This window comes from Pseudophryne corroboree, chromosome 5 (genome assembly GCF_028390025.1).
Source record: "Pseudophryne corroboree isolate aPseCor3 chromosome 5, aPseCor3.hap2, whole genome shotgun sequence".
NCBI lineage: Eukaryota > Metazoa > Chordata > Amphibia > Anura > Myobatrachidae > Pseudophryne > Pseudophryne corroboree.
In genome coordinates this window covers 765,284,754-765,346,439 of record NC_086448.1, presented here as the reverse complement: position 1 = coordinate 765,346,439, position 61,686 = coordinate 765,284,754, and the positions used below count along the sequence as shown (strand labels likewise).

At 46.7% G+C, this 61,686-nt stretch overlaps 1 protein-coding gene across 1 annotated transcript; it reads left to right on the top strand.

The window, feature by feature from the left end:
• Positions 1-1,636: 1,636 nt before the first annotated feature.
• On the top strand, positions 1,637-38,116 carry RRM2B (ribonucleotide reductase regulatory TP53 inducible subunit M2B). Its single transcript, XM_063924218.1, has 9 exons — positions 1,637-1,770; positions 4,687-4,845; positions 15,775-15,891; positions 17,948-18,081; positions 18,825-18,919; positions 27,160-27,293; positions 29,979-30,083; positions 34,558-34,671; positions 36,957-38,116. The coding sequence occupies exons 1-9, from the start codon at positions 1,717-1,719 to the stop codon at positions 37,107-37,109; spliced, it is 1,065 nt and encodes a 354-aa protein (XP_063780288.1). The 5' UTR covers positions 1,637-1,716; the 3' UTR covers positions 37,110-38,116.
• Positions 38,117-61,686: the final 23,570 nt, after the last annotated feature.

Here is a 61,686-nt window from a genome sequence, read left to right as displayed (position 1 = left end):
TGAAAATGTATCTTTTTAAAAAGACTGAAGATTGATTCCCCTACCTATTCCATAGGCAACATACCCACTTAAGGGCCCTACACACTGGGCGATAACAGTGATCAATATGAACATTCTCGTTCATTAATGAACGAGAACTCGTTCATATCGGTCAGTGTGTAGGCACCAACGATGAACTATGCGTGGCCCCGCGCTCGTTCATAGTTGGTGCCCCGTCGCTTAAGCATGCAGGCCAATATGGAACAATCTCCTCCATATTAGCATGCACGCATATGGAGCCGGGTGACGGGGGGAGTGAAGAAACTTCACTCCCCCTATCACCTCCACCCTGCCGCTGGGTCGCCCGTCTGCCGTATCGGCCATCGGGCAGCTCGGTGGCGGGTCGCCTAATGTGTTTTAAATAATAAATCTTTGTCATTTTTTTACATTTATTTTATGTTCCATATGAAATAAATTAAATGTTATTTAAAAACAAAAAATATACGCAAGCCAGTGGTTCCCAAACTGTGTGCCATGACATCCAGGGGTGCTTTCGGAGCACTTGCAGGGGTGCCTCAGGTTGGTGGTCGAGGACCAATTCAAATTATTTATGGCCAATGTAATAGACAAAACCAGTGCTGGTGGATGTCAGTCATACAAGGGCCCTCATTCCGAGTTGTTCGCTCGCAAGCTGCTTTTAGCAGCATTGCACACGCTAAGCCGCCGCCTACTGGGAGTGAATCTTAGCTTAGCAAAATTGCGAACGAAAGATTCTCAAAATTGCGAATAGACAGTTCTTAGCAGTTTCTGAGTAGCTCGAGACTTACTTTGCCACTGCGATCAGTTCAGTCAGTTTCGTTCCTGGTTTGACGTCACAAACACACCCAGCGTTCACCCAGACACTCCTCCGTTTCTTCAGACACTCCCGCGTTTTTCCCAGAAACGGCAGCGTTTTTTCGCACACACCCATAAAACGGCCAGTTTCCGCCCAGAAACACCCACTTCCTGTCAATCACACTACGATCACCAGAACGAAGAAAAAACCTCGTAATGTCGTGAGTAAAATACCAAACTTCTGAGCAAATTTACTTGGCGCAGTCGCACTGCGGACATTGCGCATGCGCATTAGCGACTAATCGCTCCGTTGCGAAAAAAATTAACGAGTGAACAACTCGGAATGATCACCAATATGTGGACAAACAGAAGCAAATCCTGTTCCTCTCCGCATAACTGACCCAAGGATGACATATAGACACAATTTACTTCAGATTTTTTTCTGATTTTCTCAATAAGAAACTTGTGGCCTCGAAGTAACGTGAACATTTTTTGACACTCTAGGCAGGGTGCTGTGAGTCAAAAAAAGTTTGGGAACCACTGACCTAAGCCAAAAAAGGGGGACATATAGAAGAACAGAGGGACAAGAGATTCCCCAGCAGAGACAAATAAGGCGAGTGCTACAGTAGTGCCAAGATTATTCTTTGAGGTTCTTTTATGTCTGCAGGACTTTTATGATAGTTACTTCTGTTATGTAATCACTGTCCAGATATTACCCCTCAGTGCAATTCATCCCCTGATGTCTCCATGTCAGCAGCACACAGCACACACACAGCGTCCCCCTCCCCACAGCTATAACAAGGAGGAGTTATTACTGCAGAGCAGCCTGCCCTGTGTGCTGTGTTACTACACAGGCAGCAGTACCAGGCTCTGCCCACTGCTCCCATCTGAGGCTGCGCTGCAATGGGGGACTCCAGGCTTCCTCTGCCGGGTGATGCCAGTCCTATAGGGGAGCAGGTAATACCAACACCCGATGTATGCATGCAGAGAGAGGTGCAGCGCTCACCATGAGGGCACAGCTGAGCAGCTGAGCTGGCACAGGGTCTCTGTACGTGTAATACAGCAGCTGGACAGGGCATTTAAATCAGCTGCAAGCAGAGACCCTGGGATTCGGAAAAGGGTTCACCTTGTAAATGACCCAGCACCCACTTCCTCCGTGTATCATGTAAATATCAGCAGACAGGTTTCAGTACAGAGAGTGCAGATCTGCAGGTGCTATGTGCTATGTGCATGCAGTAATACAGCTGGTATCCTATAGGCTTCCACTGACTCTCATTATTAGCAAGGTACAGAGCCTGTCCCAGCTTTTTGCTGTGGCTTGTAGTTCTACAACAGCCAGAGAACCTCAGTTTGCTGAATGGAATTGGGGTCTTGTTTAAAAGAATAGTGTATCATGTTTCAACTTGCCACAGAGACACCAGGGTGGCCACAAAGACACCAGGTTGGCCACAGAGGCACAGGATGGTCACAGAGGTTCCGGGTGTCCACAGGATCAGGTTCCATCATTTTAATGGGGTATGGGCCGTTGGGTCGACACAACTTAGGTTGACAGTCATTAGGTCGACATGCATTAGGTCGACAGGGTAACTATGTCGACATGGTCATTAGGTCGAAATGTACTAAGTCGACAGGTTAAAAGGTCGCCATTCGTTGTTTTTTTTCCTGTTTTTTTTTGTGTCGTTTTCTTCCTAAAGTGACGGGGAAGCCCAATTAGTGCACCGTGTCCCCTCACATGGCTCGCTTTGCTCGCCATGCTTCGGGCAAGGTTACTATTCCCAATCGTAGTCCACATGGATCGTAAGTATGAAAAAGTTAAAAAATTGCATAAAACCCCCCCCCAGCATGTCGACCTAATGACCCTGTCGACCTAACGCATGTCGACCAAAGTAGTGTCGACCTAATGACGGTATCCCTTTTAATGTTTGTAAAATGATAGTATTCACCCTCTATATAAATAAAGCCCCGGCTCTTTCACAGGAACCTTATGACTGTATTATAGCAGCAAAATCATTCTCCAAATGGGATTTTCTGAACAATGTACAGTCACCTGTTCAGTATTACCTAAGGCAGTGATTCTTGCAGGTTCGTCTTTACTTGTCACAATGAATTCTCATAGCCCATGTTAATAATGAGAAAAATACTAACATCAGTTGCACCCTATGGGTTCTCGCACTCCAGGGTCACTGATATAAATGTATATTCTCCAAAGAGTAGAAATCCGGAATGTGGAAAATGGGGCTTGTGGTGTGGTATCATTGTCTATGTTATACCATCCCTTACACTTATTTCTCAGGGGTATATTTATTAATACAATGAGAAAGCAAATCCTGCATCCTAGTGTTTTTTACAGTCATCCAGTAAACTACAACTCCCATAATCCCTGCACTCAGCTGCAGAACTGTACAGCATGCTAGGAGAACATCTGTGTGGTCATGTTCTATGGAGCCAATCAAATTTCAGTTTATTGCAAGCAGCTCAATTCTCTGAGGTGATAATGGCATTACTTTAGACACCCTAAATACTGTAGTTTATAAAGTACGTTTGGTTGCCCTTTTACGTTAGCTCGTCCAAACCTGTCACTTTGTAATGTTGTGTATTGTGTCATCACTATGCTCAGGTGACATGGAATAGCTATGGTGAGCAACAAATAACAGTAAAATATTGTTATTCACTGTGATACAGCGGGTATATTATTATAAAGGTTTGTCTGAGCAATTCCAGATTCCTTCATCAAATGGAAGTCTTATCCAACCCACCCAAATCTAAATCTCTCTGCTGCGCCTATGCGGTTTTCTAGAAATCACTAGGTGCGGCCCCATTCTGACTTGCGTGTAACTCAGAATTACGCCCGCAATGTTTTGTGGGATGGGGGTTCCTCCTCTTGTATCGGTGCAGTAATACAACCGGGTAACATATATGGGGTTATGTTAGTGGTTTCCAAACTTTTTTGAATCACGGTGCCCTAGAAGATAAAAAAAAAATTCATGGCACCCCTTGGCCAAAAATTTCTCATTGAGAAATTTAGAAAGAAATATTACATTAAGTAGATCGCGTTTATATGTCATCCTTAGGGTCAGTTGTGTGGTGAGGGACAAGATTTGCTTCTGTTTGGCCATATATTTTATGACTGGCAGCCACCAGCACTGGTTTTGCCTATTATATTGACCATGAATAATTTGAATTGGTCCTAGACCACCAACCCAGGGCACCCCTGCAAGTGTCCCGAGGCACCCCAGGGAGCCACGGCACACAGTTTGGGAACCTCTGGGTTATGTACTCTTTAATACCAACTATCACAACATAGCTGCTATTAACATCATGTATAAAGGTCATTGGAGGATAGTGGTTTCTACAGGCGACCATGGGGTAAATTTACTAAGATGGGAGTTCTATTTAAGATGGGATGTTGCCCATAGCAACCAATCAGATTCCAGGTATTATCTTCTAGAACAGGCATGTCCAAACTGCGGCCCTCCAGCTGTTGAGAAACTACACATCCCAGCATGCCCCGACACAGCTTTAGCATTCTCTGATAGCAAAACTGTGTCAGGGCATGCTGGGATATGTAGTTTCAAAACAGCTGGAGAGCCGCAGTTTGGACATGCCTGTTCTAGAAGGTGCTAGATAAATGAGAAGTAGAATCTGATTGGTTTCTATGGGCAACATCCCATCTTAAATAGAACTCCCATCTTAGTAAATTTACCCCCCGTGTTTCTGTTTACTATTCTTTGAAGAACTTTGCCGACATTGCCGCAAGATCCTGTACTCAATGGGGAACACTGCATTCCCTATAAGTGTAATAAGAGAAAATACAAAAATAAAGTGTTTGTGATGACCTGATTGTTTGTTTTGTGTCTTTTGTGACCCCCTAAGAGCGCGATCAGTGGATGTAATGCGAGTAATGGGGACGGTGATGAAGATGAGCCTTTGCTCAGGAAGAATCCTCACCGCTTCGTCATCTTCCCGATCCAGTACCCTGACATTTGGAAAATGTATAAGAAGGCGCAGGCCTCGTTCTGGACGGCAGAGGAGGTAAGTCAGATGATCTTGTCATTCTCCTGTAACTGCCACTGCAAGTTCTAGATATAATAAGTCTGGTAGAATATTGATCATCCAGATTTCAGCTACTTTCAAAGGGCTGGAGGGAATGCAGCTGTTTGGTATTTCCCAGTCCTACCGCAGTCATGGGTGGTCTTCAGTTTGCAGGCTGTCGGGATCCCGGCGCACAGTATACCTACACCTTTTTTCCCTCTTGGGGGTCCACGACCCAGGGACAGATCTAGACTTTTCTTTTAGGGGGGAGGGGAACGGTTTATTGTTTAATCCTGACTCCTCCCCTCTCCAGTCCCAACTCCTCCCATCCTCCTCTCTCAATTCTGACTGAACTTTTTCAGTGAGACTGAGATAGAGCTTTGTGATTGTTCTATGTACATGTGACTGTGCTGAGGGGTAATTATATTTATTAGCCCTAGTACCCACACACCAGCAAGTGAGGGGCAAATGCTCTGTAACCCTTGCTCTCCTGGATCCTCTGTGCTGCTGTGGTATGGGCTGCAGCACATCGTTCTGCCTCAGGCTCTTCCCGGAGAGCTCTCTTCTGCTCAAAAGTGGGCGTTGCTATGCCTGTGTTAGGGGGGCGGTCGCCCCCTTCGCCCCCCCCAAATCCGGCCCTGCCACGACCCCACTGGAGGAAGACTAGATAGCGTAGCGCGCCACCGTGGCCACAGCGAGCCCGCCAGGGGCTCATTTGCGCCCGCCCAGCTGTCGGTATGCCGACGGTCGGGATTCCGGCGCCGGTATGCTGGCCGCCGGCATACCCTACTACACCCGCAATCATACCACATAACAGAGTGAACTGGCCTAGTAGAACTTAAACATTGTACCTCTGGTACTTTGCACCTCTGGGAAATGGCTTGTTCCAGCCACGGAAACCCTGCCACAATGTCCACTCATCTCTAGTCTTGTGAGGACACTTAAAAGTGGCAGAGCTTGCTGCAGCGCTCGCCACTGTCTTAGGTGTCACTGCCACTGAGAGTGCTGCAGCGCTCGCCAATGTATTAGATGTCACTGCCACTGAGAGTGCTGCAGCGCTCGCCAATGTATTAGGTGTCACTGCCACTGAGAGTGCTGCAGCGCTCGCCACCGTCTTAGGTGTCACTGCCACTGAGAGTGCTGCAGCGCTCGCCACTGTCCTAGGTGTCACTGCCACTGAGAGTGCTGCAGTACGCCAGTGTCCTAGATGTTAGGGTGTCACTTCCACTGAGAGTGCTGCAGTACGTGTCTGTGTAATAGGTGTTAGAGTGTCAATGCCACTGAGAGTGCTGCAGCGCTAACCAATGTCCTAGGTGTTATTGTGTCACTGCCAGTGAAAATGCTGCAGCGCTCGCCAGTGTCCTAGGTGTTAGGGTGTCACTGCCACTGAGAGTGCTGCAGTGCTCGCCAGTATCCTAGGGTTTGGGATGTCACTGCCACTGAGAATGCTGCAGCGCTCACCAGTGTCCTAGGTGTCACTGCTAGTGAGAGTACTGCAGCGTTCGTCAGTGTCCTAGGGGTTAGGGTGTCACTGCCACTGAGAGTGCTGCAGTGCTCGCATATGTCCTAAGGGTTAGGGTGCCACTGAGAGTGCTGCAGTGCTCGCATATGTCCTAAGGGTTAGGGTGCCACTGAGAGTGCTGCAGTGCTCGCATATGTCCTAAGGGTTAGGGTGCCACTGAGAGTGCTGCAGTGCTCGTCTAAGTATTAGGGGTTAAGATATCACTGCCACTGAAAATGCTGCAGTGCTTGCCAGTGTCCTAGGGGTTAGGGTGTCTCTGCCACTGAGAGTGCTGCAGCGCTCACCAGTGTCCTAGGTGTCACTGACAGTGAGAGTGCTGCAGCGCTCACCAGTGTCCTAGGTGTCACTGCCAGTGAGAGTGCTGCAGCGCTCACCAGTGTCCTAGGTGTCACTGCCAGTGAGAGTGCTGCAGTGCTCGCCTATGTCCTAGGTGTCACTGCCAGTGAGAGTGCTGCAGTGCTCGCCTATGTCCTAGGAGTTGGGGCGTCACTGCCAGTGAGAGTGCTGCAGTGCTCGCCTATGTCCTAGGAGTTGGGGCGTCACTGCCACTGAGAGTGCTGCAGTGCTCGCCTATGTCCAAGGGGTTAGGGTGTCACTGCCGCTGAGAGTGCTGCAGCGCTCGCCAGTGTCCTAGGTGTCACTGCCAGTGAGAGTGCTGCAGCGCTTGCCAGTATCCTAGGAGTTAGGGTGTCACTGCCAGTGAAAATGCTGCAGCGTTCGCAAATGTCCTAGGTGTTTGCGTGTCACTGCCAGTGAGAGTGTTGCAGTGCTCGCTAGTGTCCTAGGTGTCACTGACAGTGAGAGTTCTGCAGTGCTCACCAGTGTCCTAGGTGTCACTGCCACTGAGAGTGCTGCAGTGCTTGCCTATGTCCTAGGGGTTAGGGTGTCACTGCCACTGAGAGTGCTGCAGTGCTCACCAATGTCCTAGGTGTCACTGCCATTGAGAGTGTCCTAACAGAGCTAGAAAATAGAAGAGTGGTGAGTACAGTGCCGGCGTCCCGGTTAGCGGGTCGCCGGTGGGAATGGCGGCACAAGGGTAGGAGTACAGCTCTGAGTGCAGGGGGCTCAGAGGACATACACAGACGTGTGTCCCGCTGTGAGGGGCGCGCTGAGCCACCATTGCATACCCACACTGGTTATCATTACTAACAAGAGTTTTAACCCTCTGTTAGGCATAAAAATGACCTCAGGCCAGTATAAAAAAGCGGGAAGCGAGCACCATTAAGGGGGCGGGGCTTCACTATGAGCGGATCCAGCCGCTCACAGCGCCATTTTCTCTCTGCAGCTTAATGTCCGTACACACTGGCCGATATATCGGCCGTTCTCTTGAACGGCCGATATATCGCGGGTCCGTCGGCCAGTGTGTACGGCCGATACATCTGTGAACTCCGTCGTTCACAGACGTATCGCGTCGGCCCCGCAGCACAGCCGACGGCCAATATATCTACCGATATATTGGCGCGTCGCTGTGTGTGTACGGCGGTCGGCCAACCGCCTGTACACATGCTACGGCGGCCAGCGGTGATTGACAGCTGAACTGGGCTGGCGTGTGTACACGCCCGCCCAGCTCATGACGTCAGTCCCCGACGGATCAGGCAGTGTGTATGCACAGTACACTGCCCGATCCGTCCATAGATATATCTGCAGATCAATTGATCTGCAGATATATCTTTCCAGTGTGTACCCACCTTTACACTGACAGGAATCACAGGGAAACGCAGCTCCTCCACAAAGACTCCACATCTCCTCAGCGGAACCAGGGGGTCTTAGAAGGGGGGGGAGTGTTGTAGTATACTAAGCCCTATTAAGGGACTTAGTGTGGCGACCCAGCTAAGTTTACTTGGCTACAAGGGCGCGGTGTGGCTGGCTCCAATCTCTGTGTCTCCCTGAGGGCTCTGTGTGGGTTAAACTGTGTTTTCACCTTCTGTGTGTGGGGGTGTGTGTGTCCCTTCACGTTACCATGTCCAGGGACTGTGTTTCCTGCACACCTGAGTGTGTCTTTCCTCCCCCGGAGACTCACTACCTTGTACTCAGGATAATGCTCATTCTCAGGCTAGTGGGGCAGAACCCCCATGGTTCGCTTCCATTAAAGGGATGATAGCTAATATTTCTACTAAATTATCTCATAATGAGAAAGAGACGCAAATCTTAAGACAATCTATGGATGACCTGATGAATAGAGATTCAGTTCCCTTACCAGCGTCTCAAACCCTCGCCATTTGCCCACAAAAGCGTACTCTGGCCCAGGGGTGTAGCGAGGGAGGCTCCAATGGAGCGCGAGCTCCGGGCGCCGAAAAAGTTAGAGGGCGTGCTACTGCCCACATCCTTCCCACCGGCCACTATACTGGCAGCCGCAGAACAGGAGAAGCAGGGGGCGCACACTGACTCGGAGACTAGGTAGGGAACAGGGCAAGCCAAAGGGTACAGCAGGAGACACTGACAGCCGGCACATGCCGGAGCTCTGCCCACCCTCTTTATATGTCTCACTGTCTGCTTGTAGCTGTGCAGCAGGGTTACTTCTGTCCTGCCCAGGCTGCTGTGGCATCTCTCTGCCCCGGCTGCTGCAGCACTTCTCTCTACATTGATGTTGCAGCACCTCTCTCTGCCTCTCAGGAAATTGTGGGACATTATTTTCATTGAAGCATAGTGGGATTATCAGTCTGGATATCAGTTCTAGGGTTAAGGCATTTGGGACTATGAATCAGTGTGTATGTGGAGGGGCAATTTTGATGCAGTATTTTCATTGAGAGTTTAGGGGGGGTTCGGGTCTGTGGGTGCGTCACATTGGGAGATTATCAGATTACCATGAGCTCCACAAGGTCTACAACCACCCTTGTCACCAATTTAGGATTTTTAAATATTGCTTCTTTTCAAATGTAACATGCCACCACATGTTGGCTAGGCCCCCAATTCAGTATTCAGTATAGGGGAGGGGGGCACCAAAACATGCCCTTGATCCGGGCACCATGGCGCCTAGCTACACCTCTGCTCTAGCCCAGCTCATGCAGGATGATACTGATGATGATACATCAGATCCAGAGGAGGGTGAAATGTATGCGAGTGGGGGGGATGCTGTCCTGTGACAGGGAATACAGGCCGTGATAGAGGCTATCAGAAATGTCCTGCACATTCCTGACAAGACGGCAGAGGTAGAGGAGGAATCTTATTTTAATGTAAAAAACAAATCCTCAGATACTTTTCCTGCATCAAAGGAATTGAATTCCCTGTTTGAAGAAACTTGGGCTAACCCTGTCAAAAAATTTCTGATCCCTAAAAGATTAATTACATCCTTTCCCTTTCCTCTGGAAGATAGAAAGAAATGGGAAAACCCTCCGATTGTGGACGCATCGGTATCTAGGTAGTCACGTAAGATAGTCTTACCTGTTCCTGGGGCAGCATCCTTAAAGGGCACAGCTGTCCGCAAAATTGAGAACACTCTCAAATCATTATACACTGCTGCTGGGGTGGCCCAGAGACCCACTATTGCTTGCGCATGGATCACTAAAGCCATTGCAAAGTGTCAAGTAACCTAATTGACGGACTGGATACCTTACCCAGGGGGGAGATAGTTTTACTCCTGCAGCATATTCAAGACTCTGCTAACCTTATGGTGGAGGCCATAAAGGAAATTGGTTTGCTCAACGCACGCACCACTGCCATGGCACTGTCAGCACGCAGGGGCTTGTGGCTATGCCAGTGGACTGCGGATGTGGATTCCAGGAAAGGCGTGGAAAACCTACCATTCACAGGTGAAATCCTTTTTGGAGATGAACTGGATAAGTGGATATCCAAGGCTATGGTGGGTAAGTCTACGTACCTTCCTTCCGCAGCACCCCCAGCTAGGAAAACCTACTCTGCTCCAACACTGCAGTCCTTTCGGACAGCGAAATTCAAAGGCAAAACCAAAGGTTCTTCTATAGCCTTCAAAGGTAATAGAGGTAAACCCAGAAAACCAGCAGCTGCAGGTTCTCAGGAACAGACCTCCGGTTCTGCTTCCTCGAAGCCTTCAGCATGATGGTGGTCTGTACTGCCTGGAGGACAGGCAGGTGGGAGCTCGGTTACGTTATTTCAGTCACGTTTGGGCAACATCTTGCCAGGATCCCTGGGTCACAGACCTTATTACCCAGGGATACAGACTGGAGTTTCAGGAACTTTCAACTCACAGATTCTTCAAATCAGGCTTACCAGCTTCTCCGGAAGCAAGTATGACTTTACAGGCAGCAATTCAAAAACTGGTACAGACTCAGGTCATTGTCCCAGTTCTACTTCAACTTCAAAACAAGGGTTATTACTCCAACCTGTTTGTGGTACCGAAACCGGACGGTTCGGTAAGGCCCATTCTAAATCTCAAATCACTGAAACCCGTATTTAAGGGTGTTCAAGATGGAGTCTCTGAGAGCGGTGATCTCAGGTCTGGAGGAGGGGGAATTCCTGGTGTCTCTCGACATCAAGGATGCTTACCTTCATATTCCGATTTGGCCGCCTCCTCAGGCCTATCTCAGGTTTGCACTACAGGACTGTCACTACAAGTTTCAGGCCCTGCCATTTGGCCTCTCCATGGCACCGAGGGTATTCACCAAGGTAATGGCAGAGATGATGTTTCTCCTCCGCAAGCAGAGAGTAAACATAATACCGTACCTGGACGACCTGCTGATAAAAGCACCTTCCAGGGAAAGGTTGTTGGACAGCATTGCCCTCTCAACCCAACTACTTCAGGATCACGGATGGATTCGGAACCTACCAAAATCCCACCTGGAACCAACACGGAGGCTTCCGTTTCTGGGGATGATGCTGGATACGGAGGAACAGAAGGTATTCATTCCGTTGGAAAAAGCATTTGTAATCCAGTCGATGGTGCAGGATGTCCTAAAACCAGCCCGGATATCGGTGCATCTATGCATTCGCCTTCTGGGGAAGATGGTCGCCTCTTAGGAGGCTCTGCAGTACAGAAGGTTTCATGTGAGGCCTTTTCAGCTGGATCTGCTGGACAAATGGTCCGGATCGCAACTTCACGTCTGTCACCAAAAGCCAGGATTTCTCTTCTGTGGTGGCTTCAGACTTCTCACCTGACCGACGGTCGAAGGTTCAGGATTCAAAATTGGGTCCTGCTAACCACAGACGCAAGCCTCAGAGGTTGGGGAGCAGTCACCCAGGGGGAACAGTTCCAAGGAAAATGGTCAAGTCAGGAAACCATTCTTCCGATCAACATTCTGGAACTAAGGGCCATATACAACGCCCTTCTACTAGCATCGCATCTTCTTCAAAATCACGCCATTCAGATTCAGTCGGACAATGTGACGGCAGTAACGTACATAAACCAACAGGGCGGAACGAAGAGCAGAGCAGCAATGTCAGAGGTAACAAGAATTCTCCTCTGGGTAGAAAGACATGCGGTGGCGCTGTCGGCAATCTTCATTCCAGGAGTAGGCAACTGGGAAGCGGACTTCCTCAGCAGACATGACCTCCACCCGGGAGAGTGGGGCCTTCACCCGCAGGTGTTCGAGTCCTTAACACGACGGTGGGGAATTCCACAAATAGACATGATGGCCTCTCGTCTCAACAAGAAGCTAAAGTGGTATTGTTCCAGGTCGAGGGACCCGCAAGCAGTGGCGGTGTACGCTCTGGTGACTCCATGGGTCTACCAAATGGTTTACGTGTTTCCACTTCTTCCACTGATCCGAAGAATTCTCAAAAGAATAAAAAGGGAAAAGGTTCAAGCAATTCTCATTGCTCCAGATTGGCCAAGAAGGGCCTGGTATGCAGATCTACTGGAGATGCTCCTAGAGGACCCGTGGCCTCTACCTCTTCGAGAGGATCTTCTACAACAGGGGCCGTTCGTCTATCAAGACTTACCACGGCTACGTTTGACGGCATGGAAGTTGAGCGTCAGATTTTAGCCCGGAAAGGCATTCCGAACAAGGTTATTCCAACCCTGATCCAAGCCAGGGAAGGGGTAACGTCTAAACATTACCACCGTATTTGGAAAAAATATGTCTTGTGGTGTGAAAACAGGAAATTTCCTGCTGTGGAATTTCAACTGGGACGTTTACTCCTTTATCTGCAGTCGGGTGTGGATGTGGGCCTACGTTTGGGCTCCTTGAAGGTCCAGATTTCGGCCTTATCCATTTTCTTCCAGAAACAATTGGCTTTCTTCCCTGAGGTTCAGACATTTTTGAAGGGGGTTCTGCACATCCAACCGCCCTTTGTGCTTCCCACGGCACCTTGGGATCTGAACGTGGTGTTGCAGTTCCTACAATCGGAATGGTTTGAGCCTTTACAGGAGGTTGACGTAAAGTTTCTTACGTGGAAGACCGTGACACTATTGGCCTTGCTTTTGCAAGGCGTGTGTCCGAACTGGGGGCGTTGTCTCACAAAAGCCCCTATTTGATTTTTCATGAAGATAGAGCTGAACTCAGAATTCGTCAGCAATTTCTTCCTAAGGTGGTGTCTGCGTTTCATATCAACCAACCTATTGTGGTTCAGGTGCTTACTGACACCTCTGCTACCTCAAAGTCCTTGGATGTTGTGAGGGCTTTGAAGATCTACGTGAAGCGGACAGCTCGTCACAGGAAATCTGACTCGCTGTTTGTTCTCTATGATCCCAAGAAAATTGGGTGTCCTGCTTCAAAGCAGTCTATTGCTTGCTGGATCAGGCTTACTATCCAGCATGCTTATTCATCGGCTGGATTGCCTATTCCTAAAGTACAAGCCCACTCTACTAGGTTGGTGGGTTCTTCCTGGGCGGCTGCCTGGAGTGTCTCGGCTTTACAGCTCTGCAGATCAGCTACTTGGTCGGGTTCAAACACGTTTGCTAAGTTCTACAAGTTCGATGCTTTGGCCTCTGAGGATCTTCAGTTTGGTCAATCAGTTCTACAGGAACCTCAGCACTGTCCCACTCGGTTTGGGAGCTTTGGTACATCCCCATGGTAATAATATGGACCCCAGTATCCTCTAGGGCGTAAGAGAAAATAGGATTTTAATTACCTACCGGTAAATCCTTTCCTCGTAGTCCGTAGAGGATACTGGCCGCCAACCCAGTGCTTCGTTTTATCTGCACTGTTACTTTGTTAAGTAATGTTGTTGGTTCAGCTGATGCTGTTCCTGTCCAAGTTGGTTAGCATGGCTTTCCTCTTGTTTTGTGTGTGCTGGTTCGAATCTCACCACTGTTCAGTTACATCCTTCCTCAGGATATGTCCGTCTCCTCTGGCACAGTTTCTAGACTGAGTCTGGTAGGAGGGGCATAGAGGGAGCAGCCAGTGCACACTATTGATTTCTTAAAGTGCTCAAGCTCTACTAGCAGACCCGTCTATACCCCATGGTACTAATGTGGACCCCAGTATCCTCTACAGACTACGAGAAAAGGATTTACCGGTAGGTAATTAAAATCCTATTTTTCCTCAAGTTTCCCCTGAACCTAGCTCCCTCCAGTCTCAGTGCATGTCCTCGAGTTCTAATACTTCTCTTAATTTGAAGAATGTTTCCTGGACTTTGTTAAAACCCCTGATATATTTGAAAGTTTCTATCATGTCCCCCCTTTTCCTTCTCTGCTCCAAACTATACATATTGGGATTTTTTTAGTCTTTCTGGGTATGTTTTGTGATGTAGGCCATGCACCATTTTAGTTGCCCTCATTTGTACAGTCTCTAATGTATTAATGTCCTTCTGGAGGGTTTGGGTCGACCACACTTACTGTAGGTTGACAGTGTCTAGGTCAACCACTATTAGTCGACGGTAACTAAGTCAGCACCCAAAATAGGCTGACACAAGCATTAGGTCGACATGAGCAAGGTCGACATGACAAAAGGTAGACATGAGGGTTTAAAATAAAATTGTGTCATTTTCTTCGCAGAGTGACCGGGAACCCCAATTAGTGCACCATGTCCCCTCGCATGGCGAGCAGGCAAGGTTACCGTTGCCAATTGTAGTCCACGTGGATCGTAAAGTATGAAAAGTTAAAAAAAATAAAAAACTTGTGAAAAACTCACGTCGACCTTTTGTCATGTCGACCTAGAAACCCTGTCAACCTAATGCATGTCGACCAATAGTGGTCAACTTAATGACTGTCGACCTAAGTGTGGTCGACCTAGAGAACGTATACCCTTCTGGGGATGTGGTCTCCAGAACTGAACACAGTATTCTAGATGAGGCCGTACCAATGACCTATACAGTGGAATTATTACTTCTTTCTTTCTGTTGCTGATTCCTCTCCCAATGCAGCCAAGCATCTGACTAGCCTTCCTCATTGCTTTCTTACATTGCTTACCTGCCTTTAAGTCATCTGAAATAGTGACTCCTAGATCCCTTTCCTCCTCAGTAGTTTCCAGTATAGTGCCATTAATACTATATTTAGCCTTTGGATTTTTGAGACCCAAGTGCATGATTTTACATGTTTTGGCATTAAACTGTAATTGTCACACTATTGACCACTCCTCTAGTCTACATAGATCCTCCATCATTTATTTTACCCCACCTGGTGTGTCTACCCTGTTGTATAAATTTATTTCATCTGCAAAAAGGCATACTTTCCTTCCAATACCATTTGCAATGTCACCAATTAAAAAGCACTGGTCCAAGTACAGATCCCTGGGGTACTCCACTGGTAACATTTCCCTCCTGTGACTGCACTCCATTTACTACAACTCTCTGTTTGGAAAACAAACGTTATACCAATGGCCGGGATCCCGGCTGTCATGATCCCGACAGCGGGATCCCGGCCACCAGTATGCCGGCAGTGGGGCGAGCACTAGAAAGCCCCTTGCGGGCTCGCTGCGCGCGCCACCCTGCAGGCACGGTTATATTCTCTCTCTAAGGGTGTTGTGGAGGGAGAAAAGCTTGTGGCGTCGGGATTGTGACCACCGGGATCTTGACAGCCGGTCTCGTGATCGCCTTCCCTCTGTTTCCTATCCTGCAACCAAGATCTTATCCATTCAACCATCTTAGTATCCAGTCTGTGATGTGGAACAGTGTCAAAAGCCTTATTAAAGTCGTGTCCCCCCCCCCCCCCCCCCCTCCTTTATCTATTACTTTAGTCACCCAGTCGGAAAACATTAGGTGCCAGGCTTACCACGTCATCCGTAGGTTTACCTGCCCCACTCCACTTAGACAACTCACACCCCCTTGACATCACTGACCCCGCCCCTGCGTATAAATCAACCAATCAGCACTGCTCATTTCCGCCAAGCAAGTCTGCCTATCTGTCAGTCTTTCTTTTGTGTTTGGTTAGAGAAGCACCTCCCTCCTAACATGACAGACTGCTGCACAGTAGCGACAGAGAGCCAGGCGGACACCGGTCATTTCATGTAAATGATTCAGCTCAGTAGTACACAGACTTTGGTATACATTACTGCACAATGCTGGCTTTACTTCACCTTTAGCTTTGAAATAACGGAGTATCTTCTCTGTATTAGGTGGACTTAGCGAAGGATCTTCCTCACTGGGAGAAGCTGAAAGCGGATGAGAAGCATTTTATATCCCACATACTGGCTTTCTTTGCCGCTAGCGACGGCATCGTTAACGAGAATCTGGTATGTAAATGGGCGTCCGTGATGTGCAGTCCTGAGATTTGGATGTGTTTTTGGATGGGAAAGCTGTACAACCATAATGTAGTAATATCAAAATATAAGATTGTAAAACAACATAACTAGTGTTTCCCAGCTCTGCCATTACAGTCCAGGTTTTAAGGATATCCATGCTTCAGTCCTTAAGCCAAATTGACTGAGGGGGTGATTCAGACCTGATCGTAGATGCGCTAAATTTAGCACATCTGCGTTCAGATTCTCTGACATGCGGGGGGACGCCCAGCACAGGGCTAGTCCGCCTCGCATGTCAGGCCCTACAACACCTATGTGTTCACATACTACAGTCAGGAACATAGGAGTAGAGGACCGGACCATCCCCAGATTATTCTACGCTATCGACCAAGCCTTGGAGAGGAATCCACCCAGTTATCTGCTTATAGGAGGACTATCTATACCGTGCTGCATGAGGAGCTCGTACTAAGGAACTGCTTACCTCCCACTGGACTCTCACTCATTTCCAGGAATATTGGGGGTCATTCCGACCCCATCGCTCGCTGCAGTTTGTCGCAGCGTTCGGGTCGGAACTGCGCATGCGCTGCAGTGCGCCGGCGCATGGCAGCTTTCGTTGCCTAGCGATCGCCTCTGAGACAGAGGCGGTCGCTGGGCGGGAGGGGGCTGAATGGCGGCGTTAAGCCGCCGTTTAGGGGGAGCAGTCCGGCCAACGGGCCGCGGCGGCTGCATGACGTCTCACGCAGCCGCTGCGGCCAGCGGCAGCGACAATTCACTCCCGGCCAGCCGCAGGTGCTGCGCTGGCCGGGAGTTACTCCTCAAATAGAAAGGCATCGTCGCTGTGCGATACTTTTGTATTTGTGTGTGTGTGTGTGTGGGGGGGGGGCGGCACTGACATGCGGGGCGGACTAGCCCTGTGCTGGGCGTCCCCCCGCATGTCAGGGAACATGATCGTAGCTGTGCTAAATTTAGCACAGCTACGATCAACTCGGAATGACCCCAATTGTTGCTTGGATAAGTTCTTTTGGCACAGGGGAACATTATTGGAACGGACTCCTTCAACCACGTATTACTCAGTTCCTGACCTATTGGGTAATAATATCCTAATATCCGAATTCATACTTTTAAATATAAGTGACATGCATGCAGTTTTATGCTTTACTCATTTTTAATATACTTTTTTTTGCAATAATAAATTGTATAATTAGAGTACTTAAATCGCTCGGGTACATTGTTTATTCTATTGGTGCACCCTAGCGCAGCCTCCTTTTTGTTTTTGCTGTTTTCCATTGAATCCTATGTAAACCACAAGGGTCACCTCTGTTGACCTTGTGGTCTCCATCTCTAACCACAAGGTCAATAGAGGTGACTCATGTGGTTTACATAGGTTTCAATTTAGCAGTTCTCACCACTGAAGTGTATGGGGCGGCGCAGCTCCATATACATCAATGGGCAAGCTGTAATTGGCAGCCTGGTAAAAAAAAAGTTTTTGGGATGATAGTGGGGCTACAAGATTCCACTTCAGAGATACATTGGGCCTGATTCATAGATGTATGCTGATGCTACCGCAGCTGTGAGTATGTACTCAGCGATAATATGCAAATGCTGCAGGCATCTGGATTTGTGCGAAGACACCCAACCGGTGGCCTTGCGAGTCCCAGCCACTGCGTACAGAAATGCAGCGTCTGTCATAGATCAGCTGATCATCGAAGTTCCGAGTAGCCGTACGGCCACAGAACGTAAGATGCTGGGGCCTTTGCAGCTGCATTCGAGATCGCAGTCGCAGACTGAGACACGATACAAAAACGGTCACGGCACGCCTGTGTTTTTGCCACTGCTCTCCGTAACCGCTCCCAAATGGTTCCTGTCTGCCAATCACTTTGCGAATAAATCCTCACTGCGACTGCCGTAGCAAGGCCAGCACATGCGCAGTGCCGGTAATTACGCAACTGCGGAAAAATCGGCTTGGCATGCATCTCAGAATCCATAGGAATCAGTGCTCTGTAGTCCTTACTATTGCCCCTAAGCCTTTCTGCGATTGGTACCTCCTCAGGTGGAGCGCTTCAGTCAGGAGGTGCAGATCCCAGAAGCCCGCTGCTTTTATGGCTTCCAGATTGTCATTGAGAACATCCATTCGGAAATGTACAGCCTGCTCATCGAGACCTATATTAAGGACACCCAGAGACGGTATGGAGGGCTCCAGTGATATATGCCTTGGCTATAGAAAGTCAATCTAAAAATGTTTCAGCATGGTGGCACAGTGGTTAGCATCTGAGATCATGTGTATAGAACAGCTATATAGCTTGTCATAAATGCTGCATATACAGGGAAACATGGTGCAGACGATGTCGACTCCGGAACGAAGTGGAGCGATGTTTTGCTACTGCGCTTGCGCTAAAGCTGCAGTGCGCACATGCACGATGATGGATTAGCAATGGCGCACGCACAGAGGGTTTATTCACAAATTATCCCTTCATGTTTGCACAATGTGCCTGATTCAGATGTGGTTGGAATAGCTGCAGCAGCGATAGCACTAATATGGTAATGCAGCAGCAGCAAGCGCCACGCCCTCTGCTGCATTACTGATCCGAGCTATGTCCAAGGACGCGGTATCTGATCTTCCCCGGCACCATTGTGCAGCTTGCAGCACCCATAGGGATGCGCAAGCCACCCGTTGCAGAGGCCAGGAAATCTCCGTGCAAAAACGTCGCTCGAGCCTGTGTAATTCTACTAAGTTTTGTGTTAAATAACTAAGCGCATGCGCGCTGCGTACCATGCGCATGCGCATTTTCTACCTAATCGCTCTGTTGCGAAAAACGGCAACGAGCGAACAACTCTGAATGACCACCATGCACTGTAAGGGGTATTAGACAGGAGCATATTGAATATAAGTACAAAATTAGTGACATTTTACTTGATTTTTCTTCCAGGAATTTCTTATTTAATGCAATAGAAACTATGCCGTGTGTAAGGAAGAAAGCCGATTGGGCCTTGCGCTGGATATCCGATAGGACAGCTTCCTTTGGTATGTATGGACCTGCGAGAGCTGGGGGTACTGTGCCACTTCAAATGAGCCTGATCTTGTAAAGCTGAACAGAACTATTTATATGGTAGTGTTACATATACATTTTAAACCTAAAAACCAGCTGATTATTGTAGAAGAAAGCCTTATATGTCAGTAAGTGTAGAGCAGACCAGGTCGTGTCCATGGGGTGCCCTCAAGAAGCACATTTTGATAAGCTGTGTACAAATCAATCACCAGCAAATCACTGTTCAACAGTATGGCTACACTCATTGCATAATCATTAGCTATCAGGGCTCAAATAAATAAATACACAGACACTAGCATGCACACGTCGTAATCCAGTTCTATCATTGTGCTGAGTTACCTTTGGTGATTGGTCATCTTTATTAGATAAGCGCAATTCTGTTTTTTATCTTGCTTGTTAATTTCTTGACCTTTGATTGTGGTTATTTTGCCTTTTAGAATAGGATTACGCAATGTGTTTTCTATTTATTGTTATTACCAGTTATTTATATAGCGCACACTAATTGTTTATTATTGTTTCCAGTTATTTATATAGCGCACATATTCTGCAGGGCTTTAGGGTGTGTACACACGGTGAGATCCTTGCTATGCCCGATTTTCACTTGCGATTTCCCTTGAACTCCCCGGAGCCCAGATAGCACAGATTTTGACTAATTTTTCTTGAGATATGGACTATGTGTGCTTACGATTTTGGCTTATGTGAGATTTTGGCTTATGTGAGATGTCACTGACATGTGAGATGAACTAGATAGTACACCGAACTAGCAAGGATTGACTTGCCTGCACAGTCTATCTTTTCTTGCGATGCCGACCTGGCGGGACCGCGCATCGGGATCGAATCGGGATCGCAAGGTGACTTTCACCTTGCGATCTGCACTAACTTTTCTTGCGATTTTGACTATATAGTCCAAATCGAAAGAAAATCTCTCACCGTGTGTACACACCCTTACAAAGAATATTCGGTCATTCACATCAGCCCACTGGCGTATTTATAATGGGTGCAGTGTGTGCAGTGCACAGGGGTCCAGGGGATCCACACCGCACACCCTGCACCCATAATTTCTCATACGTCCTAGAGGATGCTGGGGTCACCATTAGAACCATGGGGTATAGACGGGATCCGCAGGAGACATGGGCACTTTAAGTCTTTGAAAGGGCGTGAACTGGCTCCTCCCTCTATGCCCCTCCTCCAGTTTTAGAATTGTGCCCAGTGAGACTGGACGCACTACAGGGAGCTCTACTGAGTTTCTCTGGAAAAATACTTTTTGTTAGGTTTTTTATGTTCAGGGAGGCTGCTGGCAACAACCTCCCTGCTTCGTGGGACCTAGGGGAGAGGAGTATGACCCACTTCCAGTGAGTTTAAGGGCTCTGCTTCTGGCTACAGGACACCATTAGCTCCTGAGGGTTTGATCGCTGGGTACGCTCAGATGCTCACTCCCGCAGCCTGCCGTAACCCCCTTACAGAGCCAGAAGTCAGAAGACAGGTGAGTAGATGAAGAAAAGAAGACTTCAGTGACGGCATTTATCTGAGGTACCGAAGGCGTGCGGACGCTGCGCGCCAAGCTCCCACATACATGCAGCACTACAGGGTGCAGGGCGCGGGGGGGGGGGGGGGGGGGGGGGGGCACTGGCTAAATTTGGTGCAATATACTTTATATAAAAAGCGCGCTATAGGTCTGGGGCATTTACTGGGCGCTTCAGAACCGCTGATTGGGCGCTGGGGTGTGAGCTGGCAAATCCCCTCTGTGTCTCTCTGACAGGCTTTACTGTGGGTCTGTCCCCTATATGCCCGGTGTGTCTGTGGGTGTTGGGTGCACGTGTGTCGACATGTCTGAGGCTGAAGGCTCTTCCCAGGAGAAGGCTGTATTAGGGACACAAACGGCTGTGGGGGTGAACATGTCGGCACCGCCGACGCCTGATTGGGTACATGTGTTGAACGCCTTGAATGCTAATGTGGCTCTTATTAGTAAGAGGCTAGATAAGTCTGAGCCTCAGACCCAGGCATGGAAGAAATCTGTAGAAGATATGTTATTGCAAAGTTAGGGCCCCTCAGGGTCACAGAAATGTATGCTGGCCCACTTGGCAGACACTGATACCGACACGGATTCTGATTCCAGTGTCAACTATAGCGATTCCAGATTAGATCCAAAATTGGCAAAAAGCATTCAGTACATGATTGTGGCGGTTAAAGAGGTACTACATATCACTGAGGACCCGGCTGTCCCTGATAAAAGGGTCTGTATATATAAGGAAAGGAAACCTGAGGTAACGTTTCCTCCCTCTCATGAACTGAACACGCTATTTGAAAAACTCTGGGAAGCTCCTGACTAAAAGTTTCAGATTCCCAAAAAACGCTGGGTTATATCAAGGACGCTGCAGCATACCTTAAGGAAGCTGCGAGAGATATGGGTCTTTTGGGATCTAAGGCCAATGCCATGGCAGTCTCAGCTAGACGAGCGTTGTGGATACACCAATGGAATGCTGATGCTGATTCCAAGAAAAGTATGGAATCTCTACCATACAAAGGCAAGGCCTTATTTGATGACGGCCTTGATGATTTGGTGTCTACAGCTACCGCGGGTAAGTCATCCTTTTTACCTTATGTTCCTCCACAACAAAAGAAAACGCACCACTATCAGATGCAGTCCTTTCGGCCCAATAAATACAGAAAGGGCCGAGGTTCTTCCTTCCTTGCTACTAGAGGAAGGGGAAGAGGTAAACGGTCCTCCCAGGCTTCTGCCAATTCCACCGCATGACGTTGGGGCTCCTATGCGGGAGTCCGCACCGGTGGGGGCACCTCTCAAACTCTTCAGACAGTTTTGGGTTCGTTCGGACCTAGACCCATGGGTTTTACAAATAGTATCCCAAGGGTACAAGCTGGAGGTTCAAGACGTTCACCCTCTTCGTTTTTTTCAAATCGGCCTTACCAGCGTCTCTTCCGGACAGGAAGGTAGTTTGCGACGCAATACAAAAGTTGTGTCAAAATCAAGTTATCGTCAGGGTTCCCCAGTCACAACAGGGAGAAGGCTTTTTTTCGAGCCTGTTTGTGGTCCCGAAGCCGGATGGCTCGGTCAGACCAATCCTAAACCTGAAATCCCTAAATTTCTACCTAAAGAAATTCAAATTCAAGATGGAGTCTCTCCGAGCAGTGATCTCCAGTCTGGAGGAAGGGGATTTTACGATGTCGGTGGGCATAAAGGATGCCTACTTACATGTTCCCATTTATCCTCCGCATTAGGCTTACCTGAGGTTTGCAATTCAGGATTGTCATTACCAATTTCAAACGTTGCCGTTTGGTCTATCCACGTCTCCGAGGATTTTCACCAAAGTGATGGCGGAGATGATTGTTCTCCTTCGCAAGCAAGGAGTCACAATTATCCCATACTTGGACGATCTCCTGATAAAGGCGAGATCCAGGGACCAGTTGGTGCGAAACGTTGCACTCTCCCTGACAGTTCTTCAACAACATGGTTGGCTCCTAAACTTGCCAAAATCACAGTTGATTCCGACGACGCGGTTGTCGTTTTTGGGAATGATATTGGACACAGAACTACAGAGAGTTTTTCTTCCAGTGGAAAAGGCTCTGGAACTTCAGAGTCTGGTCAAACAAATTCTGAAACCAGCAAGAGTGTCAATCCATCAATGCATTCGGTTGCTGGGGAAGATGGTTGCAGCCTACGAGGCCATTCAGTTTGGCAGGTTCCATGCCAGAGTGTTCCAGTGGGACCTGTTGGACAAGTGGTCCGGGTCCCACCTACACATGCACCGGAGGATAATCCTGTCTTCCAAGACCAGGATATCACTCCTGTGGTGGCTGCACAGCTCTCACCTCCTAGAGGGGCGCAGGTTCTGGATACAGGACTGGATCCTAGTGACCACGGATGCAAGCCTCCGAGGCTGGGGGGCAGTCACAATGGGAGAAAACTTCCAAGGAAGATGGTCAAGTCAGGAAACTTGTCTCAACATAAATGTTCTGGAGTTAAGGGCCATTTACAACGGCCTTCTGCAAGCGAACATCTTCTCCGAGATCTGCCTGTACTGATCCAGTCGGACAATGTAACAGCAGTAGCGTACATAAACCGCCAGGGCGGAACGAAAAGCAGAGCGGCAATGGCAGAAGCCACAAGGATTTTCCGCTGGGCGGAAAAGCATACAAGCGCTCTGTCAGCGATCTTCATTCCAGGAGTGGACAACTGGGAAGCAGACTTCCTCAGCAGACACGATCTCCATCCAGGAGAGTGGGGCCTCCACCAAGAAGTCTTTGCAGAGGTGACAGGTCATTGGGAGTTCCTCAAGTAGACACAATGGCTTCTCATCTCAACAAGAAGCTTCAGAGATATTGTTCCAGGTCAAGGGACCCTCAAGCAATCGCAGTGAATGCTCTGGTGACACCGTGGGTGTTTCAGTCGGTGTATGTATTCCCTCCACTTCCTCTCATTCCAAAAGTTCTAAAGATCATAAGAAGAACAAAGATCCGGGCGATCCTCATTGTCCCAGACTGACCAAGGAGGGCTTGGTATCCAGATCTTCAGGAATTACTCATAGGAGATCCCTGGCCTCTTCTTCTGCGCGAGGACCTGTTACACCAGGGGCCGTGCGTGTATCAGGACTTACCACGGCTACGTTTGAAGGCGTGGCAGTTGAGCGCAAAATCCTAGCCCGTAAGAGTATTCCCAGTGAAGTCATTCCCACACTTATTCAGGCCAGGAAAGGGGTAACATCTAAACATTACCACCGTATTTGGAGAAAATATGTTTCTTGGTGTGAATCCAAGAAGGCTCCTACGGAAGAGTTTCAGCTAGGACGTTTTCTCCATTTTCTACAAGCAGGTGTGGATGCGGGCCTAAAATTGGGCTCAATTAAGGTACAGATTTCAGCCTTATCAGTTTTCTTTCAGAAACAATTGGCCTCCCTTCCAGAAGTTCAGACTTTCGTGAAAGGCGTGTTGCACATCCAACCTCTATTTGTGCCTCCAGTGGCACCATGGGACCTTAATGTGGTGTTGCAGTTCCTTCAATCACATTGGCTTGAACCTTTACGGAAGGTGGAGTTGAAATTCCTCACTTGGAAAGTGGTCATCCTGTTGGCCTTGGCATCTGCAAGGCGGGTGTCTGAGTTAGCGGCCTTGTCTCACAAGAGCCCTTATTTGATCATCCATGAAGAAAGAGCTGGATTGAGGACACGTCAACAATTTCTACCGAAGGGGGTTTCCTCTTTCCACATGAACCAACCTATTGTGGTGCCTGTGGCTACTGACGCCTTCGCTGAGTCAAAATCTCTGATCTGGTCAGAGCTTTGAAGATTTATGTCGCCAGAACGGCTCAGATTAGGAAAACAGAGGCTCTGTTTGTCCTGTATTCTCCCAACAAGGTTGGGTGTCCTGCTTCCAAGCAGACCATTGCACGCTGGATCTGTAACACGATTCAGCATGCTCATTCCACGGCTGGATTGCCATTACTGGAATCGGTGAAGGCCCATTCTACGAGAAAGGTGGGTTCATCCTGTGCGGCTGCCCGGGGGGTCTCGGCATTGCAACTTTGCCGAGCAGCTACTTGGTCGGGGTCAAACACATTTGCAAAGTTCTACAAGTTTGACACCTTGGCCGATGAGGACCTTAAGTTCGGTCAGTCGGTGCTGCAGAGTCATCCGCACTCTCCCGCCCGTTTTAGAGCTTTGGTATAACCCCATGGTTCTAATGGTGACCCCAGCATCCTCTAGGACGTATGAGAAAATAGCATTTTAATATCTACTGGTAAATCCTTTTCTCTTAGTCCGTAGAGGATGCTGGGCGCCCGTCCCAGTGCGTACTGTTTCTGCAGTTATTAGTTGTAGTTACACACATGTTGTGTTACGTTTATTGTCAGCATGTTGCTGCAATTGTTCATGCCGTTGGCTTGTGTTCTGTTGAATGCCACGTTGTGTGGCATGCTTGAGGTGTGAGCTGGTATGAATCTCACCTTAGTTTAACAATAAATACTTTCCTCGAAATGTCCGTCTCCCTGGGCACAGTTCCTATAACTGGAGTCTGGAGGAGGGGCATAGAGGGAAGAGCCAGTTCACACCCTTTCAAAGTCTTAAAGTGCCTATGTCTCCTGCGGATCCCGTCTATACCCCATGGTTCTAATGGTGACCCCAGCATCCTCTACGGACTAAGAGAAAAGGATTTACCAGTAGGTATTAAAATCCTATTTTTTAATACTTACCCTTGGCGCAGCAGCAGCGCTGCTGAAATCACTGGGAAAATGGCGTGGCACCATTTTCCTGGTGTTTCACGCATGCTCAGCAGGAAAATCTCTGAGAAAATGGCCACGGCACCATTTTCCTGGCAATATGCGCATGAGCTGTAGACTATTTTTTAAAATTTTTAGTTGAATGCATATGCTGAAATAAATGATAAATATGTGATTTGAATTTCCTGATATCTGGACACGAATACCTCTTTTCCACTGCCTCAGTAACTAAGGTTATTGCCGGGTCTACCCGTGTCGACGTTTGGTGTAAAAGGGTTCTTGAAAAAGAACCTGAGTCGAGGCAAGAGAGAAACAAGCGCCTCCTAGTGTAACATAGCAGTAATTACACTTTAATATATAAAATCTGATTTTTAATATATAAAATCTGATCAAGTATGGTTCCATTGCAGACACTTGAATTCAGTAGCCCGTCAGTGCCAGGCCAGTGCATATTGGCATTGTGCATCTGCTGATTGCTTTCATTATGTGTATTGATTTATGCAGATTTCAGATTCAAAATGCGTCACCTTCTGCACAGGCTTAATGAACAACACCTTTAGTTTTAGTGTTGAGTGTCTCAATTTGTTTTATATGCAGTACCCTTTTTCTACCACCAGATGTCATGTTGAAGCAATTGATCAATTGCTAGAATGCCGATTGAAATTAATGGGAAGACTGACATAAATTCCAGGGCTATGCAGCCTGCCTGGGATAATTCCCACTAAAAGAGAGGTCCAGTGAGTGTGGGATAACAGATTGCTGAATGGAACAAAGGATATGCAGGCTGCTATCCAGTCTCTTCTGCCGGTTAATATTTGAGGAGCTAGTCATAGAGATCCGTGATATGCCCAAGTTGTGAGCAGAAATCCAACTGCTGCCTCGGAGATGTTCGTGGGTTGATCTCGGGTCTCTAATTGAGACTGCGGAATAACTGGAATAAGAGTCTGTGCAGTACAACCCACAGTAATTGCATCTATCCCATACTGTGTACCAAACTTTCTATCCTGGTGCTGGTTTCCTCTCTAGCAAATGGACCCCACATCCTTGCTCATGCTATATAAGGGGTTGTCCATTTTTTTTTTTTTAGTTATTCCAAAGTTTTCTGGAAATAGTGGAATAGGAATCTGATGAATGAATGCAATTTAGCAGTGTGTGGTAAGAGTCCACCAAGTGGCCAGTAGTGTTACTACAACCAAACAATTTAATGTTTTTTATGTGCTGTCAGCATAGTGAAGGTGAAACAGTGATGCATGTGGTACCCAGTTAATGCTTGTTGTATCTGTACAGAGTTAAACTGGCTCACAGGGGCACAGGGGAAACCCCTAGTTGACCCAACTGCCTGAGAGTCCACCTCCTCCTCTAGGGATCAGGTTCCAGACAGTGAATTATACATATGTTACATAATACTGCACACGACTATGGTGTATTCTCTACAGTGCATTGCTGTCACTAATCTGGTACATTATCATGCATGTACTAGCAGTATTATATGTGTGTGTGTGTGTGTGTGTGTGTGTGTGTGTGTGTGTGTGTATTTTTTATCAAGATGCCCAAGATATCAGATCTTATGGGTAAAAGTAATAATGGGTGAGTTGCAGGGAGCTGCAGGATTTTGACAATTTAGCTGCTAGATTTAAAGTGAAAATAACGTAACCTGGTTTCGCCTTTTAAAATATTTCTGCTTTAGATCTATCGGCTGAATCGCTGAAATCCCGCTGCTGCCTGCAAGTTATAGGAAATTATGTTACCCCTTAGTATAAGTGGGTTCTTGGCAATCGTTTCACATATGTGCCCCACCAAAAGGAAGGAGAGCACATGGTTTTTATTATATCACAGTGATGTCCTGGATTTCGGCTTGGGAAGTCGCTCTAGTGTAGCTACCCCTACAGTAGCAGCATCCCTACATGTAACTTACAGCCGGGTTTGTGTGGAACAGAGGCGGGGCTTCCCGATGTGGAGTAAGAATTGTTATTGCATTAATGACAGGAGAGAGAGTCGTGGCGTTCGCTGCTGTTGAAGGAATCTTCTTCTCTGGATCGTTTGCTGCTATTTTCTGGCTGAAGAAGAGAGGTCTGATGCCTGGTCTCACCTTCTCCAATGAGCTGATCAGCCGGGATGAGGTAAGGTCACGTCCGCATGTGACATCTTACCCCTGACACATGGAAGTGACTCTAAACATACATTTTTATTTAGGCACTTAAAGGCGACTCTGTAAAAATATTCCTAGAACAAGACTTCACCTTGGTTTATAAATGCACATCCTCCAACATGACCGCTCGTCTCCTGGACTCCCCCCCATAATTTATGATTGCTGTCCTATATTAGGAGCACCCTTCTCATCAATCCCCTAGACCAGCACAGTCATAAATTAGGGGGGGATGTCTGGGAGCAGATCATTGTATACCGGGTGGCAGGGGTCATGTTGGAGGGTCTGTTTATGGTGCTAGTAAATTTTCATGCAGAGCCCGCCAGTCATCTTTAGTATCATGACGTACACCCACTCCATGCTGGGTGCAAAAGACCTGTCATAAACAGTCGTCCCATGCTCCATGCCGTTTGCATGCTCCACACCCATGTCACTCCAACAAGATGGATCCGTTCCGCTAGTCCACACCAGAATTGTCCATTTAATGCAAAGAGAATTCCGCCAAGGAACAGATCAATCCACCTGCACTTCCAATTTGTCTGTGTGCGTATGTATGTCATGGCCCGTGCGTAGGGGGCGATTCAGAACTGATCGCTGGGCTGCTAATTTTGCTGTCCTTCATTCAGATAGTCGCCGCCCCAGGGGAGTGTAAGTTCACCCGTGCAAGTGTGCGTTTGCGTGTGCACGGCGAGCTGCTAAAAATGGCCCTTAGTCAGCGGACAACTGCAAATCCCTTCGCACCTCACTCACCATCGAATGGTTTTTCCACTGTGTGCAGTCTGTGCGCAGCCCAGGACCTACTCCTACAGTGCGATGAGAACAGGCTGATCGGACCGGAGCTGACGTCACACACCCTCCCTGAACACGCTTGAGAACGCCTGCGTTTTCCCTGACACTCCCACAAAATGGTCACTTACCACCCACAAATGGCCTCTTCCTGTCTATCAGCATGCGAATGGCTGTGTGATTGAAATTTTCGTACCAGCCTGTCGCTGTCCGGCGATGCCTGTTGGTGTCTGCCGATGCGCGTGCGCATTGCGGTGCATACGCATGCGCAGTCTATGGATAATTGTCTGCTGTGCAAAAACGCACAGCAACGATCAGGTCTAAATTGAGCCCATAGTCTGCGACTAGATTGCACAAGCCCAGTTTGAGGATATATGCAGGTGCCCACTTGGACTTGCGTACACTTCAGAATGTGACCCATTATGCACTTGCAGTGTGGTAGTGTCACAAGGCATTGTGCGCTGTGATATGTAACCGGCCTGCCCGGCTGTTAGTTCTTCAATAATGCGTTTCAGGGATAATTTCCCCTTCCTTAGAAAATTTGCCACATTGGCTCTGTACAGTTGGCCTAAGCTGTAGAACCTCTGTCATTGCATTATCAGCACAGCGGCCGTTTGATAAAATCCCACCCCCAGTAGGTGAGAGGATCTCCTGCTTGGGTCATCTGATCTGTTGCAGAACCCACAGAATGAGGGGAGAGAAAGTAAGATATTGTTATATTTAATGATCTCTAGCAAATGTTTTCTTGCCACAAATCTCTGATGCAGGGCAATATTTTGACTTAGCTTAGAATCCAGATGAGTTGCTGCAGCAAGAAAAACAGGCATTTTGTTCCCCCCAGCACCGTGAATGATAACAGTAACCAGATTTAAATCCCACACAATATTAGAATTCAGAGATCTCGGTTAAATATACTTGCGCAAATGTATGAATAAGCCGCAAAGCCTCATCAAGGCCTCTCTGTATATTTGGGGTCCCTAGCGCTACAGTATATCTAGGTGCAGGGTGTGGCGCCCCAAAAAATCAGCATAAGCCAGAAAGCCCAGGGCAGCATACCAGTGAAAAAAACTATACTGTTAATAAATTAGTGTTAGGAAGCCGAAGCTATAAAGAAAGTGATACAAAAATTAGATGGAATTAAAATGAAGAAATAGTGTTAGTGGGGTAATGGAGGTGTGGGGTGGGGTGCCCCTGGACTGGCTGAGCTGGATGGCTTCAGTGTGGCATACCCTTACATTCTATTAACGCTTAATTACATCTAATTTTTGTATCACTTTCTTTATAGCTTCGGCTTCCTAAATACTAATTTATTAACATTATAGTTTTTTCACTGGTATGCTGCCCTGGGCTTTCTGGCTTATGCTGATTTTTTGGGGTGCCACACCCTGCACCTAGATATAGCGCTAGGGACCCCAAATATACAGAGAGGCCTTGACGCAGCTTTGGGGCTCATTCATACATTTGCGCAAATATATGTAACCGAGTTCTCTGAATTCTAATATTGTGTGAAATTTAAATCTGGTTACTGTGATCATTCAGGGTGCTGGGGGATACAAAATGCCTGTTTTTCTTGCTTAGAAATACCCTTCCCTTTCAATCACCTGAATGATATCACTAAGCTAATTGAGCATCTGCCACTATATATGCGAGTTAATGCTGCACCAAGTTATATAGACAGGCGCACAAAAATGCTGTAACCCATAGCAACCAATCATGTTTTTTTTTTACATTTCTAAATAGAACGAGAAAACAATTAAACTGTAAGTTTAGCCTATGCTATTTGCATGTCTTAGAAGTTCAGCCTATGTTGTTCACATTTTTAATAGGTACAGTGTATGCTATAGCTAAAATACGTGTCATTGTGGATCTGCAGGGTCTTCACTGTGATTTTGCATGTTTGATGTTTCATTACTTGGTGAACAAACCCACCCAACAGAGAGTCACCGAGATCATCGTCAGCGCGGTGAGAATAGAACAGGTAATGTGTGGTAATCAATATGAAATGTGCTGTTGTGTGAGAGGGAGGTGCAGATTTACAGAATACTCTTGTGTTACCGTGGGAGTCGAACGTCTGCTTAACCCGCCGAGCACCCACTGCGATGTACAGTGGGGATTGAAAGTTTGGGTACCCCAGGCAAAAATTCATTTTAATGTGCAAAAAGAAGCCAAGGAAAGATGGAAAAATCTCCAAAAGGCATCAAATTACAGATTAGACATTCTTATAACATGTCAAAAAAAGTTTGATTTTATTTCCATCATTTACACTTTCAAAAGAACAGAAAACAAAAAATGGCGTCTTCAAAAGTTTGGGCACCCTGCAGAGTTAATACCTTGTACTGCCCCCTTTGGACAGCTGAGACCTGGCAGTGTCATGGATTGTTCTCAATCATCATCTGGAAAGACCAGGTGATGTCAATCTCAAAGGTTTTAAAAGCCCAGACTCATCTGACCTTGCTCCAACAATCAGCACCATGGGTTCCTCTAAGCAGTTGTGTAGAACACTGAAACTGAGAATAGTTGACGCTCACAAAGCAGGAGAAGGCTATAAGAAGATAGCAAAGCGTTATCAGATGCCCATATCCTCTGTTCGGAATGTAATTAAGAAATGGCAGTCATCAGGAACAGTGGAAGTTAAAGCAAGATCTGGAAGACCAAGAAAAATATCAGACAGAACAGCTCGCAGGATTGTGAGAAAAGCAAGTCAAAATCCACGTTTGACTGCACGATCCCTCCAGGAAGATCTGGCAGACACTGGAGTTGTGGTACACTATTCCACTATAAAGAGATACTTGTACAAATATGGTCTTCATGGAAGAGTCATCAGAAGAAAACGTCTTCTACGTCCTCACCACAAAAATCAGCGTTTGAAGTTTGCAAATGAACATATAGACAAGCCTGATGCATTTTGGAATAAAGTTCTGTGGACCGATGAGGTTAAAATCAAACTTTTTGGCCGGAATGAGCAAAGGTACGTTTGGAGAAGGAAGGGCACAGAATTTAATGAAAAGAACCTCTGTCCAACTGTTAAGCATGGGGGTGGATCAATCATGCTTTGGGGTTGTATTGCAGCCAGTGGCACAGGGAACATTTCACGAGTAGAAGGAAAAATGGATTAAATAAGATTCCAGCAAATTTTGGATGCTAACTTGATGCCATCTTTGAAAAAGATGAAGTTAAAGAGAGGCTGGCTTCTACAAATGGATAATGATCCTAAACACACCTCAAAATCCACGGTGTATTACATCAAGAGGCGTAAACTGAAGGTTTTGCCATGGCCTTCCCAATCTCCTGACCTCAACATAATTGAAAATCTATGGATAGACCTTAAAAGAGCAGTGCGTCACAGACAGCCCAGGAATCTCAAAGAACTGGAAGACTTTTGTAAGGAAGAATGGGCGAAGATACCTCAAACAAGAATTGAAAGACTCTTGGCTGGCTACAAAAAGCGTTTACAAGCTGTGATACTTGCCAAAGGGGGCAGTACAAGGTATTAACTCTGCAGGGTGCCCACACTTTTGCAGACGCCATTTTTTGTTTTCTGTTCTTTTGAAAGTGTAAATGATGGAAATAAAATCAAACTTTTTTTTGACATGTTATAAGAATGTCTAATCTGTAATTTGATGCCTTTTGGAGATTTTTCCATCTTTCCTTGGCTTCTTTTTGCACATTAAAATTAATTTTTGCCTGGGGTGTCCAAACTTTCAGTCCCCACTGTATATTACTAATTACATCTCAGGAATGAGAAGAAAGAGCTCTAGTGTGGCAAAATGTGTATAAGGGGTCCTACTGTGTGGTGTATTGTGAATAATGGACATTACTGTGCAGCGTAATGTGTATTGGTACTATCCTGTGGCCACGCTCCTTCCCCGCGAAGTCACGCCCCTTCATCCCTGTTATAAATATGAAGGGGGCACCAATGTTCTTTTTGGCACAGGGCACCAAAATGTCTAGTTATGGCTCTGCCGTAGTTAGACCCAATACTGAGACATGAAGGCAGGACAAGAGACATGGGGGACATTTACTAAGCAGTGATAAGATTGGAGAAGTGAGCCAGTGGAGAACTTGCACATGGCAACCAATCAGCACTGAAGTAACATCTATAATTTGCATACTATAAAATGATACAGAGCTGCTGATTGGTTGATGGGGCAACTTCTCCCCCATAGTACCGTGCACAAATTGTTATCTGCTAATTTGTGCTCCCTCCTCAAATAACACTACATTTATTCATATTCCATGTCTGCCCTTGCGCCACCTCATATATGTACTTGTTCAGAAAGATGAAAGCAGGTAACTGTGCCTATGCTGATATCCACGTGTTTTGCAAATATCAAGCCTCCTCTTTTCTGATTCCTTTTTGTCATACTTAGCAGTGCTCAGCTGTAACCTCTTCTCTGCAAGGGACCTTGGCCCAGATTTATCAAGTCTAGGGGCCAAATGTAATAGAGTGAGAGTTTCAGAAAGTGAGAGATTTGGTAAGGTTTTGCCGTTTTTTTTAAAAGTGGCAATCATTTACTCCTCACATCACTCACACGTGCAGCATTAGCTGCTCCTACTTTAACCCTTTATTTGTATCACTCTTGCGGTTCCCTGGGGTTGTCTGGCTGGGTGGCTCTGGGGTGTCCTGCCCCCCGGACCTGAACCCCCTTAGTTAATGTTAGGGACTTACCCAATGAGAGGATACCTTGGCGCGGTGGGTAAGCTCATAGCCCTGGCCAGGATTATGCTAAATGCCTCTGGTTATTACAGGTCGAGCTAGTGTAAGATAATGCACCTGCACCTCTTTTCCTTTATATACAATCATTTACACAGCAAGATTTTGCTGTGTAAATGATTGCCACTTTAAAAAAAACCTGAAAAACCTTACCAAATCTCTCACTTTCTAAAACTCTCACTCTATTACATTTGGCCCTTGGAGAGTGATAAATAGCATGGTGATAAAGTACCAACCAATCAGCTCCCAACTGTCATTTTTTAAACACAGCCTGTAACATGGCAGTGAGGAGCTGATTGGCTGGTACTTTATCACCGTGCACTTTATCACCATCCAGGGCTTGATAAATTTGGGCCCTTATTCCTTGCAATTAATATGGAATCCAGCATAAAGGACATGTAATGATAAATCACAGACTTACCATCAATAAAAGCAGAGGCAGTTTCAGCCAATGAAACCACCATTATTTCAATGTGTTTAAGATACCCATTGAAACAGCTTGGGTACTGGTCACATAGGGATCTAAATCTCAACCAATGAGGCAAATGCTGTAGTGATCCCCAAACGGCTATTAAAAACAACTTCTTTATGCTGAAGCCACTAAGTGCTGCAAGATTCGTGCCATGGGCCACAAGTGGCGAGCTCGGCAGGACAGAAACAAATAGTCCTTTAGATAGCACGGCCCCAGCATATTTCCTTCCCGAATTATCTTCAATGACCTATTTTCAGAATGAAAACAATTACAATGTGTCTTATGTTTTTTTGGCAAAAGGTAGAACTTCATTTATCCCTAGGTCCAATACATCTGACTGCCTTTATGTGCCCCCTAAACTGGCTCCAGCCACAACAGGGGTAATGGGCCCTGTCCATAACAACTCTCTCCTTTCGTAAAGGTGTTGCGTACAGACCATGAACATAGCGACAAACTCGAAAGTACCTAATATAAAATATAGAAGGAAACTGTTGGAAAATTAAGAATTATTTTTTTTTGTATAATAGGACCATGAACAATTCACTTTCATTTACACTTATATATAAAAACAAGAACCCTACTCCACTATAGGTCCCAGTCAGAGTGGTAATATTTATACTTTGTAACCCGGGGGCTCTGTAACTCAGCCCTTCTCTCTGCGCCTGGTACCATGCAACTCGGCATGCACTGAGCATTGTTTTATGTCTTATATGCTCAGATGAGTGTCTCAGTCGCAACACAATGTGACCAAACCGCTTCATGGGACTGCACTGATTAATTATATATGCAACAGTTGTACATGTGGGTGTGACTTTGTCTGAATCTATGTATGCAGTGCTACGATGCAGCCACCGCTGCTGTTTACTCCTGCCCAGTTCTGCTATGCGGTTAAAGTCGCGGCCCGGTGTCTCTAGTACACTGAGGTGTGGTTCACTTCCGCCAGACGTTTTGCACCACATGGCGTTTTGTGGCCAGCTGTAAAAGGATACATCTGTAAAATGGGTAACATTATTTTCTCTTCATCTAAATGTATGACACCGTCCTACCCAATAAACTATTCATCATTTTTCAATATTTTTGTGTGCAAAATTGCATATCCCCAATATTCTATTTCTATTAACTACTAGTCATTGTAAACACATGTAGGGAACAATAAAATAATTAAGGAAAGTACATGGTTAATGAATCAGTGAATGTGAAGAACACTTGCTGTAATTGGCCCATTGTCTGTCTGTCATCATTGCTATGTCCTTCTCTCCGTTGCAGGAGTTCCTGACAGAAGCTTTACCTGTGAATCTAATAGGGATGAACTGCAGGCTGATGAATACGTATATAGAGTTTGTAGCAGATCGGCTGCTGGCGGAACTGGGGTTTCCAAAGGTAAATGACTGAAGGGGAGGTGTATCTAATCTTGGAGAGAGATAAAGTGGAGCAGTTGCCCAATGGAACCCATCAGCGTCTAACTGTCATTTCAAAGTCTGCTAGATAAATGACGGTTAGTAGCTGATGGACAACTTCTCCACAGCTTGATACATGTACACCTGAAAGAGCAGTATGCTAGGGGTTTATTTACTAAGCCTTGGAGAGAGATAAAGTAGACAGAGATAAAGTACCAGCCAATCAGCTCCTAACTGTTATTTTTGAAACACAGCCAGTGACATGGCAGTTAGGAGCTGGTTGGTTGGTACTTTATCTCCATCCACTTTATCTCTCTCGAGTGGAGAGGTTGCCCACAGCAACCAACCAATCAGCTTTGAGGTAGCATTTGTCAAGTGGACTCTACAAAATGATAGGTAGCAGCTTATTGGTTGCTATGGGCAACTTGTCCACCTCACTCTTTTCACTGCTTGATACATCACACCCCCCCCCCCCCCCCCATCATGTATTCCACCACTGTCTTGATAAATGTAGGAAAGGGACAAATTAACCTGTAATTGCTTAATTGATATCCGCTTCATATAAGTAATTTTAAGATCATGTTTAACGCTATAATGCCGACACTGTTACAGGGCTTTAAATAAAATGACAACAATGTGAGATCATGCTGTCGGCATTGACTGGTGACGTCTTATACATTAACAATTTGTATGTGTGCAGGGTGTGTGGGGCACACGGGCTTCTAGGGAAAGGGGACCCTATGCCGCACACCCTGTGCCAGGTTAGACCACGCTATATGCAGAGCAGAGCAAATACCCCCTCCATATAGTGCCTGCTGTACCTTTGCTATCGTCTGCGCATGCGCGGACCCCCCACATGCTTATACAAAGTACGAGTCCTATGGTACAGGCGCTATTTGCAACTGTTTTTGCACAAATGTGGCTGATTTTGAGCAATGTGCGCGGTTTTTACATCTGCATGAAGCAATATTTTGCTTTTGCCGATTGGTGGAGTTCGGTAATTCAGAGCATCCCTTGCTGAGGGCTGATATGAAAGCCGCTAGTTATACACCCACTTACAAATCTAGATTTATTGCAGGACTGGTTTAAAAAATTCAAGGGGTAGACCAAAGACTCATGTGGGGGAGGACCCGTTTTTCCAGGGGGGCGTACAAAATATTTCTCCCAATTGATGTTCTTTATTTTGATATGAGTCTTGTGCTGTAGTAATTGCAGCGAGGCAGCCTTCCGCCCCTTCCAGATGCACTTTATTTCAGACTGCACATTTCTTGCACTACAACCAACAGAATGCACTGCAACCAATTTGATAAAACATTCAAACACACGTGACCTATATAGCTAAAGCCCCTCACCTGTGATTAAATTAATAAGTAATAAATGAGGCGTCACTATGCAGTATTTTGGAGAAAACATTAGAGTTGTAATGAATGAAGTGGGTGATTGTAAAGTTGTAGTAACTGAGACTTGGCACCCCTTGCTTTGCCGATGGGGGCACAGCTATTTTCATTTTTGCACCACTTCATAACTGAAGGAGACAAGTGCTCATCCTATGGGGGTAATTCCAAGTTGATCGCAGCAGGAAATTTTTTAGCAGTTGGGTAAAACCATGTGCACTGCAGGGGGGGCAGATATAACATTTGCAGAGAGAGTTAGATTTGGGTGGGTTATTTTATTTCTGTGCAGGGTAATACTGGCTGCTTTATTTTTACACTGCAAATTAGATTGCAGATTGAACACACCACACCCAAATCTAACTCTCTCTGCACATGTTATATCTGCCTCCCCTGCAGTGCACATGGTTTTGCCCAGTTGCTAACAGAATTCCTGCTGCGATCAACTTGGAATTACCCCCTATATCTTTAAGGAGGAGTCTTTGGCACCTTCCAGCTACATTTCAGCGGAGTGATGCATTTTAGATGTACCTTGCACAATATAAAAAACAAAATAAAGTGTCACCAGTAGACTTAGTCATCTTTTAGTGCGTGACTTGTCTTTTTAACTAAATAGTTTCCATCATTAAAGGTTGTAAAACCATATAGTAACCTGATGGACCTGTCACCTACACACAGACTGAGGGCTGATAAGTTATTGATGCCACAGGTTCCTAGTGGTGAGATAGTCTGCAATCTCATGGCTATTGATGCGGCAGGTTGCATGGAGGAAATCTTAAAGTGTACTGGTCTTAATGTGTAACCTATATGCCTGTCTGTGTCCATTGTCAATCAAGGTTATGTGCATGTAGATCATTGGCTTCTGTCTTCATTCCAGGTATTTCAAGCCAGAAATCCATTTGATTTTATGGAGAACATTTCTCTAGAAGGGAAAACCAATTTCTTTGAGAAGCGCGTGTCCGAGTACCAGCATTTTGCTGTTATGGCGCAGTCAGCGGATAACGTCTTTACTCTGGATGCAGACTTTTAGTTGGCTGGTGGTGTGACATGTCTGAGAAGATGATATCGTCTCAGGGACAAGTGCAATACAGCATCAAAGCAGCAGTCAGGTCCCTGCAAATTCCTGTCACCGTCATTTCAACGTACACTAATTCCTCAAATGCATCAGTCTTCCCAAACATCAGCAGACACTCCTGATCTTGCCAGCTGTGGTGACTCAATGACGCATCATATTTCCCCCCAAAAAACTCTTTGCTATTGGTCAATACAGTAATTACTGAGACTTCTGGATTCACTGTGGTGTGAACTTTACAATTATTCATTTATTTCTTCAGTGCATTAGTGGACATAGGGGCAGATGTAAGCTTGGAGAGAGATAAAATAGCAGCTAATCAGCTCCCAGCTGCCAAATTACAGGCTGTGCTTGAAAAATGACAGGAGCTGATTGGTTGATAGTTTATCTCTCTCCCGTTTATCTCTCACCAAGCTTTGATAAATCTGCCCCGTAGAACCATTGGGATTAACTCCCACCAGAATAGTTGACAGGAGCACAATAAATGTCACCGCTCCCCTTTACTCCTTCACAACACGCATACATACATACATACATACATACATACATACATACATAAAATCTCTGCAGTATATGCACTTGTATTGTTGACTGATCTCTCTCACTGCTCTGCAGCAGGTTGCCATGGTAATAGGGAGGTGATCCTCCAACGGCAGAGGCGCAATCTGACTGGCCGCAAGGATTGGTTAATTCATACATGGGTGGGGCAAGTGCTGTCACTATATTTCAACTGACTGCAGTGCCAGGTTCCATCACATCTGAGTTGGAGGTGATACTATACTATATTGTAACAGGCCTGTGATGGAAACCAGGTTACTGCTGGACAATTACTTATGCATACCTCCCAACATGACCCTCTCCAGGAGAGACACAATGCTCTGCTTCTGGACTTCCCTCTTAATGTATGATTGCAGACACCTGTGCTGATAAGAAAGGTGTTTCACCACAGGTGATGGCAATCATAAATTAAGAGAAAAGTCCAGAAGCAGATCATTCTGTCCCTCCTGGAAAGGGTCATGTTGGGAGGTATGCTTATGTATTATATATCTGAAAACATAACCTACCTGATTATGGGCCTAATTCAGCAAGGATCGCAAAGCAGCGAAAATCGCAGAAAATGCGGAAAATCGCAAGATCAGCACCATATACCACAAAAACGGAGAAAAAAAATGCAACTTCTGAGACGAAGCAAAAACTGCGTATGCACTACGAAATGTAGGCGTGTAGGGGGCGTACTAAACGGCTGGACTCGCAAAAACGACGGGCTGGGGTGTGTTGTGGGCGTACGCTGATGTTCGGTGGGCGGTGCATACGCAATTTTTACAACTGATCGCACACTTATGGTGTGCAGTTTCTGAGTGACTACAGGTCTACCTTAAAAACTGCACAAGCTGACCTCAGTTGTAGAATGTTCAATGTATACTGCAATCATTGCTTCATTACCCCCAGCTGAAGAAACTCACATCTCAGACCACAACACACTTCATTCACCTGTATTGAAAGTAACTTCTAAACATGTAAGGGAGCTTTAAACTCTGTAACACAGGTTTCTTTATAAAATATAGGTTAGGAACCGAATTGTTTTTACACTTACTAACAATCGAGGTTTGACAGCCACACTATTTTTTAAAAGCAAACGTCAATTAACATTTCCAAGCATTTTGTTTTGTAGGATCTGCTTAATGTCTTTTAGCTTCATAACAGTTTTTTTAATGCTTTTTAAGCAACCAACACGTTTTTTTGTTAACTAAACATACCCACATACATTTGGTAATTTTTTTATTTTTTTTTATATCTCTACACACAAACATATGTTCAAGAACAGCAACACTTTTTTTTTTTTTTTTGGCCTGGAAAGTAGGTAGTGCAATATTTGAGGTTAAAACACAGTTGTTTGCAAAAATTGCAACATCAGAAACATGTAAGCAAAAAATGCGTAAAATTGAAAATTTATACGCAAATAATGCATATTTTTTTAGGTCTTCGCAATATTTGCACATTACACAAGCCCACCTTTTTTTTGTAACATTAAATTAGTGTTGCAGTTTTTCCGTTTGGGCGTGCTTTCGCAATTTTTGCTAATTTGTAATTTTTACAATCCTTACTGAATTGGCCCCCATATTATCTGATAATGCAGGAATGCTCTCTGTAATGAATGTGTGTTATACCATGGTGCACTTTGGAGCACAATAGCAGAATTTGCACTAGAACTGTTTTTAGCGCTCTATGACAAAGACACCGAAATGTTTTTCAACACCACACAATAATAATTTATTGGATTTTTGTCCCCACAGTGGGCTGCAAGTGACACTGCCTATTAGCCTTGTATAGTATATCAGGCACAATTAAGGTAATACTGCCTAGTGGTTAAAATCCAAACCAACCAATCAGCAACAAGATGATATATATCTGGTGTAAAGCAGACACTCAAAGCAAAAGTCTTATTGGCTTCTGTGGTTGTAATGCTGATTTGCACCTTTGAGCAGTATAAACTATATATTGTTAAATTACTTAACCCATCATTACCATTTAGCAGAAAAGAAGCACCGATCTGTTTCTTTAGGTTTGTACATACAGCTACCTTTAGTTGGATGATTGAGCCAGAGTCACCAGGAATCGCAGCCCAAACACCATAACAGACTGAAAGCTGCCTGTCTGTGAAGAAGAACTTAAGGAAGCTGCGTTTATTGAGGGAACATTGGGGGTAATTCTGAGTTGATCGCAGCAGCAAGTTTGTTAGCAGTTGGGCAAAACCATGTGCACTGCAGGTGGGGCAGATATAACGTGCAGAGAGAGTTAGATTTGGGTGGTTATATTGTTTCTGTGCAGGGTAAATACTGGCTGCTTTATTTTTACACTGCAATCTATATTTCAGGTTGAAAACACCCCACCCAAATCTAACTCTGTCTGCACATGTTATATCTGCCCCCCCTGCACTGTACATGGTTTTGCCCAACTGCTAACAAATTTGCTACTGCAATCAACTCTGAATTAGGCCCATTTTCACATGATGAACGTGGCCTTTTGCCCCTTGGGAGGTTTCTGTCATCCCTGAGCTCGCCTTAGGATTCCTGGGTTATGGTTTGACAACTGTACTGTCCCAGAGACCTGCCACTGTTCCTGGAGTGGGTCGCGCACGTTGACCAAGTGCATTGGTAGATGTATCTGCAAAATGAAGGCGTTTAAGTTTAATAAATTTCCTTTTCCTGGGATTTGTTTTGCATTAAAAATGACCAGCACAAATGTCCCTGAAACGGTATGATTCAGAGATGGACAAAGTTGCAACCGAGACTTCGTCTTTTGCCGCAGCTGCTACTGCGGCTTTATGCTAATGCTGCAGCCAATGGTTTTCCTACCACCTGCTCTGGTGCTAATTCACTGCTGTGTGTAATAAGACGCACCATCAAACACTGCACCAGCCTATGGAGTTGCAGATTCCCATCTGAACATAGCCACTGGTGTCAGTCCCCTGATGGCAACCCCAACAAAACTGCATATTTCTGCGTGCAATTCCAGGCTGCGACTTTGTGCATGCTGTCCTCTACAGGACAGCATGCACGGTTTTTGTATGTTCTTTTAAAAAAAAAATGTTTTCAGAATTATTGCTATTATTCTTGATATTTTTATTTATTTGAAAAATGTTCTCCCCAAATCTAAATAATGTTTCTGTTTAAGTGTTTTTTAAAATAGAATAATAAAATAGAATAATGAATATGTGATATATGGATTTGAGTTTGAATCACATTGTTTCAGAATCTTAAGGGCCCTACACACGCAGTTATGCACCCTGTAGTTATGCCCCCAGTAGATTTGCCCCCTGTAGTTGTGCCCTCAGTAGATTTGCCTTCAGTAGTTGTTCCCCCTGTAGCTGTGCCATCAGTAGATTTGCCCCCTGTAGCTGTGCCCCCTGTAGCTGTGCCCTGCCATATGTAGATTTGCCCCCAGTAGTTGTGCCCCCTGTAGCTGTGCCCTACCCTATGTAGATTTGCCCCAGTAGTTGTGCCCCATGTAGATTTGCCCCTGTAGCTGTGACCCCTATTAGCTGCTTACAAACAAAAAACATACAAAAAACCCCCAATACTTACCAGCCCCGCTTCTGCTTCTCTGCCGCTGCTGCTCCATCCTCTAGCCGCCGGCTCCTCTCTATGGGAGAGACGTCATGACATCGTGTCTCTCATAGCAGTGCCGCACAGTCACTAGACGTAAATTATGACCTCTAGCGTCTGACAATGGCGCCATCTGCAGCCGAAATGCGGGGTGCGGGTAGGCGGCGGCCGCCTGCGGGGTGACTGCGGCCGTGCCCGCAGGTCGCAGCACCCTGGGCGCCCGCCCTTCTTGCCCGTGCCTAAAACCGCTCCTGTACACACTCAAAAAGATATGAACGATCTTGTTTACTAATGAACAAGATACCGTCCATATCTTCCATTGTGTAGGCACCAATGATGAACGATCGTTCATCGTTGGTGCCGGCTCGTTCATACCTGCTGGCCAACATGGCCAATCTTGTCCATATTTGCATGGAGCCGGGTGACAGGGGAAGTGAAGAAATTTCACCTCCCCCCGCCCCCCCCCCCCCCTGCAGCCGGGTCATCCGACTTTTCAGTGACCCTTTCCTGCACATGTTTCATGATACATTTGGGCGATCTTTAATTTCGTATTGCCGCAAGAAATGGCAATAAATTATATTGGCTCTAAAACTTGATGATTAAAAAATATGCCCTTAAGTAAAGGGGAGATTTATCATAGCTTTGAAAGAGATAACGTAGAGAGTGATAAAATACCAACCAATAAGCTCATAACAGTCATTTTCAAACACAACCTGTAAAATGACAGAAGCTAATTGGTTGGTACTTTATCTCTTTCCAAGGTTTGATATCTCACCCCCTAAGTCACCCATAAGTGTGACGTCATCGTTTAATCTCACTATGGGGGTAATTCAGACCTGATCGCTAGCAGGCGATTTTTGCACTGCTGCGATCAGATAGTCGCCGCCACAGGGGGAGTGTATGTTAGCTGTGCAAGTGTGCGGACGCATGTGTAGCAGAGCTGTACAAACTGATCTTGTGCAGTCTCTGCTCAGCCCAGGACTTACTCAGCCGCTGCGATCATATCAGCCTGTCCGGGACCGGAATTGACGTCAGACACCCTCCCTGCAAACTCTTGGACACGCCTGCGTTTTGCCAACCACTCCCAGAAAACAGTCAGTTGCCACCCACAAACGCCTTCTTCCTGTCAATCTCCTTGCGATCGCCAGTGCGAACAGATCTGTCGAACAAACCCATTGCTGAGCGGCGATCCGCTTTGTACCTGTGCGACGCGCCTATGCATTGCGGTGCTTACGCATGCACAGTTTATGTCTGATTGCTTGCTGTGTGAAAACGCACAACAGTGACCAGGTCTGAATTACCCCCCATATACCACACATTAGCAGTACGCAAAGCTCCTCATGTCACAGAGGTTGAGCTGCGGTGTAATCCGATAATATATGTCTTACTAAATGTTGCCCGTTGCCGATGTAATATAATATCTCAGAATGGGATTACATGCTGCACAAATCTTTTACCTTGAACAGTATGAATTTGCTGCTGCTGTACTGATAAGATAAAGTAATAGCAGCCTAAGTGGCTGTGATTTGTAATTACTGATTAGATTATATCTGGTAAAATGACATGACGTGTTTTTATTTTGTTTTTGATCATTTATTTACTTAGGGAGGAGGTTGGGTATTATGCGAGAACATTTTAAAAAGTAGAATTACAGGAAAATATACAGAGGAGTCGCTGACGTTGAGCATTGAGGATTAGGGAGACAAATCCAGACCTACTGTGTGACCAGAGGTGCTGAGGGGGGGGGGGGGGGTGCTAATTACCCAGGCCTGGGTCTCTTGAAGGTGACCATTAGGGGCCTGGGCTGGCTGCTAAAGTTCCCTTTGAAGCATGCGGTGCCGCTTCCTGGCGGCTACCTACCATTATATGCAATGATCACTTACTGTACGCTGAAACCCTAGCCTCAGTGGGAGTACACTGTAATCACTGGCGTATCTATAATGGGTGCAGTGTGTGCGGTGCACACGGGCCCCTGGGTCCATAGGGGGCCCACACCACACACACCACCCATTTCTTCTATACCTACCTTTCCGGCATCCGTCGCTGACCGTGTGTGCCCCCTCCTCTCCCGTAGCCGTCACCGCCGCTGCTAGCGCACTGAGCGCTAGAGACTCTGGTACAATTCCAGAGTCTACAGCGCATGCGCAGGACTCCGGAATAATGGTGCAACGGCCATTTTTTGGAGTCCTGCGCATGCGCTGTAGACTCTGGCATTGTGCCAGAGTCTCTAGCGCTCACTGTGCTAGCAGCGGCGGTGACGGCTACGGGAGAGGAGGGGGTCCTCACACGGGTCCCCTCCTCTCTAGAGACGCCGCTGACTGTAATCTCTCTAGTATCCTGCACATCACTCCTCTAGCACTGAAATGTGCATTTGCTTTGAATTTCCTTCACTGATTGTTCAATACCTGTCTGATAAACTATAACGAGGGGCTCCATTTACTAACGAGATATGTGTCCTTTTTTTCAGAATTTAGCAGACAGAAATAAGCGTAGCTTCCCGCTGTTTGTCACTGTACCGCTTACGCCATCTATAGATGCTGCGCAAATGGAGACCTTCCCGGCTTCAGCAAAGCCTTCCAGGCATTGCCAACTGCCAGAGGTTAACGTGAGCCGGAACGGGGCGGAACTGTGTTCCGCCAGTTCCATTTGGAGACAGAACGCAGTTCCGCCTCCTCCGGCTCACCTTACCTAGGGACATTCCGGGCGCCCGCTGAGACTGTGTTAGCAGCGGCCGCCGGCTCTTTCCCCCTAAGCACAGCCGGAAGCCGTAGCTCACTCCTGAGCTCCAGCTCAGGCAGTTTGTGCGGCTGTGCGCTATGGGAGAGACGTCATGACATCTCTCCCATAGCTGAGAGGAGCGGGCACCAGACGGAGGCTGCGGTCCGGAAGCAGGAGCGGGGCGTGTGAGTATTGTGGGGGTTTTTTAAAATCTTTTGTGTGTGTAAGCAGCGCTACTAGAGGGGGGAACTGGGGGCATATCTACAGGGCAGCAAATAAACTGGGGGCATATCTACAGCGGGCATAACTACAGGGGGGGGCACACCTACTGGGGACATAACTACGGGGGCACACCAACTGGGGGCATAACTACTGGGTGCACACCAACTGGGGGCATAACTACAGGGGGCACATCTACTGGGGGCATTTCTACTGGGGGCACACCAACTGGGGGCATAACTACAGGGGGCACAATTACTGGGGGCATTACTACTGGAGGCATAACTACTTGGGCACACCAACTGGGGGCATATCTACAGAGGGGAACATCTACTGGGGACAGAACTACAGGGGCATTACTACTGGGGGCATTACTACTGGGGGCACACCAACTGGGGGCATATCTACAGCGGGCATAACTACAGCAGGCACATCTACTGGGGGCACACCGACTGGGGGCATATCTACAGCGGGCATAACTACAGGGGGCATTACTACTGGGGGCACACCAACTGAGGGCATAACTACTGGGGGCACACCAACTGAGGGCATAACTACTGGGGGCATATCTACAGCAGGCATAACTACAGGGGGCACATCTACTGGGGAAATAACTACGGGGACATTACTACTGGGGGGCACACCAACTGGGGGCATATCTACTGGGGGCATATCTACAGCATGCATAACTACAGGGGGCACATCTACTGGGGAAATAACTATGGGGACATTACTACTGGGGGGCACACCAACTGGGGGCATAACTACTGGGGGCATATCTACAGCAGGCATAACTACAGGGGGCACATCTACTGGGGAAATAACTACGGGGACATTACTACTGGGGGCACACCAACTGGGGGCATATCTACAGCGGGCATAACTACAGGGGGCATATCTACTGGGGACATAACTACAGGGGGCATAACTACAGGGGCATTACTACTGGGGGCAATACTAATGGGAACATTGTATAGGGGGCGCTTAATAAGGGGCATCACTCCTGGGGACATAAGGGGCACTGAATAAGGGACACCAATACTATGTGCTCTACATAAGGGGTACTACTACTGTGGGCACTACCACCAGTGCCGTAACTAGACATTTTAGCGCTGTGTGCAAGAAATGGCATCGGCGCCCCCCCCCCCCCCCTTAAAGCAAACCGGCAGCAGTGCGCGCCGTAGGCTTTATGCTTTGGGTCACTTCTCCCAAGTCGTCGGTCTCTTGCAGGTGGCAGCAAGTTTCCCTATCAGCTTTGTCTCTATGGGGGTCATTCCGAGTTGTTCGCTCGTTATTTTTTTCTCGCAACGGAGCGATTAGTCGCTAATGCGCATGCGCAATGTCCGCAGTGCGACTGCACCAAGTAAATTTGCTATGCAGTTAGGTATTTTACTCACGGCATTACGAGGTTTTTTCTTCGTTCTGGTGATCGTAATGTGATTGACAGGAAGTGGGTGTTTCTGGGCGGAAACTGGCCGTTTTATGGGTGTGTGCGAAAAAACGCTACCGTTTCTGGGAAAAACGCGGGAGTGGCTGGAGAAACGGAGGAGTGTCTGGGCGAACGCTGGGTGTGTTTGTGACGTCAAACCAGGAACGAAACTGACTGAACTGATCGCAGATGCCGAGTAAGTCTGGAGCTACTCAGAAACTGCTAAGAAGTGTCTATTCGCAATTCTGCTAATCTTTCGTTCGCAATTTTGATAAGCTAAGATTCACTCCCAGTAGGCGGCGGCTCAGCGTGTGCAAAGCTGCTAAAAGCAGCTTGCGAGCGAACAACTCGGAATGATCCCCTATATCCTCAGAGGTAGAGAAGCACCTCCATAGTATTATGCTTTCACACTAGGGGCAGATATAGTAATCCTGGAGAAGTGATAAAGAAGTGATACATGGAAGGTGATAACGCATCAGCCAATCATCTTCAAAACTGCCATTTTCCAAACCCGTAATGATTGGCTGGTACGTTATCACCTTGCACTTATCACTGCTTTATCACCTCTCCAGGCTTAATACATCTGCCCCAAGGGTGCTAAGTGCTGGCCTGGCCTCATCAGGATGTGTAATTATTCTCTACTCCCAATACTTCCCGGAAAACTGTACATGAGATTCTATGACAACAAAGCTTTTCCTTTTGCCACCCTCCCATAGAACACACATATCTGCATTGCTAGGCTGTTGCTGTACCAGAGATTAGTTCTGGCATCTCTGCTGTAGAGGACTAAGGGCCCCATTTAATAATGATGTTTATCACCAGCCGCATATTTTGTTTAGCATCGCAGCGATAGAGAATAAAAAAAAAACAGAGACAAACGTCTCAAACTGTAAGATCCCGGCGCTATATAGATTGATTGTTTAGTATCAAATCGTGTTTCTTTAGGGCTGCTGAGTAAAAACAGCTGGCTAGGCTGCAAATTGATCCTCCTCCATCTTGAGGAAGTCTCCGGTTGCTAGGAGACTAAACGCGTTGACACCACTTCTCTCACTCATGCTCTCCAGTTGGTCATCACCGCTGCATTGATCAGCTCACAGTCTCCCACAGCTCCCGCATACCGCTGCAAGACCATACCACTGTCCGTCAGCTGAACCCTGCCTGACCCGCCATAAAGTCCAGATCACACCAATCACAGTGCAACTGCCGGTGGCTGCGTAGCTTATCAGCGGTCAGCGCTCATCAGCGTTTAGAGACACACAGGGCTAGATGCATCATCGCTTGGAAAGTGATAAAATGGAGAGTGAAAAAGTGCCAGCCAATCAGCTCCTAACTGACATGTCACAGGCTGTGTTTGAAAAATGTCAGTTAGGAGCTGATTGGCTGGTACTTTTTCACTCTACATTTTATCACTTTCCAAGTGATGATGCATCTAGCCCACAGGGTCTCCCAGCGGGGCTGTTACATTCAGTGCTTCAGAGGCACCAATTACATTGTATCATCCATACCACGTGCACTACTGCCAACAGGACCCTGCATCTAAATCAGGAACCAGCATGTGGGTAAATATAAATTGACTGCATGCCCCTTTCATTGCACTAATGATACTGTGAATTCTTTTGCGGGACATTCAATTACAACACACTGGGACGCCAGTGTAATGACCATATGTACAATCTGAGAGAGCTCCACTAGTTTTAACTAATTCTTATTGTATGTTTTACAATTACTTGCATATTAACATCTCCTGCTGAAGAGCTACTAAACAGCTTTAATTGCAAAATAATCAGTTTTTATTGCATGTCTATTAATTTGCAAAACTAATATCTCTTGTTTAAAAGTCACTAAATTGTTACTAATTGTGTGTTTTTGTTGCATGTTACTTGTGTTGTTTATAAATATTTTGGATAAAATAATTAATTTTTATTTACATTGCGTCCCACTGAGTCAATTACTCTCCATGACAGACCACACATATTTATTTTACAAAGTGTTTCAGAGCGCAGAGTAATTTCTTTTCCTATTAGCATCGCAGTGATACCAACAAATGTGTAGTTGGTATTTAGCATTACTTACCTCTCTGGCGATGTACAGCCATATCCCCCTCAGTGGCATTCTCCACTTTGCCACTAACAGCCGGCCAGAGGCGTGCATGTGCATTGACACTTTCACCAGGCACCACCCACGGGGACCCGGCAGTGCCTGAAAGGCTTCGCTGAATGGGAATTATGGCCCTCATTCCCAGTTGATCGCTCGCTAGCTGCTTTTAGCAGCAGTGCAAACGCTAAGCCGCCGCCCTCTGGGTGTGTATCTTAGCTTAGCAGAAGTGCAAACGAAAGGATCGCAGCGCGGCTACAAAAAAAGATTGTGCAGTTTCTGAGTAGCTCGAGACTTACTCCGAGCTAGCGATCACTTCAGTATGTTTGGTTCCTGTTTTGACGTCACAAACACGCCCTGCGTTCGGCCAGCCACTCCCCTGTTTCCCCAGGCACGCCTGTGTTTGTATCTGACACGCCTGCGTTTTTCAGTACACTCCCAGAAACGCCCCATTCTTGTCAATCACTCACCGATCAGCAGTGCGACTGAAAAGCGTCGCTAGACCTTGTGTGAAACTGCATTGGCTTTTGTGAAAGTACGTCGCGCGTGCACACTGCGCGCCATATGCATGCGCAGAGGTGCTGATTTTTTGCCTGATCGCTGTGCTGCAAACAACGGCAGCTAGCGATCAACTTGGAATGACCCCCTATATCGCTATAGCGGTACACTGAAAGGAAGACATAACCTGTTTAGTGAGTGGTAAAGTGGTTATGTTTTGTTGTTAATTTGGGCCATAAGTGTCAGAGTTGTCATGGTTCTTTTGGTGGATTCCCTAATATGTATCCCTCTCACATGGTTACTTAGTATTGGAATACAAGCCTTTCTACACAAATTTACAATTGTACTGTACATATTTATCACTTATATAGCGAAACCATATTCTATTGCACCTTACAAATGGGAACAAAACAGTAATAGAACAGTAATAAGATGAGATTGGTCAAAGAGATAAGAGGGCTCTGCTTGAAGGCTTATAATGTATAGAATATTCTCTTTTTTTTATGAGAACTTCACAGCATTCTTTGTGGATATTAAAAGCCCTTAAAAAAATGTATTTTATCCTACCCCTGATTGGTACATTTCAGTAACCTTTTCTTAGATATGATTTAAATGTTCATTTAACTTCATGATGAAGCTCTTGTTTTTACTAACAACTGTTGGAACTCTAACAAAAAATTGTATTTATTTTAAAATAAGTTTAAACATTTTTAATTTTACACAAGTGGACTCCAATCAATGTATTATGTTTACCCCTAAGGACAGCAATTGCACTGTGTTTTAAGGCCCATACACACTTGACGATGCACACATCGTTAACGACCGTCGTTAACGACTTCCCTTGAACTTCCCTTGAACAGCTGAGCAAACGACATGAGCATACACACTACCAACGACGAAAGACCAAAGACGAAAGACCAAAGACCAAAGACCATAGACCATTCATCGTTGAAGCATCCAAGCTGAACAGTTTATTTAAATAATGAGCTGGGAACAGGGCTGGTGAAAAGTGGCTTGGTCGTTGGTCGTTGGTCGTTCACACCATACACATTCAACGACGTCTCTGGTCGGTAACGACCATAGAGGAAATTGAGCATACATGCTCCACAGATAAGCGAGGGTCGTTAACGTCCCGCGGGGCCGCGCATCGGTGGTCGTCGGATGCATACACACTTGACGATATAATGAGCGACGTCGTTGATGAGGGCTGAAATGAACGACGTCGTTCATTTTATCGTCAAGTGTGTATGGGCCTTAACTCTAGGTAGGCATGCGGTTTTTGATATTGCACAGTGAAGCGTAATACACGTGATTTCCAGTCTGTCAGTGCATGAAACAAAACATTTAGAGCACCTGCTTTTGTTCGAAATCTCAATTCCTGGTTTACAGTTTGTCTAACAAGATCAAACTGACTTTAAAAGGAATGACCTTTCTTCAGTAATATACAGTATGTTCAAGGTGCGGAAAATCACTAGATTGCAAAGAAGTATTAGGCCTGGTGTAGTAAAGCTGCTTCTAAATAATTTTAGACACTATAGAACAGTATTTTTGGTTTGAAGTAATAACATTCCTCCTATATTTTGTACTCATTGTGATCTTTCCCTAAATGTATGCCAGTTTCTACCAGCAGGTGGCACCAGAGTTCTGATTATTACTTAAATAGTAATTCCGATAAATACAATATGAAAGTTCATTTCAACCCAGGTGTGATTTAAAACTTACAGATCCTTTTGCAGTGATATACAGCTAAACACAGATGTGCCAGACAAATCTCTCTTGATCAGCAGGTCAGACTGAGCTGCAAAACTAACAAAGAAAAAAAAACCTGAACCAGCATCTTGTAGCTTGCAGTAATAATAAACATGATTAGCTCTCCTGTCTCATCTGGAAGAAATCGCTGGATGATTCCTTTAACCGTGTTCTATGCTTCTCACTACCAGTGTCGGACTGGGACATGTAAGGCCCACTATGGGAACACAGTGGTAGGGGCTCATGTTTAGGGGTGTGGCCAGTCTCTAGAGGGTGTGTGCCCAGCCGCCACATTGTTTTGCCTAACCATTTTGCAAGTGTTGATCCCCTAGATCAGGCATGTCCAAACTGCGGCCCTCCAGCTGTTGAGAAACTACACATCCCAGCATGCCCTGACACAGCTTTAGCATTCTCTGACAACAAAACTGTGTCAGGGCATGCTGGGATATGTAGTTTCACAACAACTGGAGGGCCGCAGTTTGGACATGCCTGCCCTAGATAAATATATACAGTAAATACTGTAGTGCACAGGTTCTCAAACTCGTTCCTCAGGACCCCACACGGCGCATGTTTTGCAGGTCTCCTCACAGAATCACAAGTGAAATAATTAGCTCCACCTGTGGACCTTTTAAAATGTGCCAGTGAGTAATTAATGCACCTGTGCACTTGCTGGGTTACCTGCAAAACATGCACTGTGTGGGGTCCTGAGGACAGAGTTTGAGAACCCCTGCTGTAGTGCATGCATGATAATGTACTAGATTAGTAACAGTACATCACTATCACATTCCCTGTGCATGCAAAATCCCATAATAGTAACCTGGGGCTTTTCTGTTGATGCGTTACAGATTTTGCACTCAGATGTAGTCAGGGCTGGATTAAGGTTTGTGGGGGCCCAGGGCAACAAACTTGTAGGGGACCCCCACAGCATTCAATTCACTTGCCCACCACCAGACAATGTACATTTACGCTTTGGACGCTTGACCCACTGCAGTCATTTATGCAGGCTGTGGACACCAGCTTGGGAATCATTATAGGGATGGCGATCGAACATCGAAGATTCAAAATCATTGGTCTATGACCAATGTTGAATACTTTTGCCATCGATGGGGGAGAACCAGATGGTTTCCCATCATCGATGATGCACAAGCAATGAATAATAATTATTTTATTTTTTGACAAAGTGCCAGGACACGGAGCAAAGCTCCGGCACGGACACTCCTGCTAAGTTCCGCCCCTGGGATTTATCGGCCCTTCAGCTTACTGAATTGTAAAGCAGGGATGACCATCGCTGGGTAAATCCATCGATGGTTCTCTTGCGGATGGTTTCACACCATCGAGGTTACCCATCGATAGTGATCATTGATGAGTAACCCACCGATGGCCATCCCTAAAATCATCAAGTGCTGCTTATTCTGGGGTGGGGGGTGGTCTTGCAGCAGGGTAACACTTTGCCCTTTCCAGATCTCCTGGAGTGCATGCACAGACCTTTGTCCTTCCCCAGCAACTGCACCTTAGGTGTGCTGCACAGTAGGTGACTGTGCCAAGCAGGGGCAGACACACACAGTACATATACAGTAACCTCTCCATAGTCCTTGCTCCTCCAGTTATCAGCACTGCATCCCTCACCCCCACATAGCCTTTTAATTTCCCCCCTCTGCCTCTCCCCTGCCACTGCAGCACATCCCCCACTCTTTAAGAACCTGTTCTCTGCCATGCAGTGGACACGCCCACCCCAACACCGTGAGTGGCAGTTTCGATCCTCCCCCTACCAGCAGCAGTACCCAATGATTGTCCCGGTCCTGAGATGTCCAATAGCAGCGGCTGTTTATGCCAGGAGAGTGGCACAAATTGTGTCCCCACGACCATGGATGTGCTCCACCGGGGACAAGCTGACTGTAAGCAGCTCATCAGTATGCGCTCTGTGGGAGAGAGGGCGACTGTGTGCTGGGAAAAGCGGGATGGGGAGGGCAGCAGAGAGGCTTAGGCCACCAGAAGCACTCGTGTCTAGAGATCCAGAGCCGGGTGGCGGTATATGCGGAGAGCAGATATTGATGTGCTGGGTTAGAGGAGCTGTGTGTGGGGGGGGGGGGGGGGGGGAGGGTTCTTATGTGTGGAGGCCCTGGCCAACCGCCCCACCCTTAATCCGGCACTGCATGTAGTCAGGGCCGGCAACAGGGGGGGTCAAGGGGGACACCTGTACCGGGCCCCAAGGATCAGAGGGGCCCCAAGTATATGCAACTTAGGGGGACATTTACTAAGCAGTGATAAGAGCGGAGAAATGAGCCATTGGAGAAGTTGCCCCATCAACCAATCAGCAGGTCTGTATAATTTTATAGTATGCAAATTATAGATTTTACTTCAGTGCTGATTGGTTGCCACGGGCAACTTCTCCACTGGCTCACTTCTCCGCTCTTATCACTGCTAGTGCTTAGTATCTTTTAGTGTCCGGCAGGAATGTGAGCAGGGAATCATCATGGAGTTATTGGGGAGAGACAGACTGTGGTGTGTGTGTGGGGGAGGAAGGAGAGATATACATATTTATATATCTGTATAGCGTAGATAAATAAAAAAAATATATATTTATTTAATAACAGTTTATTATATTGCACAGCAAATTCCGTTGCTCTGAAGGGGCCCCAGAGATATCACTGTACCGGGCCCCAAGATGTCTGTTGCCGGCCCTGGATGTAGTGTAGATAGTTGTTTATACTTTGGACTCTGCAGGTCTCAGTGCTAATCAATTATATGCATTGTCTACTCTGGCCAATATTCTAAGATAACATTAATTTTCAAAATAATAATAATAATAATAATAATAATAATAATAATAATAATAATGTTGAAATTGATATTTCTCTAACGTCCTAAGTGGATGCTGGGGACTCCGTAAGGACCATGGGGAATAGCGGCTCCGCAGGAGACTGGGCACATCTAAAGAAAGCTTTAGGACTAACTGGTGTGCACTGGCTCCTCCCCCTATGACCCTCCTCCAAGCCTCAGTTAGATTTCTGTGCCCGACGAGAAGGGTGCACACTAGGGGCTCTCCTGAGCTTCTTAGTGAAAGTTTTAGTTTAGGTTTGTTATTTTCAGTGAGACCTGCTGGCAACAGGCTCACTGCATCGAGGGACTAAGGGGAGAAGAAGCGAACTCACCTGAGTGCAGAGTGGATTGGGCTTCTTGGCTACTGGACATTAGCTCCAGAGGGACGATCACAGGCCCAGCCTGGATGGGTCCCGGAGCCGCGCCGCCGGCCCCCTTACAGAACCAGAAGAGCGAAGAGGTCCGGAAAAATCGTCGGCAGAAGACGTTCCTGTCTTCAATAAGGTAGTGCACAGCACTGCAGCTGTGCGCCATTGCTCTCAGCACACTTCATACTCCGGTCACTGAGGGTGCAGGGCGCTGGGGGGGGGCGCCCTGAGACGCAATAAAACATGATAAAAATACCTTACATGGCAAAAAATACATCACATATAGCTCCTGGGCTATATGGATGCATTTAACCCCTGCCAGAATATACAGAAAAACGGGAGATAAGGCCGCCGAAAAGGGGGCGGAGCCTATCTCCTCAGCACACTGGCGCCATTTTCCCTCACAGCTCAGTTGGAGGGAAGCTCCCTGGCTCTTCCCTGCAGTCACTACACTACAGAAAGGGTTAAAAAAAGAGAGGGGGGCACTAATTAGGCGCAGTATTAAAACATACAGCAGCTATAAGGGGAAAAACACTTATATAAGGTTATCCCTGTATATATATATAGCGCTCTGGTGTGTGCTGGCATACTCTCCCTCTGTCTCCCCAAAGGGCTAGTGGGGTCCTGTCCTCTATCAGAGCATTCCCTGTGTGTGTGCTGTGTGTCGGTACGTTTGTGTCGACATGTATGAGGAGAACAATGATGTGGAGACGGAGCAGAGTGTCTGTAACAGTGATGTCACCACCTAGGGGGTCGACACCTGAGTGGATGTACTGTTGAAAATTACGTGACAGTGTCAGCTCTGTATAAAAAAACAGTGGTTGACATGAGACAGCCGGCTACTCAGCTTGTGCCTGTCCAGACGTCTCATAGGCCGTCAGGGGCTCTAAAGCGCCCGTTACCTCAGATGGCAGATACAGACGCCGACACGGATACTGACTCCTGTGTCGACGGTGAAGAGACAACCGTGATTTCCAGTAGGGCCACACGTTACATGATTGAGACAATGGAAAATGTTTTATACATTTCTGATAATACGAGTACCACCAAAAAGGGGTATTATGTTCGGTGAGGGAAAAACTACCTGTAGTTTTCCTGAATCTGAGAAATAAAATGAGGTGTGTGATGATGCGTGGGTTTCCCCCCGATAACAATTGATAATTTCTTAAAAAGTATTGGCTGTATACCCTTTCCCGCCAGAGGTTAGGGTGCGTTGGGAAACACCCCCTAGGGGGGATAAGGCGCTCACACGCTTGTAAGAACAAGGGCTCTACCCTCTCATGAGATGGCCGCCCTTAAGGATCCTGCTGATAGAAAGCAGGAGGGTATCCAAAAATGTATTCACACACATACTGGTGTTATACTGCGACCAGCAATCGCCTCAGCCTGGAGGTGCAGTGCTGGGTTGGCATGGTCGGATTCCCTGACTGGAAATATTGATATCCTAGATAAGGATAGTATATTATTGCCTATAGAGCATTTAAAAGATGCATTTCTATATATGCATGATGCACAGCGGAATATTTGCCGACTGGCATCAAGTATAAGTGCATTGTCCAATTCTACCAGTAAAATGGTCAGGTGATGCGGATTCCAAACGGCATTTGGAAGTATTGCCTTTGAAAGGGGACATTTGGGGTCGGTCTTTTAGACCTGGTGGCCACGGCAACAACTGGGAAATCCACGTTTGTACCCCAGGTCGCCTCTCAAAATAAGACGCCGTATTATCAGGCGCAGTCCTTTGTTGGCAAGCGGACAAAAGGTTCCTCTTTTCTGCTCGTGACAGAGGGAGAGGAAAAAGGCTGAAGAGATTACCCTGTTCCCAGGAACAGAAATCCTTTCCCGCCTCTGCAAAAGCCCTCAGTATGACGCTAGGGCCTTACAAGCTCAGGCACGGTGGGGGCCCGTTCTCAATGAATTTCAGTGCGCAGTGGGCTCACTCGCAAGTAGACCCCTGGATCCTTCAGGTAATATCTCAAGGGTACATATTGAAATTCGAGACGTCTCCCCCTCGCCGTTTCCAAAAGTCGGCTTTACCGACGTCTCCCTCTGACAGGGAGGCAGTTTTGGAAGCCATTCACAAGCTGTATTCCCAGCAGGTGATAATCAAGGTACCCCTCCTGCAACAGGGAACGGGGTATTATTCCACACTATTGTGGTACCGAAGCCAGACGGCCCGGTGAGACCGATTCTAAATCTAAAATCTAAAATCTTTGAACACTTACATACAGAGGTTCAAATTCAAGATTGAGTCACTCAGAGCAGTGATTGCGAACCTGGAAGAAGGGGACTACATGATGTCTCGGGACATCAAGGATGCTTACCTTCATGTCAAAATTTACCCTTCTCACCAAGGGTACCTCAGGTTATGGTACAGAACTGTCACTATCAGTTCAGACGCTGCCGTAGGGATGGTCCACGGCACCCCGGGTCTTTACCAAGGTAATGGCCGAAATGATATCCCTTCGAAGGAAGGGAATTTTAGTTATCCCTTACTTGGACGATTCCCTGATAAGGGTAAGATCCAGGGAACAGTTGGAAGTCGGTGTAGCACTATCTCAGGTAGTGTTGCGGCAGCACGATTGGATTCTCAATATTCCAAAATCGCAGCTGGTTCCGACGACTTGTCTTCTGTTTCCTAGGGATGTTCCTGGACACAGTCCAGAAAAAAGGTGTTTCTCCCGGAAGAGAAAGCCAGGGAGTTATCCGAGCTAGTCGGGAACCTCCTAAAACCGAACCAAGTCTCAGTGCATCAATGCACAAGGGTTCTGGGTAAAAATGGTGGCTTCCTACGAAGCAATCCCATTCGTTAGATTCCACGCAAGAACTTTCCAGTGGAACCTACCGGACAAATGGTCCGGGTCGCATTTTCAGATGCATCAGCGGATAACCCTGTCACCAAGGACAAGGGTATCCATCATGTGGTGGTTGCAGAGTGCTCATCTTCTAGAGGGCCGCAGATTCGGCATTCAGGACTGGGTCCTGGTGACCACGGATGCCAGCCTGCGAGGCTGGGGAGCAGTCACACAGGGAAGGAATATCCAGGGCTTAGGGTCAAGCCTGGATACATCACTTCACATAAATATCCTGAAGCTAAGGGCCATTTACAATGCTCTAAGCTTAGCAAGACCTCTGCTTCAAGGTCAGCCGGTGTTGATCCAGTCGGACAACATCATGGCAGTCACCCACGTAAACAGACAGGGTGGCACAAGAAGCAGGAGGGCAATGGCAGAAGCTGCAGGGATTCTTCGCTGGGCGGAAAATCATGTGATAGCACTGTCAACAGTATTCATTCCGGGAGTGGACAACTGGGAAGCAGACTTCCTCAGCACGACCTCCACCCGGGAGAGTGGGGACTTCACCCAGAAGTCGTCCACATGATAAAAAAACTCGACAGGTATTGCGCCAGGTCAAGAGACCCTCAGGCAATAGTTGTAGACGCTCTGGTAACACCGTGGGTGTACCAGTCAGTGTATGTGTTCCCTCCTTTGCCTCTCATACCCAAGGTACTGAGATTGATAAGATGGAGAGGAGAAAGCACTATATTCGTGGCTCCGGATTGGCCAAGAAGGACTTGGTAACCGGAACTTCAAGAGATGCTCACGGAGGATCCGTGGCCTCTACCTCTAAGAAGGGACCTGCTCCAGCAAGGACCCTGTCTGTTCCAAGACTTACCGCGGCTGCGTTTGACGGCATGGCGGTTGAACGCCGGATCCTGAAGAAAAAAAGGCATTCCGGATGAAGTCATCCCTATCCTGATCAAAGCCAGGAAGGATGTAACCGCAAAACCATTATCACCGCAATTGGCGAAAATATGTTGCGTGGTGCGAGGCCAGTAAGGCCCGACGGAGGAAATTCAACTGGGTCGATTCCTACATTTCCTGCAAACAGGAGTGTCTATGGGCCTGAAATTGGGGTCCATTAAGGTTCAAATTTTCGGCCCTGTCAATTTTCTTCCAAAAAGAACTAGCTTCAGTCCCTGAAGTTCAGACGTTTGTAAAAGGGGTACTGCATATACAGCCTCCTTTTGTGCCTCCAGTGGCACTTTGGGATCTCAATGTAGTTTTGAGTTCTAAAAGTCACATTGGTTTGAACCACTTAAATCTGTGGAGTTAAAATATCTCACATGGAAAGTGGTCATGCTGTTGGCCCTGGCCTGGGCCAGGCGCGTGTCAAAATTGGCGGCTTTATCCTGAAAAAGCCCTTATCTGATTTTCCATTCGGACAGGGCGGAATTGAGGACTCGTCCTCAGTTTCTCCCCAAGGTGGTTTCAGCGTCTCACCTGAACCAGCCTATTGGTGGTGCCTGCGGCTACTAGGGACTTGGAGGCCTCCAAGTTGCTAGACGTTGTCAGTGCCCTGAAAATATATGTTTCCAGGACGGCTGGAGTCAGGAAATCTGACTCGCTGTTTATCCTGTGTGCACCCAACAAGCTGGGTGCTCCTGCTTCTAAGCAGACTATTGCTCGTTGGATTTGTAGTACAATTCAGCTTGCACATTCTGTGGCAGGCCTGCCACAGCCAAAAATCTGTAAATGCCCACTCCACAAGGAAAGTGGGCTCATCTTGGGCGGCTGCCCGAGGGGTCTCGGCTTTACAACTTTGCCGAGCAGCTACTTGGTCAGGAGCAAATACGTTTGTAAAATTCTACAAAATTGATATCCTGGCTGAGGAGGACCTGGAGTTCTCTCATTTGGTGCTGCAGAGTCATCCGCACTCTCCCGCCCGTTTGGGAGCTTTGGTATAATCCCCATGGTCCTTACGGAGTCCCCAGCATCCACTTAGGACGTTAGAGAAAATAAGAATTTACTTACCGATAATTCTATTTCTCGTAGTCCGTAGTGGATGCTGGGCGCCCATCCCAAGTGCGGATTGTCTGCAATACTTGTACATAGTTATTGTTACAAAAATCGGGTTATTATTGTTGTGAGCCATCTTTCAGAGGCTCCTCTGTTATCATGCTGTTAACTGAGTTCAGATCACAGGTTATACGGTGTGATTGGTGTGGCTGGTATGAGTCTTACCCGGGATTCAAAATCCTTCCTTATTGTGTACGCTCGTCCGGGCACAGTATCCTAACTGAGGCTTGGAGGAGGGTCATAGGGGGAGGAGCCAGTGCACACCAGTTAGTCCTAAAGCTTTCTTTAGATGTGCCCAGTCTCCTGCGGAGCCGCTATTCCCCATGGTCCTTACGGAGTCCCCAGCATCCACTACGGACTATGAGAAATAGAATTATCGGTAAGTAAATTCTTATTATAAACTACACTAGTTACCGGCATTAGGAAAACTGGTTCGGTATATATTGTGGACATCACAATGTTGACACTATCGTCATATTGATGTAAGAATGTCAACACTGTCGAAAGTTCAATTTAAAAGTGGCTATGTTGATACAGATGTTTTGGCGACATTGTTAGAATGCTGACATTGAGGGGTGAGTGGATTAGGATGAGCCAGTAGGTAAATTGACCCCTCCCCCCCTGTATCTAGGCAACTGTACACATTTGTTGTCATGTGACAATAAATTCAGGAAGCTCACATCATTTCTATCCAGCTGTGATGGCGCGAAGCACATGGTAAGTGTGGGTTTTTTTTCCCACAAGAAACAGCTTTTGCTGATCCAAAGTGAATTTTCTACATATCAGATATAATGACTGTTATGTCAAAGCAAATTTATCCAGATCTAAAAATATTTATCATACATGGTGGAAATTTGGCAATGTATAAAACCATGTGAATCATTTACCTAAAGATTAGTCACAATTACTAAAGCTGGGCATATACATTAAAATGATCTGACTCATCTGCCCGAAATCTCACTATGGGCGGTAATTAATTGATATATTGCGCCCGATCTCCTGGGTAAATTGATGGGAGATCATGGGGCGATATTCAATTGATCCCCGTTATTACTCATATTGCGCCCATAGTAGTCGGATTTAGCCACATAAAGCGACCAAACCCAACTAAAGTAATAAGCGCGATCGAGAAAAGTCCCATTTGGGCACCCAAATGGGTCACTTTTCATGCATTTCAGCTCGCCACACCCGGGGGTAGTGAGCTAAAATGAGGATATTGCACCCGTCAGCAGAAACAATTGAATAGCTGCCAGCGGGCGCGCTAATGGGCGCGGGAGGGCGTGAAAAGAAATTAATATCCCTTAATCAAATGTTCACAATATCTGCAGGGTCTGAGGCTTTCAGATAAAATGTCTGTCGGTCTAACATACATTGTATCTGCATGTGTATGCCCAGCATAAGCTAGCCAGTGTTTTCAAAAAATTGTGACTGTGGGTAAATTTAGCCAGTTTGGAATTGAGGGTGACAAAGTGAGTGCAAGATTTCCCATAAGAAAGGTACTATGGGCGGGATGTATTAACATGCATCGCCGCCCCTCGCAGGTTACTGCAGCGATGTTGATCGCATATGTACTAACATATGCGATCAACATCGCGATGCGGTGACGGAGGCCCCCCGCGATACCTGTTAGGTGGTCTGCGGGGGGTCTCCGTCACTCCCCTGGGGTCCCCACACTGCCTTGACGCCGGGTAGCAGCAGCAGGCTGCCCCCGGCGCCTCCTCCTCCCCCTGCAGCCGGAAGGACGTCCGGCTGCGTTGCTAGGGGGAGGAGGAGACTACCTTCCGAGTCCAGGGCAGCCTAGAGGAAGGTAAGCCGGGGGGGAGGGGGTTCGGCGTCTGCGGCGGTGTCGGCGGGTTGCGGCGGTCGGCGAAAAGAAGCCCATAGGCTTCTATAGGGTATCGCCATCCAGAGATGGCGATACCCTGAACGCCGAAAATGCGGCGGTAGGGTTTTACCCCCGTTTTCGGGGGTTTTACCGCATTTTTGCTTTAGTACATCCCGCCCTATGAATGGGGTGGTAACCCCAAAATAGCATATACTGTCTAACCCCACATATTTTCATAATGTCCTGCTTTTTTTTCCTCATTATTTTATTTATAGTTTCAAAAAATGAACAAAAAAAAAGAAAACAGCACATAGTAAGAGAACAAATCAGTACAGTAGTAAGAACAGAAAAGAAATTGGTTTCAAGATGGAAAACAAAGCAGTATATGCGGTCTGACAGGACGGTCCCGTACGAAAGCACTCACCGCTTTCGCGTCCCGTTGGCTGCGCACAGAATGGAAGGTCAAGTCACACGAGGCCTGACCACATAGGGGATTCCCGCTTACCGTCAGTAACCGCCTGTTACTGACTCCACCCACTGCGCTGTGGGCGGGTTTATGCTGCCACCACCAAACTCCTAACCTGCCGTGGCGTTTGGAACCACGGTTCTGCTCTGTATGTGCCGACGCACTGCCTTATCACACCTGTGTGGTGCTGATGAATCCCCACTAGCCACTTGCTAGACCTCTACCGGTAGCTGGCGGAAGGCGGAACTTGGAGACGTTAGGTGCTTCCCTGGACAGCCGGAGGACGGGGCTATGGTTGGCATAACCCTGTAGGTCACAAGATGAAGCAATCTTCTTGAGGCAATGATGTTTATTTGCTCAAATATAGTTCTAAAGAGAACCCTTCCCTATTACTAGGGGCAACAGCATACAGCAAGATGTTCCAGCAGAATAAGATGGTACAACTACCAACTGGAGGCTCACAGGCATCCTCTTTTTATCTCAGTTCTACACACAGTACCACAGGGGGGTAAGCCCTCCCTGTGTTCTCCAACCAATCAGGTTATCGCAGAAAATATAAAGAAATACAAGTTACATTTCAAAAGTTAAGAAATAGATAAAGCACATTCCTGCTCCTCTTCATATATAACCAAACCAGTGGCTTTCCCAAACACAATCTGATTATCATGTTCCTGTCTCTTTCACAAATGTAAATGTAACTTGCATTTCAATTGCATTTTACAAGGATATAAGTGCAATAAAACAATGGGGGTCATTCCGAGTTGTTCGCTCGTTATTTTTGTGTCGCAACGGAGCGAATAGTCGCTAATGCGCATGCGCAATGTCCGCAGTGCGACTGCGCCAAGTAAATTTGCTATGCAGTTAGGAATTTTACTCACGGCATTACGAGGTTTTTTCTTCGTTCTGGTGATCGTAATGTGATTGACAGGAAGTGGTTGTTTCTGGGCGGAAACTGGCCGTTTTATGGGAGTGTGTGAAAAAACGCTGCAGTTTCTGGGAAAAACGCGGGAGTGGCTGGAGAAACGGAGGAGTGTCTGGGCGAACGCTGGGTGTGTTTGTGACGTCAAACCAGGAACGACAAGCACTGAACTGATCGCAGATGCCGAGTAAGTCTGGAGCTACTCAGAAACTGCTAAGAAGTGTCTATTCGCAATTCTGCTAATCTTTCGTTCGCAATTTTAATATGCTAAGATTCACTCCCAGTAGGCGGCGGCTTAGTGTGTGCAAAGCTGCTAAAAGCAGCTTGCGAGCGAACAACTCGGAATGACCCCCAATATCCTCCTTCCTGTCACCCAGACAACGTTTGGTATCAGATTAACATTCACTATTGATAAATTTATCACATAGCTTCAAAATACAAATGTTTCTGTCCCATTCACATCTC

Excerpts from the sequence above, each read along its gene's own strand:
- RRM2B (XM_063924218.1), top strand. The coding sequence starts at position 1,717 with ATGGGGGACTCCAGGCTTCCTCTGCCGGGTGATGCCAGTCCTATAGGG. Across the intron at positions 1,771-4,686 it reads CCAGTCCTATAGGGGAGCAG|AGCGCGATCAGTGGATGTAA; the intron begins GTAATACCAACA and ends TGACCCCCTAAG. Across the intron at positions 15,892-17,947 it reads GCATCGTTAACGAGAATCTG|GTGGAGCGCTTCAGTCAGGA; the intron begins GTATGTAAATGG and ends GTACCTCCTCAG.